Raw genomic sequence first — 72,089 nt, 5'->3', positions numbered from 1 at the left:
GCCTACACTGAGAATGGGATATTTCAAATGGCAGATGAATGAAATGAACATATTCAGGTCACATTTTTGACTTTTTTGAATATTTGAAAGTTTTTATTCAAAATACACTTCCCAACATCATGCATAATCATTTGATAGCTGTTGTAAAAAATAGAAGGAGGACTTATTAAATAAATACAGTACATGAAAACAAATATAATAGATCCAAATATTAAGTCTGCTTTAACCTGAAAGGTGTTCCAGGGGCGCTGTATAATGGCTGATCCTATGCCATGACTTCCAAAGATCATGGGAAAAGACAATTTCCCCTTGGGGATTATTACATTGAGCCAAATACCAAAAAATGATACTGTACACGCAGCCAGGCAAGATGACTGAAAAGGCATATAGAAGTGACGTGCCCAATAAGAGCCATAGGATGATGTGCATTTTCAGTGTTTTCATGAAGATGAGAATGAAATCTAAAAGGCCAAATTTTAGAAAAAGTACCAAACAAATATGATACCCTTTAACCCTGGCACTGTCAGGAGACTTGAGCAGTCAGTCTAGTGGAATTCTGGGCTTAAATATCTGGCATCCATGCCATCAAGCACCAGAGTTTTAAAACTAGTATAACTAAGAATTGAGAGGAGAGTTGACTTCCAGCTGGTTTTAAGGGGATGAATGAGTGATGGGTGACTCTCACAACACCAAATAACATAGGTATCAGAATCAGAATGGGGAGGGGTGGCTTACCCTTTTCTGAGTCTGGCACCTCTACACAGAGTCCGGGCATCTGTAGGCGGATTTGAACCAGCAGTGGAAAAATGGTAGCACCCCTAACCCTAACCCTAACCCAAAATGGAAAATAAAAAAAAATAAATGTTTTTATATTTACTCTCCCAGAAAACAAAAATTCTTGCATCAAGTAATAATAACACAGCCTTTCTTCGATGATTAAATGTATTTACAATAAAAAACAAAAATAAGTGATGGTGAGCATTTACAATATTCATAGTGGCTCAAAATAAAAGTGATGGAGAATTATCAAAAACAAACAGGCACACAATTCTTTTTCCTCCTCCTTTCAACAAGACAAACATCAAACAGGACGAAAAAAGAAAAGTAATCAAAAAGCAATAGTGAAGAATAAATTACTGAAAATATCTATATACAAGAATGCAATTATAGCATTAACAATCAAACTCACTCTGTTAACCTCATTTTCCAAAGATGAACCCTGCTGGTACTGTTTTCATTTTATATGCCGGATGCAGTTTATATGGCCAATTTCTCTCACACTTCTGCCTGGTATAATCAATCAGTGATGCCATTACGACGTCTACCTTGCGCAACTTCTTTTGCAGGTGGACGCCCTTTATATATCAGCATCTCCCCAGTCATCTTTGCAAAACTGCTGGAATGCATACATGCACTTGTCCTCCAATTTCAGGCAACTTCCAGAACTTCTCCAGGATTTTAAGTCACATTGCTCCTCTTTTGCATGACTGGCTTATGTGCGCTTTACTCTTTCACAACACATATAGGTCCTTTTTTGGGCAGGCAAGAAGTTATGCTGGGATATTGACGTGCTGGCACTCATTCATTCAGGGTTCATTCACACAGGCATGACAGACCTCCTAATCTCGATTTGAACAGCCGGCGGCTCTTCCTTCCTGGAGCATGCCTCCATGCTGCAGCCCAACTGTTACTTTCCTGGAGCTTCTATGAACTTACCTCACAGGTAAGCTGTACCTCTATAACTACTCAAACGAAAAGCTGTAAGTAGTTATTGTTCTTTTAACAAAAATGAACTCTGTCATAGGCCTAGCATAGAGTTTAGATACAGTAGAAGAATAAGTGTGAGAGATTACAAAACTTGAAAACCCTTGTGTAGGAGGAGAACAGGCATCCAGGATTAGATGGTGAAATATACATTACCTGGATGGGAGGCCAGAGCAATGATGACCAGCAGAACGGAAAAATTACTTTGTGCACTGCTAGGAATCGGGAGTTGTTCCATCCCCTATGTGCTAGGTGGCAGTGGTCATCATATGGGAGTGTAATGCTATCATATCATTATGAACCATCAATCAACCCATCCATTTTTTGTAACCTACTTGTCTAGGGCAGGGCCACGGATAAGCTAGGAGCCTTTCCCAGCAAGCATCAGGCAAAAGATGTTCATCAGGGAAGCATCATTCGCAAGGGCCATAACACCTGGATAGACCCTCAAAATTCCCTGCACCTTTTGAGTCCTCATCTCGATGAATGCAAGCTGTTCTGGGGATTAAATGGGTTCCTAATTGATAGATGATCTAATAAAATGTATAATGGTACAAACTGTAAGATAAAATTAAATGATATGAAAAACGTGAAAAATAAACAGCCCAACAGTATTGACAATGGCTTTGTATGTAAATATGAGTGTATCTTTCATCGTGTGTTCCAAATGCTGACGGGGTAGACTCTGACTCTCTTTGGCCCACTTATAGGAAAAAAAGTGTTATGAAATGGATGGATTGGTAGATAGATGATCCATAAATTGCAGTGGCCTTCTGTTTGGAGACAACATACTCACCAAGTGTTCCTGTGGTTTTCTTCTCACTGATCAAAATCCTGCCATAAAGTTGATAGGAGTCTTTAAACTAACCCAGCTTGTGTGTGCTGAATATGAAAACTGGTTAAACAACGTGAACAAAACGAGGTGACACTGCAATCAAAAATATTGCAAAGGAATTAATTAAACTATATTTATTAACATTTATGAATAGGAAGTGTCAACTAAGCAGCAGACCACTGTACAAAAGAGTGAAAAACAACATAGAGCTGATGTTACTCTTGGCCTGACTACACAAGCTAATTTCATATCTATCTGTGTAGTAGTTGTTCACTTGTCCAAGACTCTAAATGGTGCATATAAGCACTGAACACATTATTTAACTTGCATCTCTTCCCCTCTCTTACTCTGGCCACTCTTTTTCCTCTTTCAGCTGGTCTAGCTAATGCCAATCTGTCTTCTCCCACCTGCAAAGTTAGTTAAATCCTGGGTAAAGGGAGATTTTAATACCCCTATCACAGCCACTTTATCATCACATCACCCAATCACTTCCAGCATCAGAACTTCCTTTTATTTGCTCCTCTAATGCTTGGTCATGCAGCCCTTTGGGTACCTTAACCTCTAAACCTCCCCAAACGTTCCATTAGACTTAAAAGACCGTCCCTCAGCCTCCTGCACCTTTAGAAGGATAGCACGGTCCCTTATAATAATAAGTGTGTCACACAGATCTGATCTCTTTTCCATTATTAATAAAACTGAATATGGTATATAATATATAACGTGTAATTTTTCCAGTAAAGCTAACCAAACTACTTTCAAGTACTTGACCTGGTAAACTTTGTTATTGCCTAAGACTCTTGACTGTAATGAATGAGAGTGTTTAATGGTAGATACTTTTGGGAATCAAATTTAAGTTTATTTATGTATGTGCTAATGGGACATGGTGCAGACCTCTGGTCCTTAAATTAAAGAGAATGGAAAACAATCTGACATGAGGGATTAACATGGCTAAGGGTCAGGGTTTGTCTTCTTTGTGGTGGTGTTTGCCCATTATTTGTAGTGAACATGGCAGCAATAATTTGATGGCTGAACAGTATAACATCATTTGGCTTGTGTAAAATCAATTGGAAAGTACATTTTAAATCCTGAACCTGTCTGCCCTATAAGATAAACATGATTAAGAATTCTGAACACGTAGGCACCACATCCTGGGAAATATTGAACAGAGGCTCATATGGATAGAAAAGATAAGGAGCTGTTGATATTGCACATTTGTTACCAAAGGTGGTGTCCTGTGGAAATTATAATCTCATTTAGTAGTTAAGTAGTACTCATCAAATGCACAAAGTTCTGTGCGTTTTAACGATGTTTGTTTTGTGTAAAAGCATTTGGTGAAGCTGACTGGATTCATTCCATCATTAAGATGCCTTTCCTGACACTTCTTTTTCTTCTTCTTTTGGCTGCTCCCATTAGGGGTTGCCACAGTAGATCATCTTCTTCCATATCTTTCTGTCCTCTGCATCTTGCTCTGTTACACCCATCACCTGCATGTCCTCTCTCACCACATCCATAAACCTTCGCTTAGGCCTTCCTCTTTTCATCTTCCCTGGCAGCTCTATCCTTAGTATCCTTCTTCCAATATACTCAGCATATCTCCTCTGCACATGTCCAAACCAATGCAATCTCACTTCTCTGACTGTCTCCCAACTGTCCAACCTGATCTGACCCTCTAATGTCCTCATTTCTAATCCTTTCCATCCTCGTCACACCCAGTGCAAATCTTAGAATCTTTAACTCTGCTACCTCCAGCTCTATTTATCTGGGCTTGGGATCAGCACTAAGTTGGGCTGTGCTTGTAGTTTTTCTTCTTGTTCAACTTGCATTCTGTTTCTAAAGGCTTGGCCATAAGAGCTGTTTATGTTAAAGGAATCCCACACTTTTCTAAGTAAATGAGAAGTGATGTATGTATTTTAAAGCTATGAAAGTGTTTTCTCTGAACAGGTACAGTATATACAGGATAAGTTATTGAACCTGACAAGCATCTGTGTGTGGCGTTCTCAACTCATGCAAACACATACACGCCATATTTTGGGAATTGTTTTTAATTGGGTCTCCAATGGATGCAGAAGATGAGGAGCTTTTGTTACTGTGCATACTGTATGTTTTAAATCATTCATTCTTGCACTTCCTGTAGAAGCTGAAGCTGATCTCTTGTTTTGGTATGTGAGGCAGTGTCCTGCCATCTCTTCGTTTGTCATTTGTCGTCAATCGATGTCAATCGATGACTTCATTTTGGGGTTGAAGTGTGCAGAAAGATGTCGGTGTTTATCACACCTTCACTCTGTGTTATGTAGCTAATGCACATGTCATTAGCTTGTGTAATGCACCTGACTGTCAGCAGCCACCCAAATAGTTCATGAAGTCCTCTATAGTTCCTGCTGGTAATGCTATTTGCACACTGTGTGCCTGGGCCTCCATTCTCTTTTTGAACAAGACATACAATGTAATCAATCGGTATTTGCTTTTGTGTCAGCTAAGCTGCACATGCATGTGAGTCGAGGCACACTGCCTTGTCTCCACTGGACGTGAGAAGGAGTTACAGCCCAATTTCCAAGCCTCTGTTGATAGGATGTTCAATTCATGGATTGTGTTGCGTGTGGCACAGAATAAGATGTTGATCGAAAAGCTTCAAGGGCTAGGGGTGTGCAACTTTTGCATAACAGATAGACAACCATTAACATTATATTGTAACAAACAGCCGATAGCTCAATCCAGCCAGGACGCCCCTGAGATGGAAGGATGGGGGAAGGCAGCTTTTCTAGGACACTGCCTCCCCCAAGACGCTAGATGGCACCTTCCCTGGTCTGCAGCAATGTCCCGGATTCCCGCAGGGCACTTTGGGACATGTAGTGTAATGCCACAGCCCTGCTGGGTACCGTGGGTGCCACCAGGGGACGTTGCAAGAGAACCTGGGGAGGCATGTCTCACCCATAGCCCTACAGTACTACCGAGTCATGGGGATGAAAGCCCAGAAGAACTTCTGGGCTGAAGAAAATTCAAGTTTTCCATCTGACCCGGGCACTATTTAAAGGACTGTTGGGAACCCAGCAACGGAGCCAGAGTCAGGTGGAGGTGGACAAAGCTTGCTGGGAGGTGTAGTGGAGATAGAGAAAGAGAATTGTGTTTATTGATATTGTATTTACTTGTATTAGTTTTGACTGTGGTGCTTTGAGGGCACTGTTTAAGAAAAAGAGAATTTAAATACTTCTTGGTGCTTTTACCTGGTGTCCTGAGTGTCTGTCTGTTGGGTTTAAAGGTACAACAGTGCCACCTAGCGTTCACAATATACAGATTTTTATTGTTGTTTTAGTGTTTGTTTTAACAGCATTAACAGTGGAAGGGCTTTATTTGTATTCAAGAGTAAAGTGTGCTCTTAAAAAGGAACTGCTTTATTATTTTCATTTGTGCAACTCAAAACTAAAAATGCAGCATTATACTTAATCTAATATGAGACCTCAAGGACTGAAGCCTATCCTTGTAGCACTGAACATATGATGATGATTGGATGCTATTCTTTTATGGGGGACACTCAAATACACATCCGCACTAATTCACATTGAGACAATTCTTAGCCTCAAGTCCACCTAACATATAAAAGATATGAGAAAAACATAAGATGATGCAAGAAAAACTCACACAATGGCCAAGTTGGGATTTGGTACTTACATTAGAGAAGTAATTACAATCACTATGTCACCAACTTTAACATTGGTATACAAAATGAAAGTTAAGCATGAATGTTTTTTGGATGACAAAGATTCAGAATATTCAAACAGTGAGCAATATAAGCCCAATCTATCTATTATAAAAAGAAATCCTGTCCTGCAAAGCAAAAAGCAAGTCTACGATATGTGATCTTCTCGTAAGACATTTTAAAGACCCGCAAAACCAAAGACATGCCCTACTTACAATCTATCAAATAGGACAATAGGCAGCAAAACATTCAGTCTTGTGAAAGATTTCAGCACACATAGATCCAGGGCTCTCATCACATATAAAGCGTATAGGGACAGTACGTTATAAATTAAATGTCGACATCTAAGCGAAGAAGAGAGCAGCGTGGAGAAAAGAGACTCAAATGCGTTGGACAGAAAAAAGAGCAAAAACGAATAATCGAGGTGCAAATTCAGAAAATAAGGAAAGTAATTATCAGCCTGGAACAAGTGGAAATGAAAAAAAAAGCACGTCCAATTAGAATTAAATGACAGTGAGTAAAAGAAAGTAGAACATTCATAAAGACATTTACAAACGTTGACGCTAAACACATGCAGAGCAGGTTAGAAACTATGAAACCAGTGAAATTAGAAAGGCTCAAAAAAAAAAAAGAAACTGTGCTATACACATGTGGAGAAAGTTAAAGGATATGAAAGTAAGAAAATTAGAAAATATAAAAAAAGAAAGTAAAGATCGCAGTAGCGCAAACAAACAAACTGCCTTATTTAACTATGCACCAGTCTAACTTTGGTTTTGCACAATAATTACTACACTATTGCACCTTAACACTTAATTCTACTTTAGTCACATAATTGTACTTATTTATTATGTTCTACTATACTGTTACCTTTCAATCTATGACTTTTTGTTAATCTAACTGATATTCTTCTAACTTTGCACAGTTTTTGATAAGCGGATCAGGATGCATTTCACTGCGTGTTTTCCTGTATAACTATGCATGTGACAAATAAAGAATCTTGAGAATTTCAAAAACAGAGTTTACTGCACATGCATTTATTGGTTACTTTGTTAGTGTATATATATTTATCTATCTGCTTATTTAAAAAGCTACATTTACCCCAGGAGTCAAAAACGTTCTGTCTAGCCCTTGTACAAAAACCTAGACAAAAGCTGGGGTATCACCTTGGTAACTCCATGTACTTTTGGAACTGAGAGAGGAAAATAGCACGACTTTACAGACAGGAGTCCAATGCAGAACTCTACTTACTTTTTTACTTTGTAAAAAAAAATTATTAACTGCTGATGATATAGATCGTTTTGTCTATGCCGAAATTCCAAACAGAGAAACCTGTCCTGACCTCATTAAAAAGATTCAGCATATTGGGACTACAAACATTACAAATATTATTTTTACAGAAGTTCTGAAATAAAAGTGAAACTAATGAAATAGCAACAATTCAAAGAAAAAAAAATCTTAAAAGTGTGTATCCGGAAAACCAAACACGGGGGTTGGCGAGTGAAGCGAGCAGGGGGTGAAGACCCCTAGTATATTAAAAGAAAATGTGTTAATTGCTTTCAATTAAATGAGAACCAACAATCGGAATGTCAGAATCATGCATGCATGCACACTTTGTATATCTAAATAACATTATTGACAGTGTTATTTCACTATTTCTAGGAGAAGCTCATATTTTTTATAGCACTAAGTAAGTTGTATGTTATGTTTCCAAAGTGAGTAGAAATGTAAGACAGACACCCAGAGTAAACAAATTTCAATCTAAATATAAATTATTGTGAACTATTCTAGTAATATCAGTGAAAACATATGATTGAAATACATTTGTGCAAAAGAGAAAGAATGAAATCTTTTATCTCAAACAAAAAAACTGTAGATGCATATTCCTCATCCCACTGTAGAGACCAGTAAATTTCACTGTTGTTGACAGTAGCTCTAGAATAATAAAGGAGAATGTATAAAGAGAAAGTGTGGTGTAAGTTGACAATTGTCATTTTGAGTGTACAGCACATAATGTACCAAGCTAAGACCCATTGTCTTCTACCCAGGAGCCCCTGAGAAATTATCAATCTCTATAGTACCATAATTTGTTTCTTTACTTCATCAGCTATGGGAAAATTAGCTCTGAATGACTGTTAGACTTGTTTATTAACATCTATTTATATATATAATTCTGGTGGCATAATGGAGGGTTCGCAACAAGGAAACCAGGGTTCATATCCCAGGAGCACCCTGAGTATAGTTTGCATGTTCTCCCCATGTCTGTTGGGTTTCCTCTGGTTTCCCCAGTTTCCTCCCACAGATCAAAGCCATGCAGGTTAGGTAGTTTGGTGTTACTAAATTGGTCCTAGCATGTTTGTGTTCACCTTGTGGTGGACTGGTGCCCTCACCATGGACTGTGATAGACTCCAGCAACCCTGCACTGGATAAGTGAGTTTGGAAAATGGATGTACATACTTTCTGCTTTGCACTCAGTGTGGTTGGGTGCTTGCTTTTCACCTCTGCCTAAAGCAGAATGCATTTGTAGATATGTTGGGCATTGTCTTAAGCCTTGCTTTTGTCTGTTTCACTGTTTCTTTTCTGAAAGTTAATTGATTGAAAGCTTACAATGGTACATCATGTTCTCCCAAGGTGCAGTCTAATAGCAGATGAATCTCATTGTGATACAAGGGGAGGCATTTTGGAGCCAAGAAAACAATTCATCTGTCCATTTTTAAACTTGCTTAATCCAATTAGGGTGACAAGGGATCACAATTTATCCCTGTCAGTTTACATTTTAAAGAGCACCTTTAAAAATCCCTACAACCATGAACTGGATTAAGGGGATGGATGGGTACATCTTTCAATATGGTTTTCCATTTCAATCAGCTGTAAAAGAATGAGAGAGGCTTCTGTTTATAGAGTATGCTAACTAAAAAGATTACAATATGCAAGCTTTTGAGACAACTCAGGCCCCTTCTTCAGGCAAAATGTAATACAAGAACTGGAATTCCCTGTGCTTATATAGACACCAGGACAGATGCAACATCGGAAAAACTTTAAGTGAGACATCTTAAATGTAAAAAATTAATAGACCTCTCCAGGCTAAGGTTCATTTAGTAAGAGAGGAGGACAATGTATAGTCAATATCTTTGCATAAGATAACTGTCCAACAAAGTCTTTTGAAGTTTATCAGAAAAATCAGTTTATCTGTCCTAGTGTCTATATAAACGCAGGAAATTCCAGTTTCTGTATTACATCTTGCCTGAAGAAGGGGCCTGAGTTGCTTTGAAAGCTTGCATATTGTAATCTTTTTAGTTAGCCAATAAAAAGGTGTCATTTTGCTTGACTTCTCACTACATTCATAATGGCTAACATGGTACAACACCCTAGTACTATAAAGTATGCTATAAAGAATGTATAGATGAAAATTTTAGACCAAATTAATGAATACACAAATAAATTAATAAATCACAAAAATATGTTAGCATAAATAATGTAATGTGTCATGAAATACTTTTTTTTGCTTATTTCTTTTTGTATTTATTTAGATTTTTCTTCATGTGTTTTAGTGACATGACATGCAGCATGAAATATGACTTGAAATGAAACCATCATTTTTTTTACCTATCAAATTTGACAGGTTGGGCTCTAGCGAGTACTGTGTTTTCATTGATGCTGGGGTTAAGGTTTTTTTTGTCTATGGATTAGGAGCATCCCTCAGGATCTTGGCCTTTGGGATTTAGCCCCTGTTTTCCACCCACTCTACATAGAAGACTGCACTCTCCACCTTGTAGTTGATTTCACCTCTATGCCTCTGTCATCTCACCATCTAAGTATATGGACAAATATACATTTTTTTTGTTTAGGACAAGCCTTATCTTGGGATATTAGTTTGATGTATCTACAAATTGCATCCTTTTAGTTATTTTGCACTCATACTATGAGGAGGTAGAATGCACTCAGAGGTCTCCTAACCTTGTTTTGTTCTCTTTTTGGAGCGTAGTAATAAAAATAATTTGTGTTCTATTTTTGGTGTATTCTGGTGTTTGAACAGTTGGGTAGCTTGATGGCTGATTATATGGCTTGCTCTTTAGGGTTCACATTGCCCAAGAAAATGGCTTTTCGAGTGCTATTGGACTGTGTTATACAGTACTTCCATAATACAGTGGTGCCTCGTACTTCAAACTTAATTAGTTTCAGGAGGCCATTTGAACTCTGAGCTGTTCGAAGTCGGAATGAATTTTCCCCATTTGAAATAATGGAAAGTGAATTAATCCGTTCCCAGACCCATTTCGATAAACTTAAACAGCAAATACACATAAGGTAAAAAATAACAAAATTAAAATCCCTAAATAATAAACTAAAACATGAAAACAATAAATAAAATACATAAATAATGTATAATAAAATGAAAATTGCATTTACTGTACCTTAATGCTTTGCGAAAAGTTCCTTTTTTACCTCAAATGTCGATACTACAATCTTCCTCTTAGGCCTCGTTGCTTCCACACTCTTCTTGGATGTCATGATTAATAGATAGGGGTTATACATATAACCAAACAAAAGAGTGAAAAAAGCAATGAAAACACACAAGCAAAATGCAAGAGATACTTTCACAGCAAGAGCGAGAGACGACTTTGGCACACAACATATGACATTTACGCTCGCTGTGTAAGCAGTATCTTTTGATGCATTTTTTCAATATGTTGTTCAAACCCCGGATCAAATTTCTCTCAAATTTAGCCTATAAACTCTGGAACGTTCGCAGTTAGAATTGTTTGAAGTATGAGGCACCACTGTATATGGATCAACCCTTACTTATGCGGGGGCCTCATCACTTGGTTCACCTTTGTGTAAAACACATCTGTATTATTACTAATTTGTTTCTTAATTTGGTTTTCTAGATACTTTACATGGTATTGGTCGCTGACATAATGATTTTTTATTCTTTTCATATTTTGCTCAATTTGTTTTTAGAAATTGTATTCAAATTATATTTTTGAGTGTTAAATTCTCTTATTGATTTAAGTACTTTTTTCATGATTGGGTTATTTTAAAATTTCTTACTTTTGTGTATAACCCTGCTGTTTGTCAATCATTTTATGGCTTACATATATTTTTGCTCTATTGTATTATGTGCTATGCCCCACATAAAGCAGTCAATGATTACATGGCTTACATATGGGGTTTCCAGTTTAGGCCTTTTTGTTCTGGTCTCTAAGGATGAAAGGGTTAGGGTTAGGATTAGGGATAGACATAAATATTTAGCCATGAAATGCTACATTTACAAGCAAACAACACAGACCAGATGCAGACTCCTGAGAGTATGATAAATTCAGGGCTTCATGAATTAAATTCGCTGCTTAGTGTAGTAATTTTGGCCAACTTTATCCTGTATATGTGTCCATCATTGACACACACACACACACAGTCATATTCTTGAGAATACGCTTTGCTTGCCTTGGGAATCCAGTGGCTCATAGGCATGTGCAAAGTTGTGACCCCTCTATTGACTACGCACTCTGAGTATTCATTTATTTATTTATTTTATCTGAAATATTCGGTACTTTAACAAAGCACTCTAAAAACCAAGAAGTGTTAAAATATAAAGTGCAATATAAATAAAATTTATTATTATTATTATTATTATTATTATTATTATTATTATTATTTCTTCCCCTGCATATAATGTAGATATATATTGTGGACAATAGGGGGCATTCCAGCTCCCCAAACATCCAACACAAAGAGGTATGGACACAATTTAAAAGGCAAAGACTCTTTTATTGTGGAAAAACTCTTCTTTTATAAGAGTTTCCCACCACCATGGCCATAAGTACACTAAGCACAATACAGCACACTCTTTGTCTACTTTCTCTCTCTGTCTCTCACTCACTGCCTCCTCTGCTCCTCTCACAAGCTTTGTCCTCTTTCCTCTCAGCTCTGGCTCCCTAATATGAGGTAGGCAGTCCCTTTTATTTTAGAAATGTTCCCGATCCTCTGCACACATGGTCTGTCAGCACTTCTGGGTAAGGCAGAAACCTCATGATGTAGGGACTCCCCAATCCTGTAACTCCCTATAGATGATTTGATGTGATTTTTGGAGTAATGCTTATCTGTGTGTTTCTGTACATGATGAAGTAAGCCTGTGGATATGAAAAATCAAAAACACTTGGCTAAATCTGATGCAACTTAGTAAAGTTATAGGCATTGCAAAATGCTACAAGCTTGTTGATTTTGAACAAAACAGGTTGTCAGCAGTATTACCATTTTCTTGAACCTGGGACATTAATAGTGATGAGCGGGATAGATTATTACAATGAGGAAATTCAAACGACAAGGAAGGTGGAGAAAATGCAGTGTTTAATATTCCAATGTCCAAATAAATAATGCAGTGCAGTTCACTAATAAACTACTCATGAGAAAGCTAAAAACCCAAATAAATGAGGTCAATACATAAATTGTTAAAATCAAAGATAAAACTAGATTCAAAATCAAACTGTGTTAGTTAGCTCCAAGTGATCCTGTGAACGTTAATAGAGGTGGTGAGATGACAGAGTTTGGCTCAAGGTGTCCCAGCAAATACTGAGGGAAGGTATACCTGGGGGATTGGTGAATAGGGTGAGACAAGAGAGAGGAAAACTGGAATGGTGACAAAGGCCAATTTTGGTCTCAGCTGTTGAGCAGTTGCGATCTGCTCTGTCCTTTATGCAGCTCTCACCATGATCCTCTGTGGGATTTCCCCAGACCCTTTGCCACCTTCTGTCCACACTGGATCTCATCCAATTTTGCTCTCTCTCTTTTCTTCAAACTTCCTTCCTCAATTTCTTTCTCCAAATCAATCACCCCTTTATACATTGCGGGTATAGGTGTAGGTGCTTTGCCTAATGACCCACAGAGCATCGATGAGAAACAGCCAGTACATTTTTATTCCACATTGAGCACCCCATGGCTGCACTGCTTCACAGCAGTGCACACCCACACCCACTGATCCTGAAGCACACTGTTATTATTTCTAAAACCATGGATTGACACAGACCCCAAACTCACTTTTCTGCAATTACACCAATAATTTTGTTCTACAGAGATACCATATGGTATATATATCAGTACAGTAGTAACTCTGATAACGAAGCTCCTTTATAATGAAGTCTGCATAAAGAGTGTTGTGTTGTATACCTTCATTACTTAGAATGTGTACTGTATTGTACTGTAGTTATGTTAACATTTTTGTAATGTAATAGATATACTTTTCCCAATATGTCACTGTAATGTAAAACAATATCTATAGAACCTAAAATGCAGAATTTAAACAGTTAGAAGCTAAAGAAAGGAAATTCCGTGCAGGAGAACCATTGGGGTTAGTGCCCAGACATAAATGAGGAGAACATGAAAGAAGGGGTAAGGAAGAAGGGGGATAGGAAGCACTTGCCTGTAAGCACGTCAGAGATGTTTCACCACTGCTAAGGTCTATTAGTCTGGGTGCATCAGAATTATGGAATGGATTTCCTTAATGTTGTTGTCAGTAGTGGATATAGACGGTCGTCCCTCTAATTCCTTGTGCTTAATACTTTTCCAACCATTTTTGAACTCCTCAATACATTCACAATCACATCACCATTGTAATACACTGTCTCCAAATTCTGCAAAGCCTTCTATGGATTTTGGTCCCTGGTACACCTTCAATCCATGAAAAGCAGATCACTGCTTGCTGCTCTTCTTTGGTGCTTTCCTACTGAGTTTATAACACATAGATTGGGATTCTTCTAGCTAAGCAAAATAAGTTTTCTGCCAGTAGTGTTGTTTAGGATATCACATCTGCCTATGCTTTATAAATGACTGCATAGGACCAGGCAAATTGTGTAGAACTTCTTTGCTACCATGTATTGGATAGGTATATTTCTAATTCTGTAGTGAGGAAGTTTGCAGCATTTTCCAGAAATATTTTAATGATTCATCAGTAGTGCTCCTTTAATTTTAAAAAGTCATTGTATACTGCTGATTTATATTTATTTTATTTTCAGTATGTTATGAAGCCCCTTTCCTTCTCCTGCAATGCCTTCCCTGCCCTATCAACCTTCTATAACAGTTACTGTGGATTACCAAAAGCAGATAATAGAAGAATACAAGTCATCAATGACCTTTAGAAGTTCACTTGTCAGTGTATGTTGCAATACGCCCCTGCACAGAGTCAAAGACATGAGACAGGGTATTCATTTCAGGTGTACACTTGGAAAGAGCTCTGGACAGAAAATGAATAACTAAAAAAAATGGTGAGGTGTTAGAATTCAGTTCAGTATGACCATTAATTAATGATACTGCATTTAAAAGAAAAAAATATATAACAATAATAATCCCACAAATCTGGAAAGTAGACGAAAGGCACTGTTGTTGGTATTTTCTTGCTCTGCATCTTAAAGTATATCTCATTTTCTGGGAAAAAGAGACATCAGCAATTATCTGGAAAACACGACAGGTGCTTTGCATTTAAGCCCCCTTTGTTGTGAGCGAAGTGAGTTTTAGGGTAGGATTGAAGGGAAGGATAGACTCCCTATAAAAGGGACACCTCTGCCTTGGCTGACTACTCAGCTGAGTGTCACGTTTCCCTTCATTTGTAATTAGCTTGTATTGTGCTGAAGTAAGGAGGGCTACCTGCTTGAGGATAGTAATACCCCTGGGAAAGCCAATTCAAATCAGCACCGTGGCCCTATAAATACCTGCACACAACCAGTGTGAGGAGCACAGCTGCTCTTAAATTTATGTAAGTCAAGGCAGCAATGGGAGGGTGACAGACAAGGTGGTTCAGCGTTGAAGAGGCAAAGAAGCATTCAGCGTGGAGCTAACGGTCCAAGCAGACAAATGACGTGCCAGCCATTCAGCAGTGTGGACACTTTCTCTGCCCTGGCATCGGAATCTTCAGCTTTGCCTCTCATCATGCACCATGCTGGGGCAGCGGATTGCTTGCCAGCATCGAGCCACGGAGCCAGTGGATTATCAGCAGGTAGTCATCTTATTACCTTCTTATTGTGCCTTTGCTCTTCTTGTCCATCTTATTTTCTTGTGACTGAGTAGATCACAATTTCACTCCATTTCATGTTTAGTGCATCAAGATTAGAGAATTTTTTATATATACTTAACATACGGTGAATGGCATACTTATAGATTAATCAGAGAAGAGTTAGCTACAGTTAGCAAGCCAATTATTAGTTATGGCCAGCAAGCCATAAGTGGTTTGGTTTTCACCATCTTCCTTTTCCTTTACTGAGTATCCAAATTCTGCAAACACCAATAAACTGTGTAAGTTTCAACAACAAATTAACAATGACTTATGTGTACCGCATTGTGTTTTTTTACAGGGTTACCCATTGCTTAGACTAGTCTGACTGTAGATCATCTTATAATAAACTGAATAAATCTAATCTAATCTAATCTAATCTAATTTAATTTCATCTAATATGTTTATAACCAAGGTTCATGCTCTGGTTTCTCCCTACATAGAGTGTGCATGTACTATGATTTCCTTCCACAATACAAAGACATGCAGGTTACATGGAATGTCGAGGCAAAATTGGCCCAAGTATGCGTGCCTTATGTGTGAGAGTTTTTACAAAATGATGGACTTGTGCCCTGTCCAGGGATTGCTCCTGCCTTGCACACTATGCTTGCTGAGATAGGCTCCAACTCCCCCACAACCATGCGGAGTATGAAGCAGGTTAGAAAATGGATGGTTGGACAATAATATAATAAAGTATAATGTGGACTGGAAGCACTTGGATATACCTCAGGTGTGTCTGGGTATTTGGTGTCTCTAAATTCAGCCTGTATGTGATAATGCACTGTGTCATGAACTGGAATCGTACCTAGGCTTGGGTTGTGTCTTGTGACTGATACTACTTGCGTGGGCTCCCCATTGGAATACAAGATCTAAGGAAATAATATGAGGATAGTAATTAGCTTCCAAAAACTCTGATCTGGGTTAGTGGATTAATAATTAATAGATGAATGACTGGATGGATAAATATTATAGGTATGATACGAACTGGCATCTCCTAATGGCCAGCTTTGTGCACTGACTCACCATGACTGTGTACTGGTTAAAGCATGTTCAACAAATGGATAGTTGGCTTAAATAATATTTTGTTATCCCACCCCAGCTAATATATATATACATTATAGTGAATTAATAGCTAATTCTAAATAGTTTCATGTAGATGACTGTGTAAGTGTATAAGTGCTCTACAATAAATTACTTGTACCTAAAGTTCCCAGGATTTTGACTTATCACTACTCCGCCTCGGATCAAGTGGTTTTAGAAAATGAGGGGGCATATAATATAATATAATATAATATAATATAATATAATATAATATAATATAATATAATATAATATAATATAATATCCAACCTTCTTAAACCAGTTTAGGTTTGTAGGTGGGCTGGAGCCCATGCTGGAATTACTGGACACAAGACAGGAAACAGTCTTGAAGAGAATGCCAGTCCTTTGAAGGGCCCACTCAAGTACACATACACACACACACTGAACCAATCGTAAATCTTCAGTTAACCGAAACTGCAAGTCTTTGATGATGTGAGAGGAAAACTGGAGTATGGGAAGGAAAATCCACACACATACATACATACCCCCACACAGAACAAGCAAATTCCATATGTCCAGGTGTAGGTGTTATCCCTACAATGCTCAATCCATGAGGTGGTACCACTACCCACAGCACCACATAATATAATATAATATAATATAATATAATATAATATAATATAATATAATATAATATAATATGGGGTGGCACGGTGGTGCAGTGGGTAGCGCTGCTGTCTCGTAGTTGGGAGACCTAGGGACCTGGGTTCGCTTCCTGGGTCCTCCCTACGTGGAGTCTGCATGTTCTCCCTGTGTCTGCGTGGGTTTCCTCTGGGCGCTCCGGTTTCCTCCCACAGTCCAAAGACATGCAGGTTAGGTGGATTGGCGATTCTAAATTGGCCCTAGTGTGTGCTTGGTGTGTGGGTGTGTCCATGTCTGTCCTGCGGTAGGTTGGCACCCTGCCCGGGATTGGTTCCTGCCTTGTGCCCTGTGTTGGCTGGGATTGGCTCCAGCAGACCCCCGTGACTCTGTGTTCGGATTCAGCGGGTTGGATAATGGATGGATGGATAATATAATATAATATAATATAATATAATATAATATAATATAATATAATATAATATAATCACAATGGTAGCACTGATGTCTCGTATTAAGGAGTCCAGAGATTGCATCTTAGGTTCTCCCTTTCATGTTCTCCCTGTTTCTGAGTAGGTTTTCTCCCATTTCTTCCCACTGTCCAAAGACATGCAGGTTAGGTTAATGCTAAATTGGCTCTAGTATGTGCCTGGTGTGTGTGTGTGCTTTCCCTGCAATGGACTGGTGCCCTGTGTAGGGTTTGTTCCTACTTTGTGCCCAATGACTACTGGGGTAGGCCCTAGCTGCCATAGACAAGCAGCTCAGGAAAATGGATGGACATATAATAGTGGCTGTCTCAGGTGTGAGCACTACTGCCTTAAGAATCGAGACCCCTAGTTTAAAATCCTCCACTCAGGTCACTGTGTTTTTTTAAGTTCCACCTGCGTCCAAATGTGTTTTTCTTCTGGTACTCCAGACTTCCCTCCTATTTTACAAAGATGTGCCTACTAGGTTAGGTTATAAACATATTCAGAAAATGGTTATGGGATGACAAGATGGATGGAAGATGGCCTGTCATCTTAGTTCTAATGGTGGAACTGAGAATGGGGAGAAGTAAATGAAATGTGTAAAATGACTAATATGTGTGCAGTTAAAATTTCGACTGTATGTGCTCTGTGGGAAACGTTGACACCTGATGGGCATGAAGTTTCTATTGCATAATTTTTTAAACATGGCTGCGGTACCTTACTACTCAAATCATATCATGGAGGGCTACAGTGAGTAGAGCTTTTTGTTCATTTTTGCTCTGACCATAACCCATTTTTAATTTGAAGTTTTCAGAGTTAGAATTCATAAGCGTAATGTTTTTAAATATTTTCCATCACACTTTTACTGATATAAATTCAAATCTAAAATTATGTATTATACACAAACATGCATACATACATTTTCAAACCTTATTCAATTGTAGGATCACAGGCACCAGAGCTTATTCTAGCAGCACTGAAGAGAAGCCAGTCCAACACAGAGCCAGCTCACACACACACACACACCCATTCTGACTTATAGTGAATATCAACATAATTTTTAGGGAGACAATCAGAGAAGCCAGAAAAAAAGCCCACACAGACACAGGAGAACATGCAGACTCCACACAAACAATCACCTGCACGGGATTTGAACTGAAGACACTGGATCTGTGAGGCTTTGCATATTATCAGTGAAATCAGGTGCTAACTTTGGAGTGATCAGAATACCATAACTATATATAGTTATAGAGTACTTTTCATTTATATATAACTATCGTATTAGAGGAGGAAGTAGAGTGCAAAGTTTTCTCTTTTCATTCACCATCCACATTGTCTTTACATTGAGAAACCATTTAACCATGTCATCACACGCACAAATTGATTCCCCCCAACTACCCTGAATTAGGATTTGAAAACAGATTAATTAGTTTGGAGTTGGTAATAATGTATAAATCACAGAGTATGTTAAAGGGCGAAGAAGAATAACTGTAACAAAATAAGAAAAAGAAAAAAAAAATCTTTCACAATGCGGAGAACTAGATAAAAGGTACAATTCCAAGCTCTGCATCTTCTAGCCTGCAGACTTTCCACTTTGATGATTCATTTGTAAGGGAAATAGATATTTCTGAAGGTTAATCCTTTATTTGGCATAGAATTTTCCATATTTGTTCACAAACACCCTAATAATACTATCTGCAAGAGTCACAGCTGTTTGAACGAGTGCTGAATAATGAATTGTTGCATTGCTCTCTTATTTTTTCTTAAAAACAATTATTCATTATAGCATTAAGGAAATTTAGACACACCGGATATTCAATTAAACAACACTCATTAATCTTGTTCACACAGCTTCGCCAAAACTCCATTATTTACCATACTAGTTAGTAATTTATTCCATGTGTCTATGGTTCTCTGTGTGAAGACAACTTTTCAGTCATTTGTGGGAAATTTACCCTTAAGTTTTTATCTGTGTCCCCGTGTTCTCATTTTAAAGTAAAAGCTGAGATCCCCTATCCTACTTCCCTTCATTGTTTTGAACACTTCCTTCATGCCACCTCTTAATCTCCATTTATTAAATAAAAAAGTTCAGCTGCTTTAACGTTTTTGCATATTTCATACTTCAGTCTTTATTATAAACTGGAGACCTATATGGAGGGAAGTTTGAATTTGTAAGTGAAACATTGGTAGCAAGAGCAAATGGGACTTCAGAATCATCGGCTATGGATGACAAGTAGGAAGCGTGGCAGATAACAAAAGAAGAGTCTGCTGCACACAAGGAAACAAGGTGGTGGACTGCTAAGATAGAGATGCCACTTGAGGAAATGTGGAGATGCAGCAAGGAATAGCAGAAAATAGAAGAATAAGGAGACCAGTGATATGTAAAAAGCAAAGCAAAATGCTAGATAAACAGTTGAGAGGGTACAAGAAGGTATGAAATGGGGTCTGCTAGTGTAATGCAATCAATTGTATCATAAGTGTTGTAATTCGCCTTTGATAAAGACATCAGCCAAATAGGTAAATGTAAATGTATTGTAAATGAGCTGCAGAATGAGGAAGGAAAGACAAATATGTTCAGGATAGCCAGGGGGATGGCAAAAGAAATACATGTGGCAGTAGGCATGCTTGAAAAGTGCTGAAGGGAACATTGTGATTGATAGTAATGGGATTATAGGTGCATAGAGGAAGTATATAGAGAGAAGTTGATGAATGAGGAGAAAGAATGAAATAAACATGTCAATTGTGAGAAAAATAGAATGACAAAGATGTGGGGTTTGCAAAAGAAGGTTGGAAAAGCACTGATAAAGATGAAACTAGGAAAGCAGCGGGCCCACTTGGAGTGGAGTTAGAACAGTGGAAGTCAGCAAAAAGGTCCTGGAGTTAAGTTGTTGTCAAACTTATGCAACTTGAAGCTCACTTTCATTAAGTTACTCATAATACATGTTAAACTTGCTGACTTATAGTTACTTGGAGTCGCTTAATCACATTTTTATATCATAGGGCAATATTATCTATCTTCAAGCCTCTACAAAAATGTATGGTAAGGAGTACCACCACTATGTACTCACTAACCTTCTTAAGCACTATGATATAAATATTATCCAGTTAGTTGTGTGATTTGTTTGGTTTCAGCCTTTTTTAATCTTAATCCGATTTCATATTACACAACTCATTGTTATGAGGGGATTCCAAAATTAACGACTGCAGTTGCTGGAGCATATCAATTTACACTTAAAAATCAAAGAACATGTCAAATTATAGAACTGCGTAATGACTTTCCATTACAGATCCACATTTCCAAAGTCCTTGCGAGTTTGTTCCTTTTTCTGACAGCCAATAATATGCTGCATGATGGAGTAGGTCCATGCGAAAGGTTTATAGGTGCAGTGAGTTCAGCCGTAACCCTTGCTTTTGATTTTCTTTTTTTTTGTTCTGTCATGATACATACATGAGATGATATAAGCTTATCTTCTGTTTAGGAAGTCCAGAACACCTGCTACCTTATATATGCATTGTACCTCTTGTATCATTATATTTAGCGTCAAAAAAATCATTGGATATTTATTAATCTGGCCTCAGAGCATTCCATGTACATTCTGGTAAACTGTACTAAACATCTGAATATAAGAGAATAAGGAATTTAACAAGCTAGAGGAGACAAGTCCACCAGGATCACTTGTTAAGGCGATCTTAAGTTGTCCCAATATCTCATACAGATACCTCTTGAAATAGGAACAGAAGATACAAATCTTTGCCAGTATTAATTTTAGTTTACAAACTTCTCCAAGAAGGATTTATTTTTTACATCTTTTGCTCCTCAGCCTTATGTGACTGTACTTTTTTGATTTAGCTAAAGTCTATTGGTGGCTTCCCTCACTAGTGTCTTCCTCATATGCATACCAATTTTTGGATGATTTCTTGTTGTGCAGACATCCGTGGATGTGCTATTCTTCCCCATTTCTATTTAATTGGCTTTATTGTGCTTTGGGGGATTTTTATCCATCCATGTATGTACCTGTTTTCTCATCTCTAGTTGTCTTAAAATTATCTTATTGTATTCCCACAATTGGTGCTTTGAGGCAGCTTATTACAGATTTGGTTTTAAAAGTCTTCTGTTTTCATTATGTAATTTTTGATGGGACCTGTAGTGGCGAGATTCTGTTGGAATATGTAAGCTATGCTCATATAAGCACATCGACTTCATGCAGGAGAAATCCATGCAGCTAATTAAAGGACTTTAGAAGACAAGTGGGTGTGCCAGAGCCTACTTAATTGAGTCACAGCAGGCGGTTCAAGAAATGCTATTTTGTTTAAAGTTAATTTAGGATAACTTCCAAGGTTTTCATTTAATTTTGATTTGAAAGAGTGTAAAATGTAGGCTTATCTACTTTTCAAGCAAAATATAACTTATATATTACACTTACTCACAAATACTTTTAATGTAATGCATTCACTACAAATGAACACAGTATATGATTCATCAAATTCTCTGCTAAATGACCAATGGGTGGTCCCTCTTGGCATTTTTAACAGTTCTCATGGGATTAAAGTATTTGCACTAAGAGATCTAAAATAAGGGATGTTCCTCAGCATTTTTGACTACTACAACTAGATACGCACCATTTGAAATGAATAAATGTATATCTTACTTAATGTGCAAAAAATAATATAGACATATTAAAAAAACTGTACTTTGAATGATTTTTTAAAATTGGCTAGCTCAAACCGCATAAGGGTTGATGGAATTCATTCAACAGCATGGTGGTTCATTGGTAAGCCTTGCAACAAAGAAACTGAGGTTCAAGTCCAATGTGCTCACTTTTTGGAGTTTGCATGTTCTCCCCATTTCTAAAGACATACAGGTTAAGTGGATCGGCAATGCTAAAATGTCCCTATGTGTGTGTGTGTTAGTGATGTTGAAAATGATTCCTTTAAGTGATTTGATTAATTCTTTTCAGTTCACCAAAATGATTCAAATCTATGAATCATTGATTCATTTACTTCAAAAACAACAACAAGGTATATTCTAGTTTAAAATTTAGAATAGTATCATAACCATGTAACAACTTTAACCACCAAACAATACAAAAATATAAAAAGCAAGCAACAACATGATTAATAATAACACTCTTTGTTCAATTTTGACAATATATATGATTTCAACAATAAATAGAAAAATAAACAATCCTACAAATAGAACCTTAGAATAGTGCAGACATCACAATAAAACTGTGAGAACATTGAAATATGACTAAATAAAATTATTTTCAGTTTTGCATTAATCTGCAATTTCTTTCTTTTATATCTTGTCCTTTCTTACACAATCTCCCGTACATATATTATTAGTGAATTGAACTGCGATTCAATGTACCGTGAGTCTCTTGTCTGCAGTTCAGAACACAAACTCTTTCTTCCTATGCACTAGTTCAGTGTACTGCACTGTGAGTCAACTGTCTATAGTTTGTTCCTCAGTTCAGTACATGAACTGATTCTTTCGATGAACTAGGTCAGCAGTTCACTCTTCGATTCAGTACATGAACTAATTCCTTCAGTGAACTAGTTCAGCAGTTCTTCATTGGTGAACTAGTTCAGTGTACTGTAAATATCTCTTGTCTGCAGTTCATGAACGAATGTCTCCAGATCAGTAGGGAGCACACCGGTTCATTCCGTCAGTCAGTGTACTAAGACAGTCATAGCCACTCAGTCAGAGTGAACCGATCAATGAGAAGTATTTGGTGTCATCTACCAAGTCAGTCATTGGAAAGTTGCTGAAACAGTTTACTGATAGGCTACTTCCCGAAGACACAAGCCGTTTAAATAAAGTTACGATGATAGCTCTGGACGGTCGTGGAATGCAATATAAAACGTAATACATACTGTGCAGGCCTCAAAAAGGTTAATTCTTTAATGTCAGTGAACCAGCACATTTGTTCAGAGATGAAGACAAGTACAAAAGGACTAGTTTGCTCGTTCAATGCACATCACTAGTGTGTGTGTATGTGCATGTGTGTGTGGTCACTCTGTGATGGGCTGTCGTTTTATCCAGATGGTGTTCCTGCATTGTGCCTGTTGCTTGCTGGAATAGGCTCCAGTTTCCCTATGATCCTTTTCTGGATAAGTAGTTTTAGAAAATGGATGGATAGATTACTGAGTATAGATTGAACAGAATTAATTCTATATGTGACTATTACCTTTTAATTTTATTTTTACATTTTGCTTGTGTTTATTACTTTAAGAAAAGTTATTGATGGATTGATCCATTATATACACATTTTTTATTGTCTAGTCACGTATTCTGAATATTTTTCTTCAGTAATATTCCTTGTAACAATAAAAGGTCCTTGTTCGAGACCTTACTGAGTAGTACTAAATAAAAAGTGAATGTTAAATGAGTGAAATATTGAAAAGACAATATACATATGTTCATATGTTTAAATGTTTTTCTTCATTTTTTATTTTATTGATATTAATTAGAAGCAAAAAAAAAAAAAAAAACAATACAATCAAGTCAAACTAAACAAACAAGCCAAAAATTCAACCCCCACCCAAGAGAAATAAAGGAGAGCCAACAACCAGAGCAAATCTTTAAAGGAAGCAAGGAAGGAAGAGTATCCTTTTGGTCTTTAAAATGTTTTTATAAATTGCAGAAATGCTATCTGATTCTTCAAGGCTGATCAATACTGTATTTCTTCTGGAATAGAAATAAGCGGGAGATCAGGAAAATTGGGCAGGTTCCATTCAATAAAGTTTCTAACTTGAAAGTAGTGGAAGAATTGTGTTAATAAGATTTTGAATTTGAAGCTTAATTGTTCATAGGCTACAAAGACATTATTTATGTACAAGTCTTTAAGTGTTTTAATCCCGGACATTTTCCAAATATTAACTGCTGTGTAAGTTTGAGAGGGTGGAAAAAGGTGGTTGTCACGTAAAGGCACAACAGATATGAGTTTCTCTGTTTTAAAATGCTTCTTAATATACAGTATATGGGGATGCTTTGAAATGATAAAAAGAAGGTTGGGAAGGATGTTTATCTTGACAGTGTTAATTCTACCTACTAATGTGAGATGGACGGTAGACCTATTCACGTCTTGTTTAAGTTTTTTCCATGCAGATAGCAAAATTTTGTTGAAAAAGAGCTTTATATTTACTTGTGATATTTATACCTAGATATTTAAACTGATCTGCCAAGATAAATGGGAAGGGGTCCAGTCCAACATTGTGTGCTAGAGAGTTCACTGGAAAAAGCACACTTTTATTCAAATTAATTTTGAATTCAGATATCTTTTGAAAATCTGCTGATGCTTTTAGGACTGCTGGCACTGAATTTTGTGGGTCCGATATATACAGTACCATATCATCTGCATACAGTGATATTTTCTGATCAAGTCCTTCTCTGAAAATCTCCTTTATCTCTGATACATTTCGAAAGTAAACAGCCAATGACTCAATGGTGATAGCAAAGATCAATGGTGAAAGGGGCCATCCTTGTTGAGTACCACGTTCTAGTTTGAAGTAGTCTGAAAAAATGTTGTTAATACAAGCTGAGGTTTCTGGAGTGGTATAAAGTAAGTTGATCCATGCACATATATTTGGACCGAACCCAAATGTGTGCAATGTGGTGAATAGGTAGTCCTATTCAACCATATCAAATGCTTTTTCTGCATTCAAAGATAATAAGATCTCTGGGGTGTAAAATTTAATGGGTGGAATGTTGGTCTTCCTTTCATCAATTTCCTAACCTGTTTTTCTAACTCAGAGTTGTGCAGGACTGTTGTTTATCCTATAAATATCAGGTGTGAAATATCAGCAAACGGACAAGGCAGTCATTGTCACTGGGGTCAGCTAACCATATTTCACTAATGACTCATTTATATAGAGACAATAAAAACCTTCCAATAAGCCTGCATATGTTTGAGATGTATGAGGAAAAGACAGCACCACCTAAAATAAATCTGCACAGAAATTTGGATAATTTGCAGTATGGTGTACTTTTTAAGACGTTAGACTTCAAACCCAGACGCTTTAGGTTTAAATCCTGCTACTTGTAATCAATGAAAATTAATAAAATAAAAATATTTAAAAAAAAAAAAATAAATCCTGCTACTGACACTCACTGTGTGACCATGAGTAAGTCACTTCACTTGTCTGTGCACCAATTGAAAAAAAAAAGAAAAAAAAAAGAAATGTAACCAATTATCTCTCTCAGATGTTATAAGTCACCATGGACCAAGGAGTAGGCAAAAAATAAGTAATAATAATAATGCTGGTACTGTATGGCAGTAGCTCTTTACCACTGCACCACTCTGCTGCCCCTACAAAAATTATTATGTACAGTATAATCTGGTGTACAGTCAGTGCACCCTTTCATTCGTTTTCTTCTATAAAATGAATTGTTTTTGCAATAAAGTGTACTCTATACAAGAAAATAAAACTTATTTTAAGGAAATTCTTATTAAAAAAGTACACTCTGTAGGAAATGCTGACACCTGATGGCATGACCATTCTATTGCATAATTCTTTAAATATGGTGTGATATCCAGCTACTCAAATAATATTATACAGGGCTTCAGTGGGTAGAGTTTTTAAATTTTTGCTCCAACTATATCTTGTTTTTAATTGGAACTTCTGCCTTACTAACTTACTCTAATTAGGGCATTAGACCTTATCTTTACAAAGTTACACAATAATATTTACCCTTAATATGAATTGTGAAAACTGATTAAATTTTGCTGTATTATTTATTGTGAAATTTCATTGTTATTTAAGCTAATAATTTCACATGTGGAAATGTTATTGAAATAGCAGCTTCTCTTTACATTTAGTGCCAAAGTTCTGTTTTTCATTTGTCATTATTTGGATACAATTTAGAGTTTTGTTTCTCTAAAAAGGGAAATTAAACGAAGTACAGTAAATGTAAACTAGATTCCTGTTTATTGAATCCTATGAAAAAAATACAAATTTCACATTTGTGTTTCTTACAGCAAAATTAGAGAAGGAAAATGCCAATATTCATATGAACGCAGTGTTATTTTCAAGTAGTGTCAGTTAACAAAGAGCAGAAACAGGTGAAAAATGACAGGAGCCTCTATTGTCGTTTCTGCATCAGTGATCTATTAGGTAATTAAATAAAAAAACAAGAGTTTGTAAAAGAAATAAAATAGCCAAATGCTAAAATTAAAGAGAGAGAAGTATAACTGGCCATACCTTTATATTCCATTATAACATAAATCAACCTCGCTTTGCATTTCTGGATTTTCACAACAAGGGTTAAAACTGAATTGAATTGAAATTGATGCACCATTACATCATCAATAAGAAAGTAATATAGAATTAAAAAAGGCAATCAGTGATTTATTAAATATTGGGCAAGCACCCTCATTAAAGCTAACTTACAATATTAGGGTATTTTACAATTGTTTTACAAATAATTCACATTTGAATAAGATAGGAGTGAAGTTAATGTCAAGAACTGGTTAAAACAAAAACCCATTACAGCCCTCCATGGACGGATTTGAGTTGCTAGGGAAATGGAGGATTTCATCTTATTTAACAGTTCTTTTTTAATGCTTTCTACTTTTATATTTTACCTCTCTGAATACTACAGAAATCTGTCATGGTTTTATATAGTGTTTTGATTAACTCAAAGCCATTACAAGAATAACAGAAGTAGTTAATAACTGCTTAGAAGATAAGCTGAACTAATTTGTGTTGGGGTCTGAGGCTATAACCTTCTTGCCTCCAGTCAGACTGCTTGCCACTCTCCTTTGAAGGCCATTCTGTTTTCTCCTCAGTTCCTTCTGGATTGTCCCTTGTGCCATCATCTAAGCGATCCCACATGCACTTATCATCTTCAGCTCTTGGGAGCAGTGCTGCAGGACTACACTACTCAGTATCACCCTGCCACTATGGAAACCAACAGGCTGCCTACGGAATGATGGCAGGTGAGTAGGCAATGAAAGATACCATCAGCATGGTATATTCAGTTAGATTAAGTCCCAGAGTGAAAGCTTGCTTTGCCATTTTCTGTAAATATCATACCAATGCATAAAACAGAAACAAGCCAGATGTTCGCTATATGCACTTACTAGTATTTATATGGTTCTCCAAGAAAGGGGGACTTTTAATAAATCAGAAGCAAATATTAACTTGAAACTGGACAAGTCTGTGCATCACTGAAATAAATTTTGTACAATAATAGAAACTGTGTGGTGTGGTCAGCATCAGAGCAAAAGAATGAGAATGTGGTGTTTGGAGAGAGCAGACAGCTCCTAGTAATCACTGCATCAGCACCATCTACAGACAAAAGGGAGACAATGATGTGATCCACACGCATAATCTCCTTTTCTATTTTGTTCTTATAGGCATCAAGTCTACTGCACAAGAAATGCTGACAGCCAGCATTTCCCAAAGTCGGATTTTGCAGGCTTGCAGTGTCCCACATCCTAACGTGGTTAATGGTGCAAATGCTCTGCAAGGTAGGTTTTGGGCTTCAATGTGACATTTTGTTGCAAAGGAACACTAAATACTACATTGTGTGGCTAAATGAGTAACACCTTTTGTTGTTATTTCTCAATCTTCTGTAAAAAGCTACATTTTCCTCTTGGATCAAATAAAGATCTATCTATCTATCTATCTATCTATCTATCTATCTATCTATCTATCTATCTATCTATCTATCTATCTATCTATCTATCTATCTATCTATCTATCTATCTATCTATCTATCTATCTATCATGGTTATGTAGAAGCTTTAGCATCATTAAATACTGTATAAAAAAGTATGAAAAAAAATTACCAAGAATTTACTATTATTGTTGTATATTTGGCCAGCACCCTTATTAAAGCTAATTTAAAAGATTAGGATGTGCTACGATTGTTGGACATGTTAAGTGCTGTGGGGAACAGCCCGGACACAGACAGGCAGACATCATTTCGTCACCCAACACACGTTTATTTACAAATCTATTTACAAAGTTCATTGCTCCACAACCCACAGACTCCCCAAAGTCCAGGCCAAACCACTATGCCTCATTCTTCAGGCCGCCTCTGTGTCTCCTCCTGAGACCTTGTCCAACTTCTCTCCCGACTCCAGCCTCCTTGTGAAGGGAGGCGGCCCCTTTTATTAGCACCCGGATGTGCTCCAGGTGTGTTCCGGCAATCTCCCACGAACACGCCTCAGTGTGGCGGAAGTGCCGGCTGCGTACCCTGAAGCACTCCGGGTGTCCCCACTCGTCTTCCCGCCAGCACTCCCTGGTGTGGCGGAAGTACTGGGGTCCAGGGTTCTCCAGGCATGGGGCGCCCCCTGGTGGTGACCACGGGCCCCTACAGGGTTGAGCTTCCCAGCTCTGTACCCGTGGCCCCCAAAGGAACCAGGGTGGTAGCCCCCTTGTGATCTGGAGGAGGCATGAGCCCTCCTCCTGCCTTCCTGGGCATCCCAGCTGGGTGCCAACCCCAGCCACATGCCACAGTGCTCAGAGTCACATGGTCAGTCGAAATCAGGAGCTGAAATCAACAACATAACTCTTGTGAGGGCCGGTCGGGAGCCTGGCCTGGTCAGGACATTCTCAGTCGGGAGGGACAGGGTGAGACAGCATGCACAGGGCATAGTCTCCCCCGGGTTGCAGCAGCATCCAGGATTCTCACAGGGTACGATGGGAACTGGAGTTCTTTGGCTCAGCACTATTGGGTTCTGTGGGTGCCACCAGGGGATGCTGCAGGGAGAAACAAGCCCTACTTCATGTGGCTCTTGCCTTACCCACAAGTGCTCCTTTGAGACACTGGAAATACTTCTGGGTATTACTTAAAAGGAGCTGTTTGCCACTGCTCGAGGAGCCAGAGTCAGGAGTAAGGAGGACAATGCTTATGTCGAGGAGTGGAGGCAGAGGCAAAGAGAGAGAAGACTGAAAAAAGAACAGCATTGCTCTGTGCTTGCTGTATTTATTGCACTTGTGGTTTTTATACTTGTGTCCCAGCCTTTGTGTCAGGTGTTTGGGGAGCTGGAGTGCACCCAGTGTCCACGCTTTTTGTAGTAAGACATCCTTCGCACTACTCTACAGTGTAATTTATCATATACTTTTACATTCAGGAGAACCACATTATGGGGTACAGGCATAGGCTCCCACATCCCTAAATCTGGATAAACTTCAGTTCAATAAATTAATAGAGAGAGAGAGAAGTTAGGAGCACGCACTGATATAACACGTTGCCGCACCCACAACATGACAAACCACCTCAGGATCCCAGATTAGGCCCCGAGTGCAGCCATGCAACGGGTGACACCTCAGCACCACACTAGTTCAGATGGAATGGAACAGTGGGAGTTTGTTTTTTTTTTATGGTGGTCGGAGTGCCAATCCTGCCACCAACCCCTGAGCTTTCTCTGAAGGTTGGAGAAATAGAGGAATGCAATATGAGTTGTCGTAAAAAGTACCTTAGCTGCTTTGTGAATAATGAGAACAGAGTACAAGCAGTTAGCCACCTTGACTTCCTTGACTGTGGCCACCAGTAGTGGTCAACCCAGAGGTCTCCTTCTTTGGTTTTTCATTGTGATTTACTGTTATGGGTTTGGATTTGCTGGTATCAATGCTAGACCCATGCGACTATAGATGGAAGGATGGCATTTTAGAAATTTACATGCAAGAGACTCACTCATTTTTTTATTTCATAGTCTGCTTTACCATTGTAACAAGTACAACAAAATTGTCATTTTACTTACTTTGTCAGTAATAGTTCAAGAGTAAGTAAATAAAAGTAGCAACAAAAAAGAATGTATAAACACTACTACCATTTTTTTTCTATAAAGAAAGCAACAAAGCATGACAAAATGTATATAATCAGGTGAAACAAATACCATAGTAAGTAAATTTAGGGAAATGCAAACCTATTCCATTAGCACTGTCTACAAGGTGAAACCATCCAGACCACTGAAGGGCACACTTTCAAAGGCTGAATTTAGAGTAGCCGAATAACCCGAATAGGGCCTGAAACGCTATTTCTCATGGTGTTATTCAAAACATAAATATAACCTAGCATAACATTCTGAAATCTGCTTAATCCAATTTATGAGCACAATGGGGTTGTAAACAATACTTATTGCAATAGAAGCAAAGCAGGAATTAACCCTAGATGAGACACCAGTCTGTCAAATAGTCCATTCACACGCACACTTACTCATACTAGGCCAGTTTAGAGCTTTCGTTTTATTTAATGTGAATGGATTTTTGTAGAAGAACTGGAATGCCCTGAGAAATACAGAGATATCATGTAAACTCTCAATTGACAGAAGCTAGGCATAGGTTTCAAATACCAAATATACAGTGAATAAATTTAAATGCACCCATTACCTCCTCTTCCTTGACTGATGGGAAGTTCATTAACAGTTTGAATCATGCCCTCCAGTTACACTGCTCCTGTTTTTCCAGCTAGAATGCTGCCAGTTAAGGTGGGTTGGTGTAGTTGGAATGCACCCTGAATGGGAATGTCACAAAAAACAGCTCACTGGTGGGAGACCCTGGGACACACTTGAGGGATTATAATTTTGACTGTCCTGGGATTGTCAGATAGCTGAAAGCAGTTGCTGGGATGGGGAGACCTGATCAGCCCAACTGAGCATGTTCCTACAGAATCCCTCACCAAGAAAAGTAGAAAAAAAATCATTAAAATGACATTTATATAAACAACTGAATAATTGTGTTACCTTGTTAAGTAAACTTAATTCTTCTTGATTCTTTGATCTAGAACAGATTACATACTATTTTACAAATCCAGCAATTAGGCTAAAAGTATAAATTGCAGTTTTAACAATCAAAAGACAGAAATAAGACTGTTTATTGACTAATGGTCAAACAATTCTTATTATACATATTTGTACCTAAGAAAAATAGATACTGTTGAATTTGTTTTCCATAGCCCTGCTTCCCAACTCTGCAATTTCAGTCTTTAAAAGAACCAAATTGTTGAAAGCTTTTCCTCAGCTCATATCAGAGAGAAAAATATTCATAGAACTGAAAGACTTTGTTTAAGTGGATAGAATTATAAATAGCATATTGGACTTAGTGGTGGCGTAGTGGTAGCGCTGCTGCCTCGCGGTTAGGAGACCAGGGTTCGCTTCCCGGGTCCTCCCTGCGTGGAGTTTGCATGTTCTCCCTGTGTCTGCGTGGGTTTCCTCCTACAGTCCAAAGACATGTAGGTTAGGTGCATTGGCGATTCTAAATTGGCCCTAGTGTGTGCTTGCTGTGTGGGTGTGTCCATGTCTGTCCTGCGGTGGGTTGGCACCCTGCCCGGGATTGGTTCCTGCCCTGTGTTGGCTGGGATTGGCTCCAGCAGACCCCTGTGTTCAGATTCAGCGGGTTGGAAAATGGATGGATGGATGGATGGATATTGGATTTATATGAAAGGTCTTATATCAAATAAAAACGTGTATATACAGTAGTTGTATTTAATCTAAACAAAAATATATTTTTACAGTATAGACAGATAGGTAAATGGATATACAAGCAGTAATTAAGGCTTGCTTTCAGACAACAGTTATCATTATAGTGCTAAAATATAGGAATGGAGAAATAATACTAATAATTCTTTTATGAACTCAGTAATGAAATAGAAACGAGGAGCAAGCCAGACTTGTGAACTTATAAAGAAGAATGCAAGACAGAAATACTGTAGATGACGACAGCTCTGATTTCTTATGGGACATTGGAAATGTAAACAGTTTAAATTACAGAATAATGAAGACAGTAAGGGAAAATTTAAAAGAAATCAAAAGATGCTATTATGCTTCAAGTCAATTAGATAATATAAAATAAAAGCACATCTTAATACAGTAAATAAGAAACAGAAGATAAATCTGACAAGCTTCAATATTTTAATTTAGAGCAATGTTTAGTAAACAATTAAGTTATGACTTTTATATCACTTGAACTCTATTGATAATCAACCTCTATGTATGTTTTACTTTCAAAACATAAATACAACCAAGATAAAAAGGATACATTTGGGTCTCAAACCATGATGTCATTGACTTACAGGCAGCTATGATACCATCTGGACTATTCTGGAACCGCTGTAGTCTGGCACTAGGTTTGCCCTTTCAGTCTAATAATTCAAAACTTCATCATAGTTTTCTCTACTTTTTTCACAATTATATTAATGTTTTAGTGTGGATGGATTTTATGGACCTCAGGGGCATGAGATTTCTACATTAGGGAAAATCAATTTTCTTGAGATTGTTGCAGATAATCAAGAATATCTCTCTATTACTGTATATAAAAAAATCCTTCGACGATACTTTTTGGAGACAAGACTTTTTGGAAGAGAGAATTTTTCAAGCCTCACGAGACGAGACGTTTGCCTTGACATTTTTTCAAGTCACACCCTCCTCTCAAACATTTTCAAACAAGACTAAAACTCTCATTCATGTGAATGCTTTTGTCAGACACTCTTCCTGCGCTCTCAGCTCTTACACATTTTAATGCTTTTCTCACTTTAAGTTCCCAATTAAAGAAGAAGTATTATGTCTAAATGTCATTGAAGAATTTCATCACAAAGGGTTATCAACATAAAAAATGAGTACACATGCAATCCTAGCACAGAGAAACAAGGAAGTCAAACGAATTAACACCAAAAATGTCAATCGGTTACACATCACATTGGTTAAATGTGTCCAAAAACGTCTAATGGTTACACAGCAAATTGGTTAAATGCATATCAATAGACTATGCTGAAACAGTTGGTGGTGACTGTGTGGAAGATGAAAACAACAACTTACAATATCCCAAAGAATATCTACAACTGTTAACAACATCCGGAATTACAACACACAAATTACTGTAGAAAGAAGGATGTATCCAAGAAAGGTAATGTAGTACATCTTCTGTGAATAACATTAGAAAACAAAGGAGATCTTGATAGGCCATTTCTATTAAAACATTAACAGTTTACGGTTAGAATAGCTTTTGTAAAGAAAATTAACAAATCTCAGAGCCAAACATTAGAAAAAGTTGTTTTATTTAATAGAGAGAAAGAAACGAAATTCAATCACGGGCAGTTATATGTTACATTGATGCATATATAACAATTCCCATGAAAAAAAAATCTGTTTAAATTGTACATCTGCATCCCCATACACGAGCAGCAACAACAACAACAACAACATTTATTTATATAGCACATTTTCATACATAGGGCGGCACGGTGGCGCAGTGGGTAGCGCTGCTGCCTCGCAGTTGGGAGATCTGGGGACCTGGGTTCACTTCCCGGGTCCTCCCTGCGTGGAGTTTGCATGTTCTCCCCGTGTCTGCGTGGGTTTCCTCCGGGCGCTCCGGTTTCCTCCCACAGTCCAAAGACATGCAGGTTAGGTGGATTGGTGATTCTAAATTGGCCCTAGTGTGTGCTTGGTGTGTGGGTGAGTTTGTGTGTGTCCTGAGGTGGGTTGGCACCCTGCCCGGGATTGGTTCCCTGCCTTGTGCCCTGTGTTGGCTGGGATTGGCTCCAGCGGACCCCCGTGACCCTGTGTTTGGATTCAGCGGGTTGGAAAATGGATGGATGGATGGATTTTCATACATAAAGTAGCTCAAAGTGCTTTACATAATGAAAAAAATAAAAATAAAAGACAAAATAAGAAATTAAAATTAGACAACATTAATTAACATAGAATAACAATAATGGCCAGGGGGGGCCAGGGGGGACAGAAAAAACAAAAAAAAACTCCAGACGGCTGGAGAAAAAAATAAAATCTGCAGGGGTTCGCCTCTGGGCATTCTACCTAACATAAATGAAATAGTCCTCTTTGTTTTTAGGGTTCTCACGGAACAGAACAGAACAGAACAGAACAGCAGAACAGCAAACAGGCTAGTGAGTTGGCAAGTGAAGTGTACAGGGGGTGAAGCCCCCTAGTATATATAAATATATAAATATACAGTGTTGGGAAAAAGTAGGTTTGCAGTTGTATGTATGGAACAAGAGGAACAAGACATGCAGGTTATGATTATTACAATAAGTTTATTAACTCAATAGATTTATTAAATTTATTAACTAAAAAGAATGTAACAAAGACACAGTGCACTCATAAGTGCTCAAAGGGAAACAGCAGGCTCACAGCGGTGCAGTGAGGTGCCACAGAAGCAAATCCAAAAAGATCGGGGTCACGCTATAAGTTCCTGTCTTGCACCCCAAAACACAAGACTGAGTCTCAGTACTTTAGCAAAACCAGCTTTATTCAGCTTGAAACAGGAACAGCAGGGTTATTTATTGTAGCGGGATCTGCCACTCTCCTATACACAGACACAGCAGTCAGGCAGGGTTGTGGCCAGGTTATTGGCCAAGTAATACTGTTCCCTGCATTTATGATGTTCCTTGCATCACCCATCGAGATCTTTACTGTTTGCTTCGGTGAAGAGCCCCAGCAACGGATAAACAGACTTCCACAGACGCGGTGATCGTACTTCAGGACGCTCTTCTGCATGTTGTCCAGTTGGGGGAGGTCCCAAGAGAGTCTAGAAACCTCACATTTTCTTGAATGAGTGCCGCCTTAATAGGAATGTTTCTTGAATGAGCATCACTTAACCACATAAAAACTGCTTTTTCGACGTCTTCAAATGCAGCTGTTCACATATATTTGCAACCTGAGATTTTTCTTATTTTGCTCAGTCTTTCAAAAAAAGTTGACAGTGTCGATGGCGAATTCCGAATTCACTGGCAACGTCTTTTTTCTTTTTGCCAGAATCGAAAGCTGCAAAAATGTAAAGTTTTTTTTTCTAATATGAACTGTTATCATTTTTTGTGACTGCCGTTTCTATAGGAGGGTGACAATGAGTTAAATTCCAATGGATGTTTTTCAAATGTTGACGAGCAATAAGCAAAAGGTATCACTGAAAACCACCGAAAACAAACACAGCAAAAAAACAGTACGAGCAAAGTTCGAAGAAAGAAGAAAAAATTTACAATGTTTGTGATCGGGGATCGTTATGCACAACTGAGCTGCGACCACAGAACTAACTGCTCTAGATAGGTAGTAGTTGCCCCCAATGGCAGTAGGGCGTCCTGCCTTGGAAAGTGGTGCAATCCTTACCCAGCTGGGAGGCCATATTGGAAGGATGGACTAAATGGAGGCAATACAAGGCCAAACTGGGACTCTATACGAGGAACACCACCACCTATTTAACTGGGGGATGAATTGCTCCTGGACATCTTCTCTTGCCGGTTCTTGTAATCTTTGGGTATCCACTCAAATTAGGAATTATAAGGCATCCTGGCCTGGGTATTGCACCCACGTAGTCCATCCTTCTATTATGTTATGAGAGCTGGGGCACCTACTATATATATATATATATATATATATATATATATATATATATATATATGTATATATGTATATATATATATATATATATATATATATATATATATATATATATATATATATATATATATATATATATATATATATAAACACACATATATGTCAATGTAAATTTATTTTTATTTTAAATGCCATTGTCTGGCTGCCTATGACTGCTCTGTAAAAGTGTAACATTTACTACGTTGCTGCTAAATTTTCTATGCCTTTGCACCTGCAAGACAAGACGCAAATTAACTGTACTGCAATGTAAAGTTAAATGAAATTACCATTGAATTTAATTACAACATGATGGCGCAAATTAATTAGGGTTAATTAAAGAATTATGGTACACCTTTCATATACACTGTCTGATTCTGTTGTGACGAGCGGCAGGATGGAAGGACTGGGGGAGAGATCATCTCCAAAGCACTACCTCTCCTGCGACACTAAAGGGCAGCTCTCCTGAGTGGCTGTGACACCACAGATTCCCACAGGGAATGCCGGGACTTGGAATCTGGTACAACCCTGTTGGGTTCTGTGGAGGTCACCAGGGGGAGCTGCAGAGCCCTACAGTGGACTTGCACCACACCTGAGAGTGATTCCAGGTAACACTAATAAGGCACCGGGAGCACTCTCAGGAAGTGACTTAGAGGAGCCGCCTCACTCCAGTCAAGGAGCCAGAGTCGGGAGGAGGTGGATGAAGCTTGCTGGGATAGGAGTGGAGGTAGGCAGAGAAAGAGAGAGAGTAAAGGACTGTGTTTGGTTTCATGTGCTTTGTTGTACTGTGCTCTGTAATGGGGAGCGAAGATAAAGCGCTGCCCCACATGGAATAAAACGTGAGTGCTGGAAAGTATTTGTGTCTGTTTATCTGTGTCGGGTAGATATATATTGTGGATGAATGGATGGATGCACGTTCCATGAGACTGCCTGTGTGCGTGTTCTCCTTACCATCTCCAGGTAAAGTCCTGCAGATGAGTTTGACTTTGTAATCTAAATTTTCTAGATGTGTGCATGTATGTGCCCTTCAGTGGCTTGGTGCACTGCCCCATTTATAAAACATACTGTAGAATATTCCCAAACTTCTAAAGGAAATGAATAAATACTGTAAGGCAGTTCTTGAAGAGAAAAAAAATACCGATACTCTCCTTTTTTCACAATGGCATTTGTGTCAGCTGGTATCAGCAAGCTATATTAAATTTCGAGTCTCTGCTGTACTAGATAGATAGATAGATAGATAGATAGATAGATAGATAGATAGATAGATAGATAGATAGATAGATAGATAGATAGATAGATAGATAGATAGATAGATAGATACTTTATTAATCCCAAGGGGATATTCACATACTCCAACAGCAGCATACTAATAAAGAAAATATTAAATTAAAGAGTGATAACAATGCAGATATACAAACAGACAATAACTTTTAATAATGTTAACATTTACCCCAACCCCAACCCCCCTGGGTGGAATTGAAGAGTCGCATAGTGTGGGGGAGAAATGATCTCCTCAGTCTGTCAGTGGAGCAGGAAAGTGACAGCAGTCTGTTGCTGAAGCTGCTCTTCTGACTGGAGATGATACTGTTTAGTGGATTCTCTGTGATTGACAGGAGCCTGCTCAGTGCCTGTCACTCTGCCACGGATGTCAAACTGTCCAGCTCCGTGCCTACAATAGAGCCTGCCTTCCTCACCAGTTTGTCCAGGAGTGAGGCATCCCTTTTCTTTATGCTGCCTCAGCACACCACCGCGTAGAAGAGGGCGCTCGCCACAACCTTCTGATAGAACATCTGCAGCATCTTATTGCAGATGTTGAAAGACGCCAGCCTTCTAAGGAAGTATAGTCGGCTCTGTCCTCTCTTACACAGAGCATCAGTATTGGCAGTCCAGTCCAATTTATCATCCAGCAGCACTCCCAGGTATTTATAGGTCTGCACCCTCTGCACACAGTCACCTCTGATGATCACGGGGTCCATGAGGGGCCTGGGCCTCCTAAAATCCACCACCATCTCCTTGGTTTTGCTGGTGTTCAGGTGTAGGTGGTACTAGGTGATACTGCTGATGTTCACAACATTTGTTTCATTAATGACAGCACAAAAATTTCAAATAAAAATCTATATGTAAATGAATGCCCCTGTGCATCGATTTTGCAAACTGTAATTTTTTTTTAAATTTCATTTCATGAAGCCATCTAACAAATATTCATTGTTTTTATGTGTAATTTTGAATCTCACATTAAAGCAGGCAGCCACCTTGTGGTCAGCTTTCCTTGGTTTTTCCACAAACAATGTTGTTGTTTAGCTATATCATTGCTTAAGGAGGAAAGCTGACCCATTTCTCTACTCATTAGTTCCTCACGTCTACGTGCCACCAACAGAAATAATGGCATGGGAGTAGAAGGGGAAGATAAACAGGAGAAACCCAAACCAATTTAATGCGCTCTTCCTGAAGTTAAGCAAGGCTACTGTCTTTTGCTAAAGAGGGTGGTGAGTCTGCCAATCTTGATGAACAGGAGCAGAAAAGCAGAGATTGAGAAGTGCAGGTATGCAAGGAAAAATACGCAGTGCAACTCTCCAGAATGCAATAGGGCTAGTAGTGCGGCCCCCTGGCTTAGAGGTTGGGCAGTTCACTCTAAGGTTGCAGGTGCAATCCTCACCCATGGCTCTCTGAGCCAGTCACTTCATTATGCTGCATTTCAGGTTATTAAGTGTGAATCTTGGCAGAATAATTTGATGTGCTTGCAGGCACCTCATCCAAGATTAGCCCCTGCCTTGTGCCCAGTGCTGTGAGGATTGCTTTTCTATATCCCTGAATTGAAATGGATATATTCAAAACATGGATGGATATATATTGCCAAACTTTGAGATACATCTCACAGAAAAATGTATAAATATTGTCCAGAGCAAGAATAGAATGCCTGAAATAGAGTTACTAAGGCAAACATTCTGGGCAGACACACCATGATAGGGGCCAAACTAAGAAGACGATGAAGGATTTAAGCCATTGTCAAACACGAAAAATGCTGGCAGGTTTAGAAGATGCTTAGCAGTCTATTGTCACTCCTGTGAGTATTTTAGAAGAAAGTGTCAGGGTGTAATTAGAGGAAGCCAGTGATGTGTCAGTTAAAGATTAATCACGCCTGTCTACAGCTGATTAATGCTTTGTACTTGTTGAGTATACGATTAACTTGTCCAAATCGTGCTTAATGACGGTGCCTTTTCCTCATGAAGGCAGACCTGATCACTTTATTTATTGCAGTTAGTGTGCCTGTTATTTGGGAAGTATGGTGGTATAGAATACTACTAAGACAGATGAGGGATTAGCTGCACCACTTCATTAGTATCACTTATAGTGTTAGGGACGACCAAGTTGAGTCACTACTCACCCTTCCATCATGTCAGGGCTGAATGGCCATAAATGAGACAGGGCATTGTGCCCTCCACTCTCAGTTCTTTTCACAATAGTTATGTGTTGCTGTTGTGGTCATTGTCTTAAATTAATTAAAACCATATCTGGCAACAGTGGAAGTGTTTGCATTTATCTACACTATTCACTGGGAGAATTAAAATGGGTTGAATGGCTGCTCACCATAATATAGTCCTGCAGTTCCAGAGTCCTTGCTTTGAATCCCATCCCTGTTACTGACTATATGGAGTTCATGTCATTGTAGCACCTGTCAGATTTCCTGTACTCCACTGCATCCACTAAATAGTATCATCTCCAGACAGAAGAGCAGCTTCAGCGACAGACTGCTGTCACTGTCCTGCTCCACTGACAGATTGAGGAGATCGTTCCTCCCCCAAACTATGTGACTCTTCAATTCCACCCGGGGGGGTAAACATTAACATTTAACATTATACAAAGTTATTGTCTGTTTTTCACCTGCATTATTATCAATCTTTAATTTAATATTATTTATTGTATCAGTATGCTGCTGCTGGAGAATGTGAATTTCCCATTGGGATTAATAAAGTATCTATCTATCTATCTATCTATCTATCTATCTATCTATCTATCTATCTATCTATCTATCTATCTATCTATCTATCTATCTATCTATCTATCTATCTACACTCACCAGCCACTTTATTAGGTACACTTGTTCAACTGATTGTAAACGCAAATATAGTATCTAATCAGCGCAATCACATGGCAGCAACTCAATGCATTTAGCCATGTAGACTTTGATAAGACAACCTGCTGCAGTTGCATTCTGATGCTGAACTGAGCATCACAATGGAGAAGAAAAGTGATTTAAGTGACTTTGAATGTTCCATGCCTGTTGGTGCCAGACGACTGGTCAGAGTATTTCAGAAATTGCTCATCTACTGGGGGTTTTCATGCACAACCATCTCTAGGATTTATAGAGAATGGTCCAAAAAAGGGAAAATATCCAGAGAGTGGCCGTTCTCTGGGCAAAAATGCCTTGTTGGTGCCAGAGGTCAGAGGAGAATGGCCATATTTGTTCGAGGAACTATAAATCAAATAACCACTTGTTACAACTGAGGTATGCAGAAGTGAGAACCTTTGGGATGTGGTAGAATGGAAGATTCACATCATGGATGTGCAACCAATAAATCTGCAGCAACTGCGTGATGCTATCATGTCAATACGGACCAAAATCCCTGAGGAATTTTTCCAGCACCTTGTTGAATGTATGCCATGATGAATTATGGCAGTTTTGAAAGCAAAAGAGGATCCAACCCGGTACTAGCAAGGTGAATCTAATAAAGTGGCCTGTGAGAATATATATATATATATATATATATATATATATATATATATATATATATATATATATATATATGTATATATATATAAAGAATTTCATTACAATTGCTTCCTATCTGTTTATTTAGTAAAAATGAATGGTACAAAGATGATAAATGTTTGCGGTGTGATTCACTTTTGTGGAAAAATATTGACACCTAGTGGACAACTACTTGTACCACAATGGTTTCATTTTCTTTTCACTCAATAACAATTTGCAGACTTACCACTTAGATTGTATTTTATATATTAATTTGAAAGCTCACTCTCAAAAAATATTGTACAAAGCACAACCAAGTATAATTCTAATCAATAACACAAAACAATGTACTTCAATGGAATTGAAATGCATTATAAATCATAAAGGAGTAAGCAATGATTCATAAGTTAAAATGAGCTGAATGTAGATCAGGAAGGTTTTACAGTAAGCTGATAAACAGCAGAAAGTACCTGTACAGAAAGTGCAGAAGTGTCTATTAGATAATTCAGGTCTGCATAGTGTTATATTCATTGTACCCTGTTAGTATCACCCTACTGTCATTAGCCCGTGAGAGGCACACAAGTAAGAATTATTTTAAACTGTGTACACGTATTGATAAATTTTGACTTGAATACAAGTTTTAAAGATAAAACAATATTGAGCAGGAAGCCAGTGTAGTCAGTCCAGTCAATGAACTATGCAATGTTGCATTTATAGTGAGTCAGGACTCTGGCAGCAACATATTTCACTGTGTGTCTGCTTTGCATTGGATAATTAAAATATATTTAGACTTTGAATTGCAATTTAACATTCTCACCATAATAATCATGCACTCACTTCAATCAACTTGATATTCAGTGGTTTTAATGACACGTTTTATAGTCTAAAATGAAAGTCAACATAAAGTCCAGCCATAATCATCTCAGGTTATTTGTGACTTGTCAATTAACTTGATCACATTTTCAGCCTTCTATCAATCCTGTTTAATAGCAAGAGCTACCACAGGGGAATTTAGTGGACACCTTGTATGTTGTTGTTTTTTTTTATACTTGTGAAAATTATTTTTTTAAGCTGGCAGAAATTCTGTTTATTTCATAAACCAGTTTGCAAATGACTGATCATGCAAATGTTTTTTAAGATAACTTCAGACACTTCACAGGCCATGAGCTGAATTCCATACTGCTGCCCTCATTCTCAGTTAAAAACCACTAAGCTGAAGCCTCAAAATCCACCTCCTGTGATTGTCAGCCTAGAAAAATAATGGCACAGTGGGTCATTTAAAGTACTGTTTAACTCAGTAAAGCTTCTTGTTTTATGATTAATGGGTGAAAGCAGAAAGTAGAGTGATCTCCTGAACTGGTGAAATGCAACTAATCCTGCAGCACCCTTTGAATGCTGATGGTTTCATAAGCAGTACTATAATTATGGAGGTGGGGCATTTTCTTTGATGTTTTGAACTTTAAAAGTGAGGAGATTAAGTAAAGATTGCAATCACAGATTCTAACTCATAATGCATCCAATTATATTGGCCTTTAATTCTCACCTTGGAAGTTGAAATTGGAAAATGGTGCTTCTTGTTCGATTTCTAATCATGCTGCCTTCCTATTTTGTGACCCCAGCAAATACCAACCCTGCAACCACCTGTATTCAGTAACACTACACTGGTTTTGACAGCAAGTTGTGGCATCACAATTTTGCCCAAAATCCATCCATTCATCCATCCATTATCCAACCCGCTATATTCTAACTACAGGGTCACGGGTGTCTGCTGGAGCCAATCCCAGCCAACACAAGGCAGGAAACAAAATCTGGGCAGGGTGCCAGCCCACCGCAGGGCACACACACACACACACACACACCAAGCACACACTAGGGACAATTTAGGATCACCAATGCACATCACCTGCATGTCTTTGGACTGTGGGAGGAAACCGGAACCCCCGGAGGAAACCCACACAGACATGGGGAGAACATGCAAACTCCACGCAGGGAGGACCCAGGAAGTGAACCCAGGTCTCCTTACTGAGAGGCAGCAGCGCTACAACTGCATTGCCCAAAATCATTCCATTAAAATGTAAACATTGTGGGTATTGACTTAACCTAATATTTATTCTTAAGCCTTCCATAGTTTGTATTATCATAAAGTCCTTCAAACTGCAAATCAAGACAATAGAGAAATGAAACAGGGGGAAAGCGATTGGACAGACATTCAAAAATGTTAGTTATTGAAGCAGTGGCATGGTGGTGCAGTAGTTAGGGTTTCTGTGTCATGTGTTCTAGCAACCTGCATTTCAATCCCATGTCTGTGTATTGCCTCATTTAAGGCTCAGCAGTCTAAGACAGTGCTTTTTGATGTGGATCAGATTTTTGATCAGCAGTGCTAGTTGATTTTTCACTGCTAACATCTCAGGGAGAATGTGAAGCTAAGTGAAGGGAGCAACACTTTGACCAAATCCCTCACTGGTGAGAACATGCATGTTAGGCTGATTGATGATTCTAATATGGTGTCTGATGGGCATCAAAGGAGCCAGTGATGGACTGGCATCCTGTCCAGAGTTGGTTCCTTCCTAGCACCCAGTGCTGACTGGTTAGACTCCAAACCACTGATTTAAGAATTCCATGTAATGCTAGTTACTGAAACCAAAAGAGAAGAATTTCCACCTTGGTCGACAATGGATTTCTGTAACAAGAAGGATATTCAAAGGAGAAGTGCAGGTAGAATTTTCATGAGGAAATGCAAGTAGTGTATCAAGACTTGAGATAGTAAAATTGTTGGATCCAGCTCTTGGGTACTGGACAGGTTTATAAGGGAAATAAAAAAATCATAATTTATTAATCTACTTTCACAGCATTCTGGCCCTTTCACAAAGCTGCATATATTTCACATTGTTTAGATTCACACCACCCCTCTGCACCTAGAAAACAACTAGAACTGTTTGTCATCGCTCTGTCCCCTTCAGGCTGCCCAGAGAGGAGCATAAAATAAATCTGTATGCCTAAAATCATGAGTCAAGCAGGAATGAAAGCCCTGGTAGGTGTGCGAGGGAAACCATTAAGTCATACAAAAGAAAGTGGTGCAATGGCTACATTTAGGCAGCATGTGGCAGAAAAGGACTGAGTTTTAGTTTTTAACAGGAAGCTCAGCAAAAAAAAAAAAATCATCACTGGCACCATTTGAAGCCTTCAGTTAAAATAAAGGAGCTGTGGACTGCAGCAAGATCACTTTTCCAAAGCAAGAATCTCATACTTCCTGGAGGTGTTTTATATAGTCAGCCAGCTACTTTAGGTGACCCTGGCTGGTGTTTGGGAACGAGGAGCCAGTGACAATCAACAGAGTGACGCATAATTCATTTTCTCATTCATTTTAATTACATAGCATGACATTCTCAAGCACTGCTTATCCAGCTTAAAGTTGCAGAGAAGTGAAGCCTATCAAGGCAGCTTTGGGTTTTACACAAAGGAATAACTGCCCTTTCATATAATATATAACTTGCAGTGCGAATTGATAACAATATTTAACTAGAAGGTTATTGTTTCATAAAAGATCTATTTCAACCAAAAATCGTGATAATGTTAATCAGCTCAGAAATATAATAACATTTATATAAACACCAAGTGTGAAAACATACAAAGATGTGAAGCAAAATGTTACAAATAATTAATTCTCTGGGCTAAATGCCCAATAAAGCATGACTTAAATCAGAATCTGAAGATCAAAATGTGATATCCATACAGTAAAAAGACATCCATTTGATTAAGAATATTGAGCAATCTGGCCGACATGTTTTGGGAAATCATCCCTTCTTCAGAGCTAAGTCCGGCAGCTTGTGTACAGACGTATGTCACAGAACAGTAAAAAAGTTAATAGTTGCCAACATGTGGAAGTGAGGCTGAAGCCAAATGTATATCAAAGTTAATAAGGATACCATCTAACATCCATCACAAGTAAACCATGGCTGTAATGAAAACAATTGCAAAAAAAGGTAAACAAAGGCCCACCATGTTGAGGCACTCACTGCACAAAGAAATATACAAGATGTATACAACAGTCAATAAAGGGGTGGGGGCAGTTAATTATGCAAAGAAAATATGACACAGGAATGGACAGAAAAAGATAATAATAAAAATGACCAAAGCACAACTAGGAAAGCATCCCATGTCAAGCCTGATGAACAGAAATGACGGTCAGAAGTGATAAACAGCTGGCCATGGAATAGTGTGTATTCATAGAAAGTACCCTAAATCATTTAACTTGTTTATATCTGAACTGTTACATGAATCAAGTTTATGAAATTGAAATGCTTCACGTCGTAGTAATAGATTATTGAAATCCCCTCTTGTAGGATGTGGGTGGACAATTTCCAAAACTGTATATCTGAGGTCAGTGAGTGTATGATTAGCCTCCTTAAAATGTTTTTAAATGGCATGTTTAGTATTGCATGCACTTATATGCATTATATGTTCCGTCATTCTCATTTTGACCTTTGCTAAATGTTTTGCCTACATAAAACCAAGGAACAAGTGCACAATATTAAATAAATTACACCCAATGAATTGCAATCTAATCTGTGATGTACATTTGGAGTACCAACTATGTTGCTTTTGGTTGTTCAGCTTGAACCAATATCAGGACAAAGCACAAGAAAATTCAAAGAGTTGGTCTAACATTTTGAGTTGCAGTCTTGTGCACTTCAGAGTGTGGCTCGGGTATCACAATGGCTGCTCTTTGTTTCCCTGTCTCTAGGTGGGCTCACACAATGCCTCTACAAGTTTCCAGAGCACACTTTGGGTGCTGGCTTCACACCACTACACCAGTCTCTGCTGGCAGAGGAGTCTGTCCTGGGGGACTTCAAGCAGGAACTGAGGAAGAAGAGCAAAGCAGCTGAGGAACCAGTGGATATGGACTCACCAGAGATCAGGGAGCTGGAGAAATTTGCCAATGAGTTCAAGCTGAGGAGAATACGATTGGGTGAGCCAATGTCCATCCTAGAATGTCATTATTAATATGCTTTATATGTGGCTGATGCTTTTATCCAAATTGACAGATAAGAGCAGTGAACATTGGGGCGGCACGGTGGCGCAGTGGGTAGCGCTGCTGCCTCGCAGTTGGGACACCTGGGGACCTGGGTTCGATTCCCGGGTCCTCCCTGCGTGGAGTTTGCATGTTCTCCCCGTGTCTGAGTGGGTTTCCTCCGGGCGCTCCGGTTTCCTCCCACAGTCCAAAGACATGCAGGTTAGGTGGATTGGCGATTCTAAATTGGCCCTAGTGTGTGCTTGGTGTGTGGGTGTGTTTGTGTGTGTCCTGCGGTGGGTTGGCACCCTACCCAGGATTGGTTCCCTGCCTTGTGCCCTGTGTTGGCTGGGATTGGCTCCAGCAGACCCCCGTGACCCTGTGTTCGGATTCAGCGGGTTGGAAAATGGATGGAATGGATGGACATTGCAATCCCTTGTATGTGCATTATTTTACAGTTGGAATACTAGCATGATACACAAATTGCTGAGGGTCACACAGTGAGTCGGTGGTGGATATTGAATTGGCACACTGTGTTTAAAGTTCACTACGTCACTTAATATCCAGGGTATGATACTAATTAATGCAGTCTTATTAGAGACTATGGGAAGTAGGGTTAAATAAGGATATCTAACTGTAAATAACAAAAACGATAAAAAAAATTAAACTCATGCTATTGAAGCACACAAACATGCACACCATTCATTATGGTAAACACTGAAGGAAAACCACAGACACTCAAGCTGTGTGACATTAAGTACAAGAAGGAAATTAGGCTTCTCACAATACAGCAAGGGTGGCATAATTAATTTTCAAGCAGGACTGCCTTCTGTCTCTAACTACCAGGATTCTTTTTAGACATTCCTAAGAGTGCCACTTTCTAAATGCATAGAAGAAGCCTAGAAGATAGCAGATAAGGCAGTGTAAACAAGATCACATTGGTGACATGGTTTGTGTCCCTAAAGGGAGTCACTTCACCTGCTTATGCACTAGTAGTATAAAAACAGAAATGACTGTACTGCACATGTGAAGCAGTATGAGATTGTGATCACTATGAAAAAGCGCTATATGCAGTGTCATTTGTTTTTTAACCAATGAACTGCTTCCATGCCTAATTTCATTTACTCGAGAAGATTTTGTCCAAAGCAAGTTAAAAGCAGGGAATCCTTTAATGGAAACATCATGTGCAAAGTAGAAGGGTCTGAATTGAATTTAATCTGTTGTTGGACATACTGACACACACACAACTGCAGTCATGCTCAAACAGATAAGAGTCAACATTTCAATCTACACCCACAAAAGAAAACAGAAACAACCAGAGAAAATCCATGAGTACACAGTTTGAAGAAGCAAATTGCTCACTAATGGAGACCTGGCATGAACCGTGGCTGTGAGGCAAGACATTAGGGTTAGGCTGGTGAATGTAAAGTGGTACTGAATTAGTGAGTGAGAGTATGCCCTGTGGTGGACTGGCATCCATTCTAGATGGTTCATGGCTTTTACTGCTGATCTTCCTCTGACTCTGAATCAGATTATACTAATTTGATGTACAAATTCGGTATCAAGGATTGAACCAGAAGCCTTGTCCATCTAGACCTTAAGTCAATCAGTGCAATTTGTATATGTGACAAGTGTAATTTGTATATATTTGTAATGTACTTATGCCTCTCACACTGAGTCAACAGCACCTTCAATTTCATTGTTCTTTGTAAAAGTGACAATGACAATAAAGATCTATCTATCTATCTATCTATCTATCTATCTATCTATCTATCTATCTATCTATCTATCTATCTATCTATCTATCTATCTATCTATCTATCTATCTATCTATCTATCTATCTATCTATCTATCTATCTATCTATCTATCTATCTATCTATCTATCTATCTATCTATCTATCTATCTATACACAGAATGGAGCCATTTTCAAGTTACCTTTCTTTTTTGGTAGGTTACACCCAGACAAATGTGGGAGAGGCCCTTGCCGCTGTTCACGGCTCTGAGTTCAGCCAAACTACCATCTGTCGCTTTGAGAACCTCCAGTTGAGCTTCAAAAATGCTTGCAAACTGAAGTCCATCCTGACCAAGTGGCTAGAGGAAGCAGAGCAAGCAGGAGGTCAGTATCTGTGTTGCTTAACAGTTCTGTCTTTGCAGCCTTCAGTCATCCTGAATGATTGTAATGTGGGATAAGAGGTCATAGCTTTATAGGCAGTCTGATTCTATTTGGTAAACTTGCAGTTACATGAACTTAGTTAGCTTCGAGCCTACTGACACAGCAATTGATCCACGTATTTTCTGAACTCACAAATAAGGGAGGTGGGAAAATGCAAAGTCATCGAAATGTCCTAAATAAATCAGTCAATCACAAAATGCAGTTTCAAGTTACATAAAACAGGAATAAGTGAGAACAAAGCCAGAGAGAAAAAAGGAGTGAAAGACCAGAGTGGGCATAAAAAGAAGCCACAAAAGGGCAGATGGTCACCTATGTGATTCAATTTGGAGAATGAACTTACCTCCTTCTATTTTTTCTTTGAAAGATACCCTTGTAGCCCTGTGAAAGAATACATGCAGAGATATTGGTGGTGCTGTAATTAAGGGACAATAGGCCTTGCAAAGTCTTTAAAGTTAATGGTTAAAATGTGTTCTCTAAAATGATCTGTAAGTTATCCTGGGTTTCAACAGAATAGATGACCTTATACTTTTTTACAAGAAATGCTATAAATTACATTTTTCGGCTTGCAGGAGGCCCACTGTATAATAAAATGTTTCCCAGAAGGAGTAATTTTAAGCTTACAGTGAGGAAGAGATGGAGTATTATAGTGGGTACTATTTTCATTTCTGGTGTTCCCCTTTGGGAAGGTGTTGCTGGGTCTTCTCATTGCTTGGTTGAAGACATTGTCCACAAGTAAGAAAAAGGATCTGTGCTGGTATCCAGATGGTTGCCATTTCAATCCCCATTATTTCCAGAAAGGCACTTTCTCCGTTGGGCTCTTGAACAAGGCCCTTAAGCTGAAAATTACTCCAGGACACTGCACAATGGTTGACCCCCAAAAGGTCTTGCGAAAACACAATTTCCTCTCACGGATTAATCTAATACATCAAATCAAAAAAATATCTGTCTATTTCTGAGTTCTTCATTATGCAAGTCAACTTCATCACTGTAGAAGTGGCGAAGTCTGTGGCATTGTGAAACAGAAAGTGAGTTTTTAGTGTACTGAGGATAGAAGGAGTTGTAGGAAAGGTAACTGCAAATCTGTTGTCTTGTAATGAATAAAGGTTTTAATTTTTGAAAAGAGACATGCAAGGCCAACATTACCCTCAGCAGCCTCTAGAAAACTTTTTTTTTATATTGGATATATGATAGATATGTGCCTTAAATTTAAGTTAAGCAAACTCATTAATTGTGCCAAATTAAATTACAACAAATAATCAATCAACTTCAAGCGGTGGGGCAAATGGTATCAACAGTATGAGCAAGAAGACTCTTGTATTTGACCACCTTTCATGTGTATTTTTCTGCATATTTTGCGGTTGTGAAATACAAAAAAAAGTTCATTTTCTGTCATTTTGGTTTAAGTTTTAATAGTTGATTTTCATGAACATGTTGGTTTTCTTTATTTAAGCAATCCCATTTGCAGGTCACACGACCTTGATCATCACACTAATGATATAATGGCCGTTACTGTGTAAATATGGGGAGTTTGCAATACACATTACCTGTCAATGGATAAAATGTCAAAAGAATCTTTAGTGTCTGTTAGCTTAATTCTTAAGTAGGCCGTAGAGATGGCAATTTGCTTTGGCTTTATCTTTTCATCCTGTGCTTTTGTTCTTATTACCCCCAGTTTAGTTTTGTTCTCATGATTCTGACACTTGCTTTTCCTGACCATATCTTTTTCCTTGTTAACATCTCTTGGTAGTTTTTTTGTGTTCACAATAACCTCCAGACACATTAATGTGTCCTTAACAAAGGCATTTCCAGTCACGACTATTTTCTAATGCACTCTGTGCTACAAACATTCTCACCGTGAAAAAAAGTACTTTTTGGTTAAGTAGTCTAACATAGTTTATTGTTAATTATAAGTGCAGTTAAACTTTATAGGTGTAAATAATAAGTTTTAAATACCTAAGCATCAAATACACACAAACATTTGTGACTGTTAAAATGATCACTGACTGATCACTGAATTTTTTATTTCATTTTTATTCCCACCCCTTCTAATAACCCTTTGATATTATATCATTACCCAATTTTACTTGATTATTTGCACATTTCTTTACATTTGACAAAGGTTGACACTAAAAGAAGGCACTGGTACACTGGCGCTCCAGAAATTGAAGCCAGCGGTAGCTGATTTGTTACTTGGTCTAAAAAGAGAAAAGCATTTAAAGATAACCTGCATTTTTGTGACAATAAGAAACAAAATAAACACATGAAATGTGTATCACTTCTCTTTAAATGCATTTCAAACAAAACAAGGCATTATATGCTTTATTTTAAACAACTGACAAAGGCGAAAGGTCAGTGCTATGTCACAACTAGGGAATCTATTCCCGGACGGGTTTATCCATTCCCGGGAATCCTGGGCTCCTGGGAATGACACAGTACATGGGCATCTCACATGTGAACGGTTTTAGAACGACCGACACTTATCCTCTTTAACTAAAATCCCTGTGTGCGTCCAGGTGTCCGTGTGTGGGTGTCTTCTGGTGAAGTGTGCATGCGCGGAGCACGGTGCGATGCGCGATATTACTGTCAGAGAAAGTTAGAGGCGTTTTACGGAAATACAAACCAGTATTACTGTGAGAGGAAATTAAAGGTACACAATACAGTGACGCATATTACAGCCGCATACAAGCCAGTATTACTGTCAGAGGAGATGAAAGGCATATTACCGACGTGCACGCCTGTATTACCGCCAGAGAAAATTAAAGGTACAAGACGGCATCCTTCAATAAGGGCGCGCACAAAAAGGCGACCTCAATTGGGTGCAGCGAATAAAGGCGCGCGTAAATAAAGATCTGCACCTTTGTTGCTCTTCACATATTCCAGAGCCATTTGAACTAAATTATCTACGAACGCCTTTATTCGCCGCGCTCAATTGAGGTCGCCCTTTTGAAGCTCGCCTTTTTGTGCGCTCCCTTATTGAATAGAGCCGTACAAGACAGTATTACTGTCACAGAAAATTAAAGACACACAATACACGGCGGCAGCCCACGAAGAACGGTCAGCTCAGCAAGTAAACATCAACAAAAGAAAGGCTGAAAGAAAGAAAAATACGACCAACAAAAAGAATGAGGTCAAAGTCCCTTGCCATTTAATATAGACTGTTCCTACTAATGTTTATGCACTACTGTTCTAGCGCCCGTTATTGTAACGGGCTAAATGACTAGTTTTTAATAAAACTACTGCAATATGTTGACACAAATAAAAGACTAACCTTACTGTATATATGTACCGTAAATACCCGCATATAGGACAATGCCATGTATAGGACGCAGTGGATTTTTGACCCTAAAAACCATGGAAAAACCTGTGTACCTGTTTATAGGACGCATCCTGATTTTGTGTTACCGGGGTACTAATTAAAAACTGCTGCCGCCAGCACCAGTGAATGTATCCATGTGTTTGTGTTAGGCTGGAGTATCTCTGAACAACAACAAAGAGCGAGAAACATACCGGTACTAGATGGCGAAAATGACGTATCGGTGACGTGAATACAGTAGTCTCCCGCTTAAGTATGCAACTTGAATCTGCAAAGTTTGCGCGTACTTAGCCGCCACTCCCAAATAGCTTGCATTTCGCTACGATGTCAAAGAAACCAAATGGCAAGCGTCTCAATGAGTCTCAACGCTGCAAAATCATCTCGAAGCTAAGCAAAACATCTGCACCCAGTAAGAGGGCCATAGCGTGCTCTCGACATCGAGGATTAGCTGCTCTGCTCTGAAGTTCAAATTGAAGCTTTTTTGTCTGGCAATATGGGGTGCTGTGTGTACATTAATGAGGGAAAAAATTACTTTAAATGATTTTAGCAAATGGCTGCAATATGACAAAGAGTGAAAAATTGAAGGGGGTCTGAATACTTTCAGTACCCACTGTATCTACAAGCAGTTCATGCTGTCATATAAGTACATGTATCTTTAGTTGCGGTAATAAGAGCATGGAAAGCACAACGTGTTCAGCGTGAAGTCGTCCAGGCGACAGCGTATCTTCATGCAGAGTACGCCAGCCGCTGAGAAAGCACGCTCTGCCTCCACTGAAGTATGCGGCACAGTCATCAGATACTGATACACTTGTTCTAAACAGCGCCCGCGCTTGCCGTTGCTCTGAAACACCGCCATTTCAGCTTTTACTGATGCATCCAGTTTCTTGTCATCATTCTGTGATGGCAAGTTTCTTGGCACAGATAATGTGGATGCAACAGACTGACGCATTGCAATTTCAAGTTCCTGTTCAAAGCTGTCAACAGCACAGACGTCAATGAACTCTGCCCCATCCCGGCATTCGTTAGCTGCACTTTTACACGCTATGTATGCGAGCTTGGCTGTTCCCGTTTTCCCGGGAATTACAGCAGTTTCATGGATTCCCTAGTCACAACTCAAACAATTTGGGTAGCTTTGTTTTGTTCAAGTTGTAATTCTGAGTTCACATGGTACCTTGTCAACTCTAATTTACTGTCTGTCTGAGAGCACATGAATGCAGCAATAGTGTAGCAGCGAGCTGACTTCTTCTTTCGGCTGCTCCCATTAGGGGTTCCCAGAGTGGATCATCTTCTTCCATATCTATCTGTCCTCTGCATCTTATTCTGTTACACCCATCATCTGCATGTCCTCTCTCACCACATCCATAAGCCTTCTCTTAGGCCTTACTCTTTTCCTCTTACCTGGCAGCTCAATCCTTAACATCCTTCTCCCAATATTCAGCATCTCTCCTCTGCACATGTCCAAACCAACCCAATCTCTACTCTCTGATTTTGTCTCCCAACCGTCCAACTTGAGCTGACCCTCTAATGTGCTCATTCCAATGCAAATCTTAGCATCTTTAACTGTGCCACCTCCAACTCTGTCTCCTGCTTTCTGGTCAGTGCCACCGTCTCCAACCCATATAACATAGCTGGTCTCACTACCATTCTGTAGACCTTCCCTTTCATTCTTGCTGATACCCATCTGTCACAAATTACTCCTCACACTCTTCTCCACCCATTCCACCCTGCCTGAACTCTCTTTTTCACCTCTCTTCCACAATCCCCGTTACTCTTTACTGTTGATCCCAAGTATTTAAACTCATCCACCTTCGCCAACTCTACTCCCTTCTTCCTCACCATTCTACTGACATCCCTCTCATTTACACACATATATTCTGTCTTATTCCTACTGACCTTCATTCCTCTCCTCTCTAGAGCATATCTCCACCTGTTCAGGGTCTCCTCAATCTGCTCCCTACTATCACTACACATCACAATGTTATCAACAAACATCATAGTCCAGAGGGACTCCTGTCAAATCTTGTCTGTCAACCTGTCCATCACCATTGCAAATAAGAAAGGGCTTAGAGCGAATCCCTGATGTAATCCCACCTCCACCTGGAATGCATCCGTCACTCCTACCGCAGATCATAACACTGTCACACTTCCCTCGTACATATCCTGTACAACTCTTATGTACTTCTCTGCCACTCCCAACTTCCTCATACAATACCACAACTCCTCTCGAGGCACCCTGTCATATGCTTTCTCCAGGTCCACAAAGATGCAATGCAACTCCTTCTGGCCTTCTCTATACTATTCCATCAACATCCTCAGAGAAAACATCACATCTATGGTGCTCTTTCTTGGCATGAAACCATACTGCTGCTCACTACTCATCACCTCACTTCTTAGCCTAGCTTCCACTATTCTCTCCCATAACTTCATGCTGTGGCTCATAAGTTTTATTCCCCTGTAGTTACAACAGTCCTGCACATCCCCCTTATTCTTAAATATTGGCACCAGTACACTTCTTCTCCACTCCTCAGGCATCCTCTCACTTTTCAAGATTCCATTAAACAATCTGGTTAAAAACTCCACTGCCATCTCTCCTAAACACCTCCATGCTTCCACAGGTATGTCATCTGAACCAACAGCCTTTCCATTTTTCATCCTCTTCATGGCTGTCCTTACTTCCTTCTTGCTAATCTGTTGCACTTCCTGATTCACTATCTCCACATCAGCCAACCTTCTCTATCTCATTGTCTTCATTCATAAGCCTCTCAAAGTACTCTTTCCATCTGCTCAACACACTCTCCTCACTTGTGAGTATGTTTCCATCTTTATCCTTTATCACCCTAACCTGCTGCACATCTTTCCCAGCTCAGTCCCTCTGTCTAACCAATTGGTACAGGTCCTTTTCTCCATCCTTAGTGTCCAACCTCTAATACAACTCATCATATGCCTTTTCTTTAGCCTTAGCCATCTCTCTCTTCACCTTGCGCCTTATCTTCTTGTACTCTTATCTATTTTCTGCATCTCTCTGACTATCCCACTTCTTCTTCACCATCATCTTCCTCTGTATACTCCCCTGTACTTCCCTATTCCTCAGCCAGGTTTCCTTTTCTTCCTTCCTCTATCCAGATGTCATGCCAAGCACCCTTCTTGCTGTCGCCCTTACTATATCTGCTGTATTTACCCAACTGTTTGGTAACTCTTCACCGCCACCCAGCGCCTGTCTCACCTCCTCCCTAAACTCAACCCTGGAGTCTTCCTTCTTCAACCTCCACCATTTGATCCTTGGCTCTGCTCTCAGTCTCTTCCTGTTCTTGATCTCCAACATCATCCTACAGACCACCATCCTCTGCTGTCTAACTGCACTTTGCCCTTCCATATGCACTAACAACATTCATCATCACACCTCCACTTTCCAGCTTCATGATCATTACTCTGTCTGGCATTCTTTTCACCTCCAAAACACTCTTGACATTCTGTTCCTTCAGAATAACCACTACCCCATTTCTCCTCCCATCCACATGAATCCACCTCCGATTTAGTCTCTTGCATGCACAATATATATCAACCTTCCTTCTCTCCATCATATCTGCTAACTCTCTCCCCTTACCAGTCATACCAGCATTCAAAGTTCCTATCCTCAGTTTCACTTTCTTTACCTTCCTCCTCCACTCCTGCCTTCGGACATGTTTCCTCCCTCTTCTTCTCCTTCTTTGGTTAACAATAGCCCAATTTCCGCCAGCACCCTGTTGGCTAACAGTACTGGTGGCAGTCGTTGTTTACCCGGGGCTCAACCGATCCAGTATGGAAATATGTATTATTGTCTGCATATTGATCTGGCAAAATTTTACACCAGATGCCCTTCCTGACGTAACCCTCCCCATTTATCCGGGCTTGGGACTGACAAGAAGAAACACACTGGTTTCTGCATCCCTTGTGGCTGGGTGCAGTGAGCTGTCAAAAACCTTTATTATTAATGTGAAGCCATCCTCCTGATTTACAGATAAATCTTTATGTTCGACAGCTTTCTAGAGAGTACTGATTTAAATAGCAGCAAAGAGATTACCACACGGCCAGCACTCTTCTTGGTGCTAGTTACAGTACTTAGTTTAGTTAATGTATCGCTAACAATGATTCAGGACATACAGTCGTGATTGGTATGATTCTTACCTCTACTGATGGTGCTCTTGCCACACCTCTTGACCTTGATTGCTCATTTAATTTCATCTACTTTCCTCATGACTATCATGGATATAGAAAGAGATGCAGTGCAGTCCGCCTTTTGAATTATGACACAAAAAACATACCAAAATTAAAAAAACAACATAAACTTACATTGCATTTCAGTGTGTGTAACACGTTAATACATTGGATTGAAATTTGGAATGAATAGTTTTCCATAATGGACTAAACACTTGTTAAGGGCATGTCTGAAGTTACTGAAGCTTTCATTCATTTACAATGACTGTGTAAAGAAAGAAGATGTCATTGGTAAAGCAGTCAGCATCCTGAGACCAAAAGCTGTTTCACATTCAAAAAGCATGTTTGTGTAATGATTATGAAGGGGAACCTTTAACTAGTGTTCTCTTTAGGTTGTCAAGAATAATTAAAATAAGGTTCACGGGACAATTTCAACCAGAAGTAATAAGTTGTTCAGGACTGTCTGGTTTGTTGATTTTAGGAAGAAGACAGACCTGAGTTCTTATATCAGCTGCTGACAACTGGGATGGTTGCTCATTGTATGGATTAAGAGTAAGATTAAGGGACACAGTGCAAATCTGCATGCGAAAATAAAACTTATTTAGACAACTCCACTCACCGAGTCCAGAAACCAAAAACAAAACCCAAAAAGCTGAATTCAAATTGGGTTTCAATTAGAAGGCCAAATTACCATCCATTAACAATGCATCTGGAAAAAAAACTAGAAGCCTACCGGGGTGGAATTTCACCCCCTGTATACTGTAAAATGAGAGCAACAATCTAAAAGCTGTAATACATTACAAAAAAAAAAGTTTGAAAAAGAGCAGAGACATTGTTTAAGGTTCCATTCAGTAAGACTTTTTTTATATTACCTATTTTAGTAAACAAAAGCTACTCACCATTTTCTCCATTGTATAAGTACATTTGCATATAATGCAAAAAACACCTACTTTCATAATTTTTTTTAAAAATAAATTTCATAAATGTACTCTACAAGGAAATTTGTCAGGAAAGTTCAATTTTCATTGAGATTTGTCAAATACAGTGCAGTGTAAAAAGCTTTAACATTTCAAAAACTCCAATTGAAAAGCATTAGCGAATTTTCAAACCCCCCTTTCTTTAAATGAAGAAATATTCAGTGTGACTTCAATTTGGGATTAGTTTACTGCTTCTAATTTCCCTTGAGAGAGGTTGCTTCAACTTGTATATTTGTATTTTTTTTGTTCATTATTTACTCATTTGACAGCTGCTCCTGACAGCAAAACAGTGAAATAATTGCAGAGTTCTGCGCTGCAGTAGCTATAGCTTTACATGGAGCTCAACTCACTTTTCCTGCTTTTTGAAATTGTAGCGGGTAAGTTACATAATGTTAATGACTGTGAAAGTAAAAAATTCTAGCAGCTTAACTTATGCAGAAATGAATGAAAGAGGAAATGAGCTCCCTAGCCATGACTTGGTGACATGATGTGTATATGGTGAATGAAGCTGTACTCAGAATTTCCATTAAACTAAAAACACCCTCAAGGCTGCATTATCTGCACATTATAATGATTCAATATGTCTCTGACACTACAATTTATTGGCAAAGTACCACAATGACATGCTATTTATTAAGACAGGATGCAGCCACCAATTTTAGCTTCAAACTTTAACAGATTTTAAATTGCTTGTTTAAGACATTTGAACTACAATTATTAACCGAACATCCACAACTGACAACATTAGGGCAGGGGTTCCCAACCAGGGGTAAATTTACACCCAGGGGGGAAATTTTGCATACTCTGGGGGTAAATTTGCTTAAAAAAGCTGAAGTCGTGAAAAACTCAATAAGTTCCCAAAGATGACATAAAACTTGCTCTTTCAACAACTGCACCAAGAATATCCAAAATCGTAGGTGAAAAGCAAGAACAAGTGTCTCGCTGATTGATGTGTTCTCATCGACTGAATGCGGTTTGTTCTGGTATACCAGTATGTGATCATCATTAGGTGTTTATAAATGAGTGAAACAGAATTATTATATGCTATTGTTATTGCTTTTGTTATTTGAACTTAAAATAAAAATGGTAGAAACAGTCTGCGGTGGGCTGGTGCCCTGCCTGGGGTTTGTTTCCTCCCTTGCGCCCTGTGTTGGCTGGGATTGGCTCAAGCAGACCCCCATGACCCTGTAGTTAGGATATAGCGGGTTGGATAATGGATGGATGGATAGAAACAGTATCTTCAAACTTCCACTTTGTCGATCATTTATTATTGTGGAAGTATAAACTCAATTACTGAAGAAAACAGGGTGGGGGTAAATTTACTTTTGAAAAGTTGCTGTGGGGTAAATAGATAGATAGATAGATAGATAGATAGATAGATAGATAGATAGATAGATAGATAGATAGATAGATAGATAGATAGATAGATAGATAGATAGATAGATAGATAGATAGATAGATAGATAGATAGATAGATAGATAGATAGATAGATACTTTATTAATCCCAATGGGAAATTCACATTCTCCAGCAGCAGCATACTGATACAATAAATAATATTAAATTAAAGATTGATAATAATGCAGGTGAAAAACAGACAATAACTTTGTATAATGTTAAATGTTAACGTTTACCCCCCCGGGTGGAATTGAAGAGTCACATAGTTTGGGGGAGGAACGATCTCCTCAATCTGTCAGTGGAGCAGGACAGTGACAGCAGTCTGTCGCTGAAGCTGCTCTTCTGTCTGGAGATGATACTATTTAGTGGATGCAGTGGATTCTCCATAATTGATAGGAGCCTGCTGAGCGCCCTTCGCTCTGCCACAGATGTTAAACTGTCCAGCTCCATGCCAACAATAGAGCCTGCCTTCCTCACCAGTTTGTCCAGGCGTGAGGCGTCTTTCCTCTTAATGCTGCCTCCCCAGCACACCACCGCGTAGAAGAGGGCGCTCGCCACAACTGTCTGATAGAACATCTGCAGCATCTTATTGCAGATGTTGAAGGACGCCAGCCTTCTAAGGAAGTATAGTCGGCTCTGTCCTTTCTTGCACAGAGCATCAGTATTGGCAGTCCAGTCTAATTTATCATCCAGCTGCACTCCCAGATATTTATAGGTCTGCACCATCTGCACACAGTCACCTTTGATGATCACGGGGTCCATGAGGGGTCTGGGCCTCCTAAAATCCACCACCAGCTCCTTGGTTTTGCTGGTGTTCAGTTGTAGGTGGTTTGAGTTGCACCATTTAACAAAGTCATTGATTAGGTCCCTATACTCCTCCTGCAGCCCACTCCTGATGCAGCCCACGATAGCAGTGTCATCAGCGAACTTTTGCACATGGCAGGACTCCGAGTTGTATTGGAAGTCCGATGTATATAGGCTGAACAGGACCAGAGAAAGTACAGTCCCTTGTGGCGCTCCTGTGCTGCTGACCACAATGTCAGACGTGCAGTTCCCAAGACGCACATACTGAGGTCTGTCTTTAAGATAGTCCACGATCCATGCCACCAGGTATGAATCTACTCCCATCTCTGTCAGCTTGTCCCTAAGGAGCAGAGGTTGGATTGTGTTGAAGGCGCTAGAGAAGTCCAGAAACACAATTTTTACAGCACCACTGCCTCTGTCTAAGTGGGAGAGGGATCGGTGTAGCATATAGATGATGGCATCCTCCGCTCCCACCTTCTCCTGATATGCAAACTGCAGAGGGTCAAGGGCGTGTTGAACCTGCGGCCTAAGGTGGTGAAGCAGCAGCCTCTCCATGGTCTTCATCACATGTGATGTCAGAGCAACAGGCCGAAAGTCATTTAGCTCACTAGGACGTGATACCTTTGGGACTGGGGTGATGCAAGATGTTTTCCCAAAGCCTCGGGACTCTCCCCTGTTCCAGGCTCAGGTTGAAGATGCGCTGTAGAGGACCCCCCAGCTCCGATGCACAGACCTTCAGCAGTCGTGGCAATACTCCATCTGGACCCGCTGCTTTGCTGGCATGAAGTCTCCTCAGCTGTCTGCTCACTTGCGCTGTTGTAATTATGGGTGGGGATGTCTCTCCTATGCTGGTATCAGCAGAAGGATGTGTGGAGGGTGCAGTACTCCGAGGTGAGAGTGAGAGTGGGTTAGGGTGGTCAAACCTGTTAAAGAAGTTGTTTCTTTGGTTTGCTCTCTTCACGTCTCTCTCGATGGTGGTACCCCGCTTCGAGCTGCAGCCAGTGATGATCTTCATCCCATCCCACACTTCCTTCATGCTGTTATTCTGCAACTTCTGCTCCAGCTTTCTCCTGTACTGCTCCTTCGCCGCCCTGAGCTGGACTCGGAGTTCCTTCTGCAGGCACTTGAGCTCATTTGATCACCGCCTTTAAAAGCCCTTTTCTTCTGGTTCAAAAGGCCCTTGATGTCACTTGTAATCCATGGCTTGTTGTTAGCATAGCAGCGTACTGTGTTCTTACTGGAACTACAATGTCCATACAGAAGTTGATGTAGTCAGTAGTGCAGTCAACAACCTCCTCAATGTTCTCACTATAAGATCCCTGCAGGATATCACAGTCTGTAGTTCCAAAACATTCTCTCAGAGTATTCTCAGCCTCCGGGGTCCACTTCCTGAATGAGTGTGTGGTTGCAGGTAGGACCCTCACTTTTGGTTTGTAGTGAGGCTGAAGCAGAACCAGGTTATGATCTGCTTTCCCAAGCGCAGGCAGCGGGGTGGCGCTGTATGCGTCTTTAACGTTTGCATACAGTAAATCAATAGTCTTATTTCCCCGGGTGTTACAGTCTACATACTGGGAGAAGGCAGGTAATGTTTTGTCCAGCGTCACATGGTTAAAGTCTCCAGCGATTAGCACAAGCGCCTCAGGGTGCTGCGTTTGTAACTTAGCAATAGCAGAATGGGGTGAAAAAGTTTAAGAACCCCAGCATTAGGGCATTAATAAATGCAATTTTTTCATCACTTGAGTTCAAATCTTCAGTCTATTTTCCGTGACATTAAAAAGCAGGTATGAACCCTAACAACACATGTAATTACATTCTATTATTGCTGTTCTTTTTGAATATGACTCACTGTTACAAAATATTTAGTAAGAAAATGTGGTAACTGTAACTAACTAGAAATTTTCCCCAACTTTTAAAACAGTTAAGTCTACGAACACACCTCAGTGTTACACCATGCATACATTTTCTTACTTCTTTTTTCATAATGTAGTACTTACACAACCAAAAAAAAATATAACTATTATTATTATTATTAATACTTACTTTGAACAAATTTCATTGTAGCCACATGTACAACACGTATTAGAAGCAGATTCAGAACAAGTATAGCCTGACAGTTATGGATGTGTTTGGCTTAAAATAATTCAAGTCATTCTAAAGCAAAATACTCAAATAGTCCCATACATACAATAATACAGCAGGGCAGGAAACATACTAGTTGCTACAGGTTTCCTAATTAAATACTAAATCTTGCTGTTATAAAATTGTAGCTTTATAACAGAAGGCTTAATCGTGCCACATTAAAAATTTCTACCAATCTGTACTTTACATTTACTAAGAAAAATCAGTCAAACAGGAAGGACTAGCAAGAGTTCAAATGCAGACTGATGCTCACTTCCAATTCTACATTCTAAAATAAATGTGTTGATATTGCACTTATTGTATTTTCAGAGGTGCTGGCCATATACAAACGTTAAATAAAGAACCAGCATTTCATTTCTCAATGTACTGGTTGTTGAAAGAAATCACAAATTGATTTAGTATATACTAGTGTTGAACTCATGCCTAATTCAAACTCCTTTACTGCTTATTTTATTTCTCTCATTTTTGTTTAAATAATTTCTAAAAACAGTTTCTTCATGACCAGCTCTCTCAGATGAATGGAAGAAATTAAAAAGAGGTTGTATTTTTGAGTGGTGCAGTGGTTAGCTCTGTTGCCTTACACATCCAGTGCCCCTAAGTGAAGTCCCTGTGTAATCACTATGGTCTCCCTGTGGCAGGAATGTGTTTTCCTCACACATCCCAAACACACACTTTTATGGTAAGTAGTGACTGTTAATCAGTTTGTTGTGTGTGAGTGGTACAGACTGCCAGCCTGCTGGGACTAGTTTCCTCATTTTACCCAGTGCCGTCAGGATGAGTTTCAACTCCCTCATAATGTTAAACTGAATTGAAGGGATCTGCAAATGTTATAGTATGTTATAAATATGCTTCTATGTTCTATAAAATAGACAAAAAGTTATCCAATCAAACTCATACTTTTAATAATTAATGAGAAAGCAGACTGAGAGTTCAGGCAAGCCATCTGATTTATTGAAAAATTCAAGTAACAGCAGGGTCTGACCTCAGGCTGGGATTACATATTCCTTTAAGACATGATTCCCTCCACTCCAGGTACAAACCTGACATGTGGACATCCTGGAAGACAGTGTAATATTCGGAAACTCTTTCCAACTTTTACTCTAAAATCGTACATATTGTAATTCTTTTTCACACATAGCAGTGCAAGAGGCAAGACACACTCATCCATTCCTATAGCTTTTTCCTTACTCTCTCCAGATTCACTGTGCATTAGGACAAATGTAAGGGTTTGTCTAGCGACATTTTATTGTATGCGATTTTCTAACACATGTAGAGAATGAGAACATATACTTTATGAAAAATTAAGAAATAAAGTTAATTATTTTAATTTTATATTTTATCATCTTTATGTAAAATGATCTTCTGTTTTACCTTGTTTTGCATCACAGTCATAAACAGAAAGTAAGAAACTTTTGTGAGCTTTCAAGTCTTTACTCCAATACACTCTTTTATGTGTTTTACTCCAGAGAGTCAGATCAAATTTAGATCAGAGTAAATTGTCTGTGTGGCATCATGTTTGTTTTCACACATCCACATACAGTTTCTTTACCTAATATGCTGCTTTTCGTACAACATCATAAAACATATGCTGGTTATTTTGATAGGTGAATCTGAATTAAGCCAGTGTGAGTGAGTCTTCTTCTTCTTCCATAGAAAATCGTAATTTTATTTGGGGTCAAAACCAGTGTGAGTGAGTGTTAAGGTATAAATGGGCTGCTATCCTGAACAGTGCTGGTCCCTACACTGTGTCCAATGCTTCCAGGATATGTGACAGCTGCCCAAGGCCCAATGACTTCAATAAATTAATGATTGAAGGTCAATACCAGGACTCCACTGTCATGAAAATAAAAAAAAGATATTTTAGAAGGCAAGTAAAATGCTATTGAGTTTATTTTTGGTTTTGCCAATGAGACTTCACAAAGAATCGGCAGATGTTCCCAATCCCCTGTTGCTAGACTGAAAATGTGAAACAATAATGGAAGCATATTGTACGGCGGGCGGCACGGTGGCGCAGTGGTAGCGCTGCTGCCTCACAGTTAGGAGACCTGGGTTCGCTTCCCGGGGCCACCCTGCGTGGAGTTTGCATGTTCTCCCCGTGTCTGCGTGGGTTTCCTCCGGGCGCTCCGGTTTCCTCCCACAGTCCAAAGACATGCACGTTACGTGGATTGGTGATTCTAAATTGGCCCTAGTGTGTGCTTGGTGTGTGGGTGTGTTTGTGTGTGTCCTGCAGTGGGTTGGCACCCTGCCCGGGATTGGTTCTCTGCCTTGTTGGCTGGGATTGGCTCCAGCAGACCCCCGTGACCCTGTGTTCGGATTCAGCGGGTTGGAAAATGGATGGATGGATATTGTACGGCATGAAAAGACTTGTTTATCTCACCACAACCTAAGGGTCAGACATGAGTACCTGAATGTTCAAACTAGATTTTAAAGAGTACAAAAATAACACCACTTTACTGAGAAAATGAGATAAAGAAATTACATGCAATCAAAACATATATCACACCACACTTAAATAAGTCATGTCCAGAGACATAATGCGAATAATGCAGAAAAGAAGCAACATGTTAACAATAATTGAAATAAAAAATTTACACCTGGCTATCTATAACAAAATAGTAAAGCTGACAGTTGTACCATACTCTGTGCCTTAATCGGAAAATGGCAGCCAATTACTTCAATTACTTTATATACAACTGGTAATGCCTATCAGGTAATGTGACAGCATAATGGTAATCTTGGAGACCAGGATACAAGTAGAGGCTGTTAAAAAGCAAAGCAATGTGAAAAAGGTATAAAAGAAAAAATATACAGAAAATGGGGAAGGTATACTTAACTCTATAAAGCCATGGGTGGGCAAAATCATTCAAGACGGGCTGTGATGTCTGAAGGGTTTTGTTCCAACCAGCTTGGCAGTTAAAATCTGAGCTTGGCTCACAAATAAACAACATGTTTACTTACACATTTGTTTAGTGTGATTTTTCTTTTGTACTTTTAACAGATTTTAGAAGAGGTTTGGCTTCTTCTTGTTGATATTCCTGAGAGGGTTTAGACTCTTTTGACAAAATGTCTCTTTTTTCTGATATTATACTATCATTTAGTAGATTAATGAATGAACTGGTGTGAATTGTAAAAGTAGTATTGTTTTAACTGCCCTGAAATGCGGTTTCAAAAAATGTATGGGTTAATTGTCTGTTTTAGGTGTCTGGTAAATTAAAAAAAAAAAAAAAAAACGCGGTCAAGTAATTTTAGCTGCTGTTTGCAGGGGGCACATTTTATGACCATAAAACCCATTTGTTGGTAGAACGGTATATTCAGATCAGCCTCTGGAGAACCACAGTAGTTCCTAGTTTCCTGCTTGTTTTAGAAAGAACAATCAACTCCCAAATTAGGAAGAGTACATAACTAGTTCATTTAAAATGATAATGAGCTAATTATTCAAAAAAAGAAGCCTGGGCTGGAAGTTAGCTACAGAAACGGTGACTCCCCTGGGATAAACTGAGCACCACTATTTCCATTACAATTCTAGAACACAGTTTCTTTTATTTACATTTATTAAACACTTTTACATGATAAGTTTACAGTCACTTTTCATCCAACCTGTAAACTGATAGAAAAGGTGACTTGCTATGATGAATTGACATCCTTAGGCTGTACCCACCAACATCTTAGTCTCAAACCTACACTGCCAGCCAGTGACTGTCAGCCATGAGCCTGAGGGAGCACCTCTGAGAGCAGCTTTCTGTTTCAGCCCTTCCTGTCAATCAGTGGTAAATTCTGCCTTCCCTTTGGATGGCTAATTCATCAATGAAACACATGCTACACTCATGCAGTTTAGTTAAAATTCTCTTGAAATACAAAGACATGATTTGGCATTTACTGCTGTAAAGCCGTGATGTTCATTACAGCCCTGGGGAGATGTGGTGGCTGCAGGAAAAGGCCAATGGCTCCCAAATGAGGAAGAGCTGATAATTGGTTCATTTAATTTGCTAATGAGTTAATTATTCAATAATGATGCACTAGCAGAATGCAAACCTGCAGATAGAGAATACAGGCTGTGGGTATTATGTGAGTTCAATTAGTCATTAAGACAATAAAGACAAGTAAACATTAAATAAGATGTGCAAATATCAATCAGGCTTATTATAAAATAAATTAACAGAAATATATTTGGCAAAATGATGGTTCAGCGGTTAGTTCTGCTATCTCACAGCTATGCATTTTTAGAACCCACATTTGTCCTTTTCTATCATTAATATTTAGCATCATCTACTGATCCACTATCTGTATGATAAAGTATGAGAGGGGACCAAAAATTTCCCAGATTCGGTCAATAACACAGGAGTAGGGTATAGTTATCTACTGTGCTGCTAGGTATCATATGCCTACTGTCTTATTCATCAGTCCACCAGGTAACATTGGAACAATTTGATCAAGTGCAGATCTATATTATTTACTCTAAAATTATGTGTGTAACGTTGGTGATTTTTTTTTCTACAAACCCAAAAAAAGCACAATAGACCAAACTGAACAAAAAGATAACGATGTTGTTTTTGGACACTAACACACCTTTTAAAAAAGAGTTTGTTTCTCGTGAAGAGATTATTAATCAGCTACATTTCACTTATCTGCTGAGGAGTCTGCGTGAAAGCATCATGCAAAAAATGTCTGATGAAATGGCAAATTCTAAACTACATTTTGCACCATGACATCACATCTGCAAACAACCGTGTTGTCATTCAAAAACTGTGTTGTGGTTGTTGCCTTGCCCCCCTCAAATTTGCCAGATCTTGACTTTTTTTTGTTCTTGAAATTAAAATTGAGGCTGAAAGGAAGAGGATTTACTACCATGTAAAAAAAATCACAAGATCTAGACATTGTAACAAAAGATGAGTACAGGAAATATGAATAGAAATGGAAGAAGCACTGAGACAAGGGTGTTGCATCTCAAGAGGAGTATTCAGACAGGGACTAAAATGGAATTGATGTAAATTGTGAAGCTTTTCTTTTTACAATTCCAGGAATTTTTAAATCTTCAAATATATTTCATGTAAACTCCCCAGCCCCAACATGATGTTATAATCTTGTATGATTGCACCCACATCATTTTTATATAATAGCCTGTTACATGGCTAGTACTGCTAGAATACACATCAGGTCTCCAAAATCCATGATCAGATTAGAAAATAGGTAGATGGAGATTAGGTTGGATTAGGATGGTTTGGTGACACTGTAGTTAACACTACAAGTCCACGATTCTGAGCTCTAATTGTGTCCTGGCCACTCTGAGTTTGGAGTTTTGCATGTCCTCCTTTTGCATGTTAGGTTTATTGCTAATATTAAATGTGCCTAAAATGAGTAAGTGTGGTTATGAGAATGAGTATATCCAAGAGTGGGCTGGTGATTCACCCATAGACTCAACCTCCCCATAACCTCATAATGTTATAAGCAGCTGAAATGGTAGATGGACGGATGTGCCTCACAGTTCAACCTGAGTGTGCTCTGGTAGCTTCCAAAGGTTGACAGGCAACTTTCAAGGGTGGAGTGTAACTTATGATGGAGTGAAACCCAATCCATGTCTCAAACAAACATGAAATACACACCAACCTACCATTAATTTAACTGGTGGAAAGTGGGTTCAGAAAAATCATACAAAGCATGGGAATGGGCTTTAAAATAGGAATTTGATTGGGAATAAAATACAATCAAACTTTGTTAAACTACAGGAGTTCAAGTAGGAGTGAATTATAAAAAGTACAAACTGTGATTTGAAATCATTTGAACACAGTATGTCTTACTGATATATAATTTATTCACTGCAATAGATCCCTAAAATTAATAAAATAGATCAAAAAGGACAGCGATGAGCAGACATACTGTGAAGTGAATAAAACAGGATGATAATGAGGTGTCTGCATAATGACCTGCCTTTTTGCTTGTGTTGCTTTGTGTTTGTATTAAGTGTATTGTGCTAACGCTCACCATGAAGGTAACTATATAAAATAAAGATTAATAGAGAATGCTGTGTTATAAAATTCAGTGCAGTTCTAGTGCAAAGCTCATCTGTGAAATTCTTTTCTTCCACAGCATTGTTTAGCGAAAAGGTGGGCTTGAATGAACGCAAGAGGAAGCGTAGAACCACCATAAGGTAATACTACCATTACAGAGTTTCCATACACCCTTGTAGACTTAAATTTCAGTAAAAATCAAGGCTGATGGAAATGCAGTCAAGGATTGAAGAACATTTGTACTTTAACACAGGTGTAAGAAGTTATGTCTCATTTATGGTTAATTCATTTTTTCTTTTCTTTATAACCAATTAACAGCTTCCTTTTCTAACTGTGCACAACACTATTTTTATTTTGTCTGAGTAGTTTATCAGTCCAATCATTGTAACTCAGATTAAAATTGTAATACTTTCAAAGTTCTGTAGCATCTCTTCAAAAATACTTTGACATACAGTGCAGTGTCTGATGCTGATTCTGTATAGGCTGATGAGTGTTACTGAAGCTTCATAGCTTCAGGGATGATGGTTCAATTCCTGGCTCAGCAACTGTCTTTGTTGGGTTGCACATTCCACATGTTATCATAAAGGCTTCAGTGAGATACTACAATTTAATTTTTTTTCCTTCAACATCCTAAAGAAATGATGAAAACTCACAGTGTATTGTGATGCACAACGGTCTCATCCAGGTTTGGTTCCTGTCTTCCACTTAGTAGTTCTGAGATGGGGTGCAGTTCTTCTTGACTCTAACAGAATAATTGCATTCAGGTGATGGATGGGTGGATGCTGATGACTCGGAGTTAAGCTACAGCATTAATAAGCACTTATCATTTAGGTGAATGAAAGTCCAGTTTGTGAAGTGCACAAAATTGCCTTTACTATTTTAGTTTTGATTAAAGAACACAATTTTGAAGGCAGGTGCAAGAAAAACAGCTGCTAAATTAATTGATTGAATAATTTTTGTTCATTTGTAAAATTTTGCATGTTGTTAAAAGTTTTTATTACTTATTTGATTCAGTACACAAATACATTGTCAATGTTACACACAAGATAATTGCATGATCACCAAGAGCATTAAAGTCATTCTGAAAAACTGAAAAGAAAAATTTAATATAAAATAAATGAAGTAGAGTCATTTAATAAACCTGTATTTAACTAATTTATATTTAACTATCAAAAACAAAGAATTGGGTGGAGCAGTGCAGAGCTGCTGCTTTGTGACAAGGAGATCAGGGTTTGTGCCCCAAGTCCACGCTGCATGGAGATTGCATGTCCTCCCCGTGTCTGTATGGGTTTCTTCCCACAGTCCAAAGACATGCAGGTTAGGTGGATTGGTGACACTAACTTGGCCCTTGTACTGTATATATGTCGTGTGCATGTGTGTGCTTGTGCATTCACTATGGGATGGAGTGGCATCCTGTCCAGGAATTGTTCCTGCCTTGTGCCCTATGCTTGCTGGCATAGACGGGATTTGGAAATGGTGTAGTAAACAAAGAATTTTTTGTACCCATTTTGGAGTATAAGACACTTAGTCTTAGTTGAAGAAAGTGACCACAGCAATCATTCTTACCAACACCACATCTGACATTAACATTAATATTTTTAAAGTTAACCAGACATTTAAAATGAACTGGTGTGAATAAAGGTGAAGAAAACACATTAACTGTATGCATTCTCAAAAGTAGCAATTCCCCTAGTCAATGTTATACACTTAAAAGTGAGCAGTACATTTCTTGGAGATTCTTAGGCCAAAATACTAACTTTTATAATCTGCATCTTGTTGTCTTCACTCAAAATGAGGCACTTTTTAAGGAAAGTTGTGATCAGCATCATCCCAAGTCTCAAACAGTTATTATTTCATATACAGCACAAGCAGTTCATTTCATGCTGAGCAGCACTACAAGGCGCTGATATGCATTTTCTGTATTATTAGAGAACTAAATGTTAAATGCATGTTGTATAAGGAAAGATAATATTCTTAAAAGAATAAAAGTGGAAGAAGAGATCTTACTGTACACATGTCTATTTAGTCATTTGTTTTTGTGTTCTTTGAAGAGAGCTTGGAAAGTGTGAAGTTGTAAGCTTACATTTCAGAAAGGGATGGCCATATACTGTATAGTACATGCTCGGCCCTTATTTTCTTGATGATTTTAAGGAGAATGCCTCTCAAATTACAAAAGTGAAACTGTTTTCACATGTCAGAAGAATAAATAGGTTACATTAGTTCATGTAGCACAGCGGTTCTGAATTCCAGAAACCAGGTTATGTTACATATATTTTTATAGCTTCTTTTTTGCCACCCACTTGGCAATTATTGTATGCAGAGATGAATCATTTCTATGTTAAAACAGCAATAATAAAATGTATAATTTACATCTTTACAGGTTACATCAAAATATAATAATGTATAATCTACATCTTTACAACACATCAAAGGATTCTTTATTGTATGATTCTGCCCTCTAGTGACTTTAGTAAGAAATGCATTCAATTATTATTCCATATCAATAAGCCTTTACAAAAGATGATTTTAAAAACTCAATATACAGATACACAAAAGTTTGTGTGGCTGACAAAGAAATGCAAATAAAAAACTATACAGAACAAAATTTAAATTAGATCATACGAAACATAGTTAGTTTTGAGTTTAAATTATATTCTAGCAGTATATCAAAAGCACAGTTGGATGACGGTTGGTTTGGTCAAAGCCAACTTTAGACACTGAGAGAAAAACAGAGGAGCATAACATTCAAATAGTTCCAATGTGAGTGTTAATGAGACCCTGGAGCATCCAATAATCAAGGGAAACTCAGCCACAGCTTGAGAGCTACAATCACATACTACATCATTTTTTTGCCCACCCATGAGATGACGATCTGTCAGTAAACAAGTTACAGCAGTCAGACACAAATGGAGCAGTTTTTTTTTATATTATATATTAAACTTTCTACAAAGGTTCAGTGCACAAATGTAGCAGTGGTCGGAGAATTTCAATGTAGAAAGTGGCTGCCTTGTTACAACTGTGGACACAAATGTGGTGACCACCAAACACCAGTTCTACAATTTAGGCTTACACAGGGTCTCTGCAAACCAACATATTATTTTTTGAATGCAACCTAGATAAAAAAAAATCCAATCATTGATTTAGTGTTTAAAGTCAACCAACTTACTGAAGCAACAGCATTCATCCATCCATATCTGAATTTGGTTTTACTCTTACAGTGTCACCGGGGACCAATGTCTAGTGAAGTAGAATCAAGTGCATTTAAGTACACATGCACACTGACAACCTTTCATGCTGGACTGTGTATAGCGTCTTCAATTAAACTGTATAGAATTAAACCAAAGTATTTGGAGAAAACTGATAATGAATATAAGGAGAACATGCAAGCTCTACACAAATGATGACTTGGCTAGAATTTAAATCGTGAAGTTGTAAAGTAGGAGTGATAAGCATTCCCTCTGCCAGTGAAATAAAAAAGGGAAATATGGGAGAAGATGAGTTGAAATGAAAGACGCTATGCTAAAATGTATCCATAAGAGAAAACCCTAAGATAGAAAATAAGACTGAGGAGGTGGTAGCTTGCTATATTTGGCCCATCCAGTCTTTTGCTCAGTTAGGTTGTTCAGATGAAACCCCTGCTATTTTTTAAGAAGCGACCAAATGAGTGCTAACCTGACACTCCGATGGAATAGTGTGTTCATGTTTTAAATTAAAAAGAATTACAGTACTGTGCTCATCTTCCAGGTGTTTTCTTTGCTAAGGCATGTTGAGCTATTACAAGGGAAGCAAATACCTGCAGAAACTGTCATGTCACTCATTTATCATTTCACATCTAGCTTTTTTGAGACTTTAATCTAAACAGGTCCTCCTCACAATTGTTCCATTAAACTACACCTTAGCCACCATTTTGGTTCAAGGTTTAAAATGAGTGTTGCATTTCTATGCTATAAAACACATGGGAATTATTAGTCTGCTAGTGATTCATTTCACATGAATGCCCTTCAGAGCAGTAGCTCACATTGTATTTGTTGTAGTGCTGTACTTTCTTAATACATTTGTTTAATTGTTTATTTGCATTAAAAGTTCAAATAATTTTATATCACATTTTGTTTAGATTGCGCAACCAGTCAACAAGGCCTCAGTGTATAACCCCAAAATTCCAACCAGAAATTCACATGAATTGAAGAACACAAGGCGGTTTGATTTCACAAATGGTATCTCTGCAATGCCAACACAACATGAACATGACAACAAACTCCAGCTCAGTCCTCTAATATTGATGTCAACCATACACAGTTTAAAATATAATTGATCTGTCAGTCTGCTTGGATTGACCATATTGAAATTGGAAACAGATGATACAACCACGTGAGAAAGAGTTGTAACCATCAATTATTATACAAATCCTCTAACATGTTTTCTTTTTCCAGCCTTTCAGCTAAGGAAGCTCTGGAGAGACACTTTGGAGAGAAGAGCAAGCCCTCCTCACAAGAGATTGTGCGCATGGCAGAGAGCTTGAATCTGGAGAAAGAAGTAGTAAGAGTTTGGTTCTGTAATCGAAGGCAAAGGGAAAAGCGTGTCAAGACCAGCTTACACCAGAGTGCCTTCAGCTGCCGGTAGCCAAATTTCACTTAAAATCACAATTTATGCCATCAAAAATGTAGTTGACATGCATTAAGAAGAGAACTTCTGCAAAAGAAGATAACACATTCAACCATTTCAGTAAAAAGTGCCTTTAGCGTTTTCTTAGTTTTTCTCATGATAAAATCTTGCGTTGAAAGAGGTAAAAATCTACTACTGAATGTCAAATGCACTGTATTTTGTAGGTGTTACTTTGTTTTACATGACTCAAGTTATCTAAGATGTGTTTAAAAGGTTTCCCAGAAGAAAGCTGATATCAAGGCACAATTTGTATGAAAGAGCTGGACTGTCAATGTCAATGGACTAAACTACAACAAAAGCTTCATAAACAAAACCCAAAGAACTATTCCAACTTGTTTTAGATTATCTCTATACAATATTTATTAGCTATTTATTAGACATTATGTGTAAATTTTGCTAACTCACAAACAAGTGTGCCTTACAATGGTTCTGTGAATACCTGAAAGTAACAATTTCTCTCCTTATACAGCTGCTATAGAAAGTGTTTACCCTTGAACTATTTCACATATTACTGCAGGTACAAGAATTCACTCAGTATATATAATGATCATGTTCCATTTACTTATTTGGCCGATGTCTGTATTCAAGGCAACTTACAACATTTATGATACAATTGGTTATATTTTCTTTTTTGGTATTCCAGTTGAAGCACTGTGACTTGCTGATGGTCACACAGTGTCAGTAGTGGGATTTGAACCCACAACCTCAGGGTCTGAAGACTAAAGCCTTAACCACTACACCACACTGCCTACATATCATGTGTCATCCATGGACTCAAAGTAGACACAAAGAAAAGCATATTTATAAGAAAAAGTGTACATAGAAGAATACAAAGTATTTTTAAGACACAAA

The 72,089-nt window shown here is 38.6% G+C and overlaps 1 protein-coding gene across 1 annotated transcript; it reads left to right on the top strand.

Moving 5' to 3' along the window:
• The first annotated feature begins 15,131 nt into the window (after positions 1-15,131).
• On the top strand, positions 15,132-71,195 carry pou1f1 (POU class 1 homeobox 1). Its single transcript, XM_028801103.1, has 7 exons — positions 15,132-15,273; positions 27,266-27,415; positions 27,836-27,949; positions 45,304-45,528; positions 47,525-47,689; positions 66,655-66,715; positions 71,006-71,195. Exons 1-7 carry the CDS (start codon positions 15,132-15,134, stop codon positions 71,193-71,195), a joined length of 1,047 nt encoding a protein of 348 aa, XP_028656936.1.
• The last annotated feature ends 894 nt before the right edge of the window (positions 71,196-72,089 follow it).

The sequence above is a fragment of the Erpetoichthys calabaricus genome, chromosome 4 (genome assembly GCF_900747795.2).
Source record: "Erpetoichthys calabaricus chromosome 4, fErpCal1.3, whole genome shotgun sequence".
NCBI classification, from domain to species: domain Eukaryota; kingdom Metazoa; phylum Chordata; class Cladistia; order Polypteriformes; family Polypteridae; genus Erpetoichthys; species Erpetoichthys calabaricus.
The sequence above is the reverse complement of the archived record's forward strand: the minus strand, read 5'-3'. Positions and strand labels throughout refer to the sequence as shown.

Coding starts and splice junctions, on each gene's coding strand:
- pou1f1 (XM_028801103.1), top strand. CDS start 15,132: ATGACGTGCCAGCCATTCAGCAGTGTGGACACTTTCTCTGCCCTGGCA. Junction 27,416..27,835: donor TGCCTACGGAATGATGGCAG/GTGAGTAGGCAA, acceptor TTGTTCTTATAG/GCATCAAGTCTACTGCACAA. Junction 66,716..71,005: donor AAGCGTAGAACCACCATAAG/GTAATACTACCA, acceptor TTCTTTTTCCAG/CCTTTCAGCTAAGGAAGCTC.